Source organism: Pelophylax lessonae (assembly GCF_965119305.1).
Source record: "Pelophylax lessonae genome assembly, chromosome: 1".
NCBI classification, from domain to species: domain Eukaryota; kingdom Metazoa; phylum Chordata; class Amphibia; order Anura; family Ranidae; genus Pelophylax; species Pelophylax lessonae.
In genome coordinates this window covers 162,857,538-162,929,626 of record NC_138768.1, presented here as the reverse complement: position 1 = coordinate 162,929,626, position 72,089 = coordinate 162,857,538, and the positions used below count along the sequence as shown (strand labels likewise).

Genomic DNA, 72,089 nt, shown 5'->3' with positions numbered 1-72,089 from the left:
GTGATGTTTTTTGTATGCCAATCCACTTTACACATTATACTATAATCTCTATTTTTGGAGTCTTACGTATGAAAAAAGTGGCCTTTACAATAATCTCTACATTTGGAGTCACACATATGTGTCATCAGTGTTTGTTTTTTTTCCACACCTGAAGACAGTGTTAAAGTGGAAGTAAAGGGTCATGGGGAAGGCAGTCATATTTACACAATACCTCTAGGTGTGCTGTCTTCCATTTCTTAAGGTCCTTCTAACCCGCTCCCTCACCACCGGTCCCATTGGGCAGGCAGTTATGATGTAACTCCCAATTATGCATACTGTTGCACCATCTCGCCAACAAACTCCCTTCCGGCATATTTCAGTTTGTTGTTTATATGGCTGCAGATTCGCAGAACGGTGACCCAGGTCTACAGCCAAAAGCACCCACAACAGGCATGTAAGCATCAGAACTGGACCAGGGAGCAAAGGAAGAAAGTGGCCTGGTCTGATAAATCACATTTTCTTTTACATTATGTAGATGGCTGGGTGTGTGTGCATCGGTTACCTGGGGAAGTGGTGGCACCAGGATGCAGTATGGGAAGAAGACAAGCCGATGTAGGTAATGTGACACTTTGAGCAATGTTCTGCTGGGAACCCTTGGGTCCTGACATTTATGTGGATGTTACTTGACATGTACCACATAAACTAAACATTTTTGTTGATCAAGTACACCCTTTGTGGAAACAGTATTCCCTGATGTCAGTGGCCTCTTTCAGCGGGATAATGCACCCTGCCACACTGCAAAAATGGACGAAGAATGTTTTGATGAACACAACATAAATTCAAGGTGTGGACATGGCCTCAAAATTCTTCAGATCTCAATCCAGTCGAGCATCCGTGGGATGTGCTGGAGAAACACGTCTGATTCATAGGGGTCTCACCTCACAACTTACAGGACCTAAAGCAGTGATGGAGAACCTTGGCACCCCAGATGTTTTGGAACTACCTTTCCCATGATGCTCATGCACTCTGCAGTGTAGTTGAGCATCATGGGAAATGTAGTTCCAAAACATCTGGGGTGCCAAGGTTCGCCATCACTGACCTAAAGAATCTGCTACTGACAGCTTGGTCCCAGATATCATAGTATAACTTAAAGTGGAGTTCCACCCTTAAAAGAAGACACTTTGCCCCATCTGCTTGCTCTATGTCACCTGAAAAATAAATGGATAATCACAATTTTTTTTTTCTTTACCGTACTTACCTTGTTTTAGAAGAAAATATACTCCTTACTTCCTCTTCCTCTCTCTTCGGCCGTAGCCCATGCCGTCACTTCCTGCTTGCATTGATTCCTGGGAGCTGAGCATTATGGCTCCCAGGAATCAATGCGCCTGCACCGGCCCCGCTCGTCAGTTCCGGTGCAGGCACGTCATTCACTGCTAAATAGCTTCTGGGCATGCCCAGAAGCTGTGCAGGAATGACGTGCCTGCACCGGACATGACGAGTGGGGCCGGTGCAGGGCATTCTGGGACGAAGAGGACACAGAGGAGGACGCGCTGGCTTCAGCTGCCCACATCCGAGATGGCAGCGCTGGACAAGACATTTTCAAGGTAAGTATTTCTTCTAAAAGGTAAGTGCGACCTGGGACAGTACAGAGGCTATCCATTGTGGAATGCACTAGCCCTGACTGTCCCGGGGGTATTTTTATTAAAAAAAAACTTTCCGAGCGTGGAACTCCGCTTTAAGAGGTGCCAGGTCAGGGCTGTTTTGGCAGCAAAAGGGGGACCTATGCCAATATTAGGTGGGTGTTCATAAAGTTATGGATGATCAGTGTGTAAAGTATACAATATATCTATATATATATATATATCTATATATATTTATATAGATATATATATACTAAAGTATACCTCTCACATTTTTGTAAATATTTTATTATATCTTTTCATGTGACGACGCTGAGGAAATTACACTTTGCTGCAATGTAAAGTAGTGAGTGTACAGTTTGCATAACAGTGTAAATTTGCTGTTCCCTCAAAATAACACACAGCCATTATTGTCTAAACCGCTGGCAAAAAAGTGAGTACCCCCCTAAGTCAAAATGTCCAAATTGGGCCCAATTAGCCATTTACACTCCCCGATGTTATGTGACCCGCTAGTGTTACAAGGTCTCAGGTGTGAATGGGGAGCAGGAATGTAAATTTGGTGTTATTGCTCTCACTTTCTCATACTGGTCACTGGAAGTTCAACATGGCACCTCAAGGCAAAGATCTCTATGAAAAGATATGTGTTTTGGGGGCGCTCTGTGCAATACCATGCACAAACAATTAACATGTTTTCTATGCTTTAATATAACTTTAAATTTGGGGCTGCTGTAGTCAGCAACTGAACTTCCTGATTGCTGCCTTCCCCTTCCACCTTGTGCAAGTTCTTAATGGTCAGCAAGACTACCTATCAGGATGTCAGAGGTCAGAGGAGAATGGGCAGACTGGTTTGAGATGACAGAAACGCAAGAGTAACTCAAATAACCACTCGTTACAACCAAGGTATTCAGAATACTTTCTCTGAATGCACAACACATCACACCTTGAAGTAGATGGGCTACAGCAGCAGACCACACTGGGTGCCACTTCTGTCAGCTAAGAACAGGAAACTGAGGCTACAATTCTCACGGGTTTACCAAAATTGGACAATAAAAGATTGGAAAAATGTTGTCTGGTCTGAGGAGTCTTGATGTCACCTGTGACATTTAGATGGGAGGGTCAGAATTTGTCTTAAACCACATAGGAGCATGGATCCATCCTGTCTTATATCAATGGTTCAGGCTGGTGATGGTGGTGTAATGGTGTGCTACTATTAAAATCAATATAAAAGTGGCTAGAAAATATATATTAATAATTGCTAATAGAACAACCCAGGTCGAACTCCTTATTAATACCCCCTGGAAATAAAGACCCGAGTTGGTGAATCCACCAGGACTCCCTTTTGCTTAGTTCCCTAACATAGTTGCCTCCTCGCAAATGTTTCCTGGTGGCTTCAATTCCCCAAAAAGACATACCCCTACAGCTTTTTTTATGCTTTTCCTTAAAGTGCATAGAGAGGAAGTGTTTTTTATAATATCAACAGGGGATTTGAAAAACAATTATTATATTTAAAAATTATTAATATATACTTTCTAGACACTTTTATATTGACTTTAATATTTATGGGCCACATATTAACTCTATATCCATTGATCCATATGATGGTTTTTATTACCTCTATAAATTATCAATGATATGTTCTTGTTGTCATATTGTTTTAAATATATATTATATCATTATGTGGATTGATAAAATTGGCTTTTATATTAATTTTACCTGAGTGGTGGTGAGGGAGACACCGGAGGACAGTTAGTTCCTGTTCATCCTTTCAAATTATTCATTTGGAACTTGGTTTTTGTCACAACCCACCTGGGGTCTTGCAGTGGAGAGGGAACCCAGTTGCAGTGGAACAGCACTCCCTTACAATCATGACCCTCAGGAGTCCCTGGAAGTGGGAACAGGGCCCCGTAGGGTCTGTGGTGGCACGGAGGCCACCACAATGAAGAGGAGGAGGTAAGGTCGACAACTCTGGAGTCAGGTCTGGCAGGTCATCAACGAGTATCAACCTGAGGGAGAAAGGATCAGGAACCAGGAACACAGACAATGCAATTAGAAGACACACTGGAGCAAGGAAAATAACCAAGCACTGACTGGAAGGTGTGCTTGGTTTATATAGGGAGCCAGGATCACATGACCCGCCACCTCCCACCAGTAGGTGGGGCTGCCAGTGGCTATAAAAGGAGGTCAGAGACCCAGCGCAATCTTGGTTTGCTTCATAGAACCTGATCTTACCAGATCTTCAACTCTCCTCTCTCCCTCTGTGTAAAACACTGTAACCGCATGGCGGCTGCCATCTTGCCATGACAGTGTGCCGCTGCAGTCCTCAGAGGTGAGGGGAGGAGAAGGAGCCACCGCAGACCCGGAGGGGGTGTCTCTGAGACCGGCAAGCACCGAGACTCTGTTGCGAGAGCGCCGCAGGCGCCCAGACGCAGGTGAGTACGCGGCAGTGCCGTGACTGAGCCCCCTTCCTAAACGCGACCTCAGGGCGCGAAATAGGGTTGGTCGGCCAGGGTGTCTTCTGTGGAAACGTCTAATCTTGGCAGGTGCATGAACATTCTTAGCTGGCTCCCAGGATCTTTACTCTGGGCCATACCCTTTCCAGTGAATGAGATACTCCAGATTTCCCCTACGACGTCTGGAATCGAGAATCTCTTGGACTTCAAACTCTTCAGAGCCATCCACAACCACTGGAGAGGGTGGAGCAACAAAACGGGAAGGATTTAGGAGGGATACATGAAAAACCGGATGTAACCTGTAGGTGGAAGGGAGATCCAGGCAGGCGGCCACAGGAGATATGATCTTGGTTATAGTGAAAGGCCCTATGTAACGTGGTCCCAACTTCTGTGAGGGGCAAGACAAACGCATATGTTGTGTGGACAGCCAGACTTTGTCTCCTGGCACATAGGTGGGTGCTGGGGTCCTTTTCTTGTCTGCATATCCTTTGTAGCGTTGTTGTGCTATTTTCAGGGTCTGGTACAACATAGGCTTAAGATGTCTAAGTTTGTTCAGTTGTGAGGCTACATCGGGCACTGTGTTTGGACAAGGTAGCTCTGGAAGGGCACATGGATGGAAATCATAGTTGGCATAAAAAGGTGTCATCTTGCTGGAGTGGTGCATGTGGTTGTTGTAGGAGAACTCTGCTGTGGGAAGCAGAGATAACCAGTTGTCTTGCAGATGTGTAGTGAAACAACGAAGATATTGTTCTAGAATCTGGTTGGTACGTTCTGTTTGGCCGTTGGTCTAAGGATGGTAAGCCAAGGATAAACATCGTTGGATCCTTAGATGACGACAAAAATGGGACCAGAAACGGGAGGTGAACTGGGACCCACGGTCAGTGATGATGGTTTGGGGTAATCCATGTATCCGAAAGATGTTTTGCAGGAACAAGGAGGCAGTCTTTGAAGCAGATGGAAGTCCTACAGAAGGAATGAAATGTGCCATTTTTGTGAATCTATCCACTACCACCATGATGGTGTTGTGTTTGTGTGATAAGGGTAGATCCACAATGAAGTCCATGGCTATGTCGGTCCATGGTCCTCGAGGAACTGCAGGAGGTTGGAGAAGACCCACAGGTTTTATCTTTGGGGTCTTTGATCGAGCACAGACATTACAAGAAAGAACATAATCCCTGACGTCCGATTTAATAGAAGGCCACCAATAATAATGGCTAATGTTTTCAAATGTCTGGGTAATTCCTCCATGGTCTGCTGAAAGGGTATCATGGAACTGGCCAATTACCTCAGACTGGAGTGAAGGTGGTATATACAGTTGTTCACCATGGTACCATAAGCCTTGTTTCTGGATCAGAGGAGGTATCATCACCGGTGGTTGGACCGATGAATTGCGTAAATGGTCTAGGAATGATACCTGTATTGCTAGGAATTGGTTTGGAGGTAGGATGGTGTCTTGGGTTTGATCTGTTGGGTTTGTCTTTTCATACATGCGTGATAGAGCATCTGCCTTTTGATTTTTTGACCCAGGGCGGTAGGTGATCTGCAAATTAAATCTGGAAAAGAATAAAGCCCATCGGGCTTGACGGGGACGCAGTCTCTTAGCAGTACTTAGGTACTCTAGATTACGGTGGTCTGTATATACGGTTACAGGTAAGGGTGCTCTTTCAAGGAGATGGCGCCATTCCTCTAGAGTGTTTTTGACAGCAAGAAGTTCCCATCCGCCAACGTCGTAGTTTATTTCAGCGGGCAGGAGTTTTCGTGAGTAGAATGCCACGGGGTGAAGTCGATCATCCCTCTCACCTCTTTGGGACAGGATACCCCCAATGGCAATATCGGAGGCGTCAACTTCAAGGAAGAAGGCCTTCGTAGAATCGGGTTGGATGAGAATAGGAGCCTGGGTAAACAGTTCTTTTAGTTTCTCAAAGGCCTCTTGAGCTTGGTTGGTCCATGTGAACAGGTTGTGGCTTTTTGTCAGGGCTGTAATGGGGGAGCATACTTGGGAAAAACATTTGATAAAACGTCTATAGAAATTGGCAAACCCAATGAAGCGCTGTACAGACTTCTTGTCCTTAGGGGTAGGCCATTCCAGGATAGCTGTGATCTTACGAGGGTCCATTTGTATTTGCCCCAGAGAGATCAAGTACCCCAGGAATTCCACGGATTCTGTATCAAAAACACATTTCTCCAATTTGGCATAGAGTCTGTGCTCACGGAGACGGAGAAGTACCCTTCTCATATGCTCGTTATGTTCAGCAGAAGAAGAGGAGAAGATCAGGATGTCGTCTAGATATATTACGACGAAAGAATCCAGTATATCACAGAAGACATCATTCAGGAAGTGCTGGAATGTGGCCGAAGAATTGCAGAGCCCGAAGGGCATGACGAGATATTCAAAATGTCCGTAGCGTGTCCTGAATGCTGTCTTCCACTCATCCCCCTTGCGTATGCGGACCAGGTTATATGCCCCTCGTAGGTCTAGCTTCGAGAAAATCTTTGCTTTCCTTAATCGATCTAGGAGCTCGGGTATCAGAGGTAAGGGATATAGATTCTTAATAGTGATGTTATTCAAGGCACGGTAGTCAATACATGGGCGAAGACCTCCATCTTTCTTACCAACAAAAAATATACCTGCTCCTGCTGGTGACGTGGAAGGTCTGATGAAACCTTTGGCGAGGCTGTCAGAAATGTACCCTTTGGAGGTGCGCGAGTTCAGTTTCCGACAGAGGGAATACACGTCCATAGGGGATAGGGGCCCCTTGGAGCAAATCGATTGGACAATCATATGGACGTCTTGGGGGCAACTGATCTGCATTCTGTTTGTTGAAGACATCCTGGAATTCCTTGTATTTGTCTGGCAAGATAACTGGAGGGTCAAGGTTTATCGTGAGTAGATGCGTGGGTGTCTCTTTTAAGCAAGTGGTGGTGCAAAAGGTGGAAGAGAAGGTGAGAGTACCCTTGATCCAGTCTATCGCTGGATTGTGGTCGCGAAGCCAGGGAAGGCCGAGGATGAGTGGGAATATTGGTGAGGGTACAATATCCAAATTGATAGTCTCTTTATGGTGACCAAGGAGGAGACAGATGGGACCGGTTTCATGTAGTATGGGTCCAGTTTTGATAGGAGTCCCATCTGCCATGAATAGGGATAACGGCCGTGACTTAAGTTGCATAGGCAGATGATGTGATCGGACTAAGATCTGGTCTATGAAACACCCGCTGGCTCTGGAGTCGATGATGGCTGTAATCTGGAGAGCTCTACTTCCCCACTGGAGAGAAAGAGAAACAGATAAGTAAGAAGCAGTGGATGGAACAGTAGAAGTCCAGGAAGAAGAGGCTATGGAACCCTTACCAGGTGAGGTTGTGGGTCGGACTGGGCATGACCGGAGTTGGTGATCGGCTTTCCCACAATAGAGACAGAGTCCTTGAGAATGGCGTCTCTTGCGTTCTTCTTCCGTTAGTGGACGACGAACCATGCCTATTTGCATAGGTTCTTCGGATGAGGAAGAGGACGGAGAAGCAGAAGGCATAGGCCCTGGGGAATCCAAGGACCGGAGATTAGCTGGAGCCTGTCTCTCACTTCTTCGTTCACGGAAGCGTCGGTCTAATTGGGTGACTACGAGGATCAGACCCTCCAAGGAAGGGGGTACCCCAACTCTGGCTAATTCATCTTTTAATACCTTGGATAGTCCTAGTCGTACTGTTCTGTCAGGCCAGTTTCATTATAACCAGTGTCAGACGCCAACTCCCGGAAATCCGTGGTGTAGTCCTCCACAGGTCTTCTTCCTTGCCGGAGGGAAAGGAGGGCTGAGCGAGCAGCGGAGGGTCTCAAAGGGTCATCATATAATGTACGCATAGCTGCGGCAAAAGAGTCCCAGGTCTCCAATATTGGACTTTTTGAGTGCAGGAGTTGGTGTGCCCAGGTTTGTGGTTGACCTGACAGCAAGGCAATGGTTGTGCGGACCTTCACATAATCATTGGGGTAGGTGCGTGGTTTTAGGACAAAGAGTAGTTCACAAGCTGTGATGAATGATCGCAGTTCAGACTTCTTTCCAGTAAACTTGTCAGGCATAGGAATGGCTGGTTCTGGGAATGCAGTTAGTACCGGACCAGTGGCTGGGGGTGAGTCTGGAAGGGGTACAGACTGAGCCCTTCTTTGTTCATGTTGAAGAAGCATAGCGTTACTGGCTTGTAGGTCTTGGACAGCTTGAGCCAAGGCTGTCATCTGTTGGATGAGAGCAGTAATAGCTTTGGCTGTTCCTGCGGGTTCCATTTTTGCAGCTTGGTTATTATGTCACAACCCACCTGGGGTCTTGCAGTGGAGAGGGAACCCAGTTGCAGTGGAACAGCACTCCCTTACAATCACGACCCTCAGGAGTCCCTGGAAGTGGGAACAGGGCCCCGTAGGGTCTGTGGTGGCACGGAGGCCACCACAATGAAGAGGAGGAGGTAAGGTCGACAACTCTGGAGTCAGGTCTGGCAGGTCATCAACGAGTATCAACTTGAGGGAGAAAGGATCAGGAACCAGGAACACAGACAATGCAATTAGCAGACACACAGGAGCAAGGAAAATAACCAAGCACTGACTGGAAGGTGTGCTTGGTTTATATAGGGAGCCAGGATCACATGACCCGCCACCTCCCACCAGTAGGTGGGGCTGCCAGGGGCTATAAAGGGAGGTCAGAGACCCAGAACCATCTTGGTTTGCTTCATAGAACCTGATCTTACCAGATCTTCAACTCTCCTCTCTCCCTCTGTGTAAAACACTGTAACCGCATGGCGGCCGCCATCTTGCCATGACAGTGTGCCGCTGCAGTCCTCAGAGGTGAGGGGAGGAGAAGGAGCCACCGCAGACCCGGAGGGGGTGTCTCTGAGACCGGCAAGCACCGAGACTCTGTTGCGAGAGCGCCGCAGGCACCCAGACGCAGGTGAGTACGTGGCAGTGCCGTGACAGTTTTTAATATTGACATTTCAAAGTCCACTGGGCTTCAATAAAACGGAGGGGCAAGGATGGACAGAGCGCTTTGCTATTCTGCTAGCGAGACTGTCGGGCTGTTGAACGCAGGAGGAAGCACACGGCTGCAGCGTCTCCCACTACACCACCACGGTATTTCTTTGGTTGGCTAGCTGTACTTCAAGGCTATTTAATGGTGCATAGATGCACCGATACATGTGAGTGCGACATCTTGGTTTTATTTGAATAAAAGTTTAAGGATATAAGCACTATTGCAAGTCTTTTCTATCTGCATATCACGCTGGATGACGAGTTAAGACGTACTGACCTGATAAGAGTTATTGGGATGGAACCATCCAGACGGGCTGTCTCTGAGACCCCTGCATTTATGCTCTATTGAGTCTGCATTGAGGTGAGCACCCATTCACAAGGGGGTGCACAGTTGTTGCTGATCTGTGACACTCTGGTCACTCACTCTTTTTGGGAAGCACCAGCCACATCCAGGTGGCTTGAGCACTTATAGAAGACATCTGTTTCATCACTTATTATCACTAAGACTATTATATTGGATTCAGTTATTTATTTACCTTTCCAGCACTTTGCACTTTGGCAAATATTGATATATATCTCATTTTTGTTCGAATTTTTGATCACTGGGACTGTTATATTGAACTTTTTATTTTGCACTTTGCACTATCTTGCTCCTTTGCACGGATTTTAGATTTTATCAGAGTGTTTTTACTTTTATAATTTTTTGCACGCATATTTATATACAATTTTTTTGATCTTTTATGATTGTACTATTATATATGCTATTTATTTATTTATTTTTTTACTATTGATTTGATTCATTTACACATGCCACTAATTTTTTATTGCCACCTCTATATATTGATTCACTGATAGTTAATCAGTTGTTTATTGCGCAGCACTATTTGATTATTTATGTAACATTCATGAACCTTGCACCCCGTACAACACACTCCTGAACCTTGCACCCCGTACAATGCATTCCTGAACCTTGCACCCCGTACAATGCACTCTTGAACCTTGCACCTCATACAATGCATTCCCGAACCTTGCACTCCGTACAACACATTCCTGAGCCTTGCACCCCGTACAACACACTCCTGAACCTTGCACCCGTACAACACACTCCTGAACTTGCACCTGTACAACACACTACTGAACCTGGCACCCCGTACAACGCACTCCTGAACCTTGCACTCTTTCCTGAACCTTGCACTCTGTAACGCATTCCTGAACCTTGCACTCTGTACATAACGCACTCCTGAACCTTGCACCCCATACAATGCACTCCTGAACCTTGCACCCCATACAATGCACTCCTGAAACTTGCACCCCGTACAACGCATTCCTGAACCTTGCACCCCGTACAACCCACTTCTGAACTTTGCACCCCGTACAACACACTCCTGAACCTTGCACCATGTACAACGCACTCCTGAACCTTGCACTCTGTTCGTAATGCATTCCTGAACCTTGCATTCTGTACGTAACGCACTACTGAACCTTGCACCCCATACAACGCACTTCTGAACCTTGCACCCCATACAATGCGCTGCTGAACCTTGCACCCCGTACAACACACTCCTGAACCTTGCACCCCGTACAGCGCACTCCTGAACCTTGCACCTCATACAACGCACTCCTGAACCTTGCACTCTGTACGTAACGCATTCCTAAACCTTGCACTCTGTACGTAACGCATTTCTGAACCTTGCACTCTGTACGTAACGCATTCCTGAACATAATGCATTCCTGAACCTTGCACTCTGTATGTAATGCATTCCTGAACTTTGCACTCTGTACATAATGCATTCCTGAACCTTGCACTCTGTACGTAATGCATTCCTGAACCTTGCACTCTGTACAACTCTGGGGGGGGGCTGTGTAATGCAAAAGGGGTCCAGAGCTGTGAGGGGTGGCTGTGTAATGTACAGGGGTCCAGAGGTGTGTGTGGGGGGCTGTTTAATGCAAAAGGGGTCCAGAGGTGTGTGTGGGGGGAGGTGCTATGTAATGTAAAGGGGTCCAGAGGTGTGGGAGGGGGGCTGTGTAATGTAAAGCGGTCCAGAGGTGTCGCCTCATCAAATTGCTCTAATTGGCGTTACACTCACTTTTAATCCAGTGCCCAGCAAAGCTCCCTGGTACTGATCTTCACACCCCCTTCTGATGTCAGAAAGGGATGTCGTGGGATCAAATTTACCTTCGGGCTACAGCCCCTGGTCTTTTTCCTACCTAGCAACACCCCTGTGGGGCGCAAAATTGAATTGGCAGTGTTAGCACCTGGAGTGATTTTTGTGCCCTCCGCTCAGCTCGCACCCCCAGTGCCCCCTCGTCTGCGTAGGAGCGCCAGGTGCCAAGTGACTACCCCGTGCTTAGCATGACACAGTCAGCGCGCCAGACCTCAGGCGCTCCCCTCCCCTGTCATGGCATGCATAACGGCAGGGAAGGAGGAAAGTGAGGATAGCCATTTATTGGACAGCCAGCTCTGTGAGTGCTGCCTGGGACAAGGATTGCATAGGTAGGTAGTTTTCAGGAAGGGTGGAAAGGTATATTGAGTAAGGGGGGGAGGTTGGCAAGGGGGCTGGAGATATTGAGGAAGGGTAGGTTGGCAAGGGGGAGGGAAATATTGAGGGGGGGGATATTGAGGAAGCGCAGAGGGCTTTGAGTGACCTTTTTTCTACATTTTTTTTTTATGGGACAGGAAGGATTAGAAAACGAAAAAAAATGCTAGATATGTTTCTTTAGTTTCCCTTTACATGGTGGAAAACGTATATAGGAACATCACCTTTAAAAATGTATAAAATTATTGAAATTGATCTAAACAAGAAAAAAAAATACAGCTCCTCGCCAAGGGCTCTCGAGATCCTAGGTACGCCTCTGTCAGTACGTGCCTTTGCCAAAAGGTTTGCTGTGACTCTCAGCACAGTCTGAAGAGTATGGAGGAGTTTCCAGGAGACAGGCAGTTCCTCTAGGAGAGCTGGATGGGGTGGAAGAAGGTCCTTACCCTATCAGCAGTACCGATATCTGCTCCTTTGTGCAAGGAGGAACAGGATGGCACTGCCAGAGCCCTACAAAATGACCTCCAGCAGGCCACTGGTGTGAATATCTCTGACCAAACAATCAGAAACAGACTTATGAGGGTGGCCTAAAGGGCCAGACGTCCTCTAGTGGACCATGTGCTCACTGCCTGCCACCGTGGAGCTCGATTGAACACCATAATTGGCAGGTCCAAGACTGGCGCCCTGTGCTTTTCAAAGATGAGAGAAGGTTCACCCTGAGCACATGTGACAGACAGGAAAGGATCTGGAGAAGGCGGGGAGAACGTTATGCTGCCTGTAACATCGTTCAGCATGACCGCTTTGGTGGTGGGTCAGTGATGGTCTGGGGAGGCATATCCATGGAGGGACGCACAGACCTCTACAGGCTAGACAATGGCTCCTGACTACCATTAGGTATCCGGATGAAACCCTTTTTCCATTGCCAGACCCTACGCTGGTGCAGTGGGTCCTGGGTTCCTCCTGGTGCAGGACAATGCCCTGCCTCATGTGGCGAGAGTATGCAGCCAGATCCTGGAAGATGAAGGAATTGATACCATTGAATGGCCCCCATGCTCGCCTGACCTAAATCAAATAGAACACCTCTAGGACATTATGTTTCGGTCCATCTGATGCCACCAGGTTGCACCTCAGTCTGTTCAGGAGCTCAGTGATACCCTGGTCCAGATCTTGGGAGGAAATACCTCAGGAAACCATTAGTCATCTCATTAGGAGCATGCCCCGATGTTGTCAGGCATGCATACAAGCACGTAAAAGCCATACAAACTACTGAGTACCAATGAAATTTCAGCAAAATTGACTAGTCTGCTGCATCGTTTTTTCACTTTGATTTTCGGGGTGTCTTTGAATTCAGCCCTCTGTAGGTTGTTAGTTTTCATTTCCATCAAATGATGTGGCATCCTTTAATTCCTAACACATTACCCAGTCTATATCAGTATAGATATCCAGCATGATATTTTCCCCATTGAGATCTGATGTGTTTTCAAAGTGTTCCTTTAATTATTTTGAGTAGTGTATATGTTCCACCACGCAGTAAAACATCGGACCCTTATGGACAAGCTGTACTATTGCTGTACATTCATGATGTGGTATTAGTAGAAAATCAAGACAGGAACTCTTGATCTATCTTTGTTCTGTTACAAAAAGAGAGGTGGATGTTCTGGTAATGAGCACTTATTGATAATTCATAGTAGGCTGGCAATGCTCTATGTGCTGTTCTGTGTAGTGATACGATCTGTTGCTGGAATCCCCTCCTGGCATCACATTCATGGAGACACTCTCAGGACATGATTCACTCTATGGGTTGTATAATTGAGAGGTGAATAATGTTCCCAATATAGAGCAGAGCCATCTATCACTTTTATTACAGTCTCTCACTGCCCTTTTAATTCATTATATCAGGCTGGAACTCTGTAGGCCTGTAATGTGGTAGACCTGGTAATTATTCTGAAAATGTTCTCTGTATTTTTTTCTGTGCTGATCACATTGCTAAAATACAAAAGACAGATAAACATTATACATATTGTTATAGTGCAATCGTAACAATAAAACCTGTGCTGGTTTTGCATTATTACCTTAAAGCCCAGCTTCAGCTTCCTTTGAAAAAGCAGCCATCACTCAGATATTTTTATATACTTTTTTGTGTACAAACACACACAAGAGGGTGCAAACACCTAATGCATTAGCGCCGGTTCACACTGCAGCGACGCTACTTCGCACCGCGACCTCCGAGGTTGCGGTGCGAGCAGCGCGCCGCGACCTTGGAGTGGCCGCCACGAACTTCATAACATTGAAGTCTATGGCGGTCGCCTCCGGGTCGCCCCAAAGAAGCTCCGGACCCTTTTTCTAGGTCGGAGCGACTTTTGTCGCTCCTATTAGAACGGGTCCGCAGCTTCCCTATGGGAGGCGACCTGTGGCGACCTGTGAGGCGACCAGGTCGCCTCAAAGGTCGCCCTAGTGTGAACCGGCACTTACCACCATAATCATTTATTAAAAACACAACAATATCATACTCACAGACGCAAAACAAATAGCGTTACCCCTGAAGTGGCCGCTGGTAATGACTGATTTTTTCTCTAAAAGTACAGAGGCTGTCCACCACCACAGCACTACCCTGGCTCCAATAACACAGTCTAGGGCAGTGATGGCGAACCTTGGCACCCCAGAGGTTTTGGAACTACATTTCCCATGATGCTCATATGCACTCTGTAGTGTAGTTGAGCATCATAGGAAATGTAGTTTCAAAACATCTGGGGTGCCAAGGTTAGCCATCACTGGTCTAGGGGATGTCTTTTTGAGATTTATTGCATGAAGAAACTTTAACAGGAGAGGGGATAGGATAGGATATGGAACACTCCAAAACAATTAGCACATAGCAATTATACATGAATGTTGGGGAGTCTAATCCCCCACTTTGAAGACCTTGAGGTGAGTTTCTTTGGCATCTGGTTACCTTGTGCCTATGCACAACTACTGGTAGCCAATGCAATTTCCAGTACACTGCACAGTCACAAAAATCAAGTTAGGGTCTTTACTCACAAGTCCCCAGGACAGCTGCCACATTCCAGCTTCCTCCGGACACAGTTTAGTGAGTGAGACATTCCTTCTCCAGACCAGATCTCTTGCGGTGAGGCCCTGCAATGAGTTTCTAGGAAAATCCATCCAGGCCCTTAGTCCCGACACCGCTGAGGCCTCAAGAACAGCTACACAGTCCATGGGCTGCCCAGGGGTAAGCAACCCCTCAGGCTCTGAAATCCTCCTGGGGAGACAGAACCCTGTTTTCCAGTGCTTCAGGCTATTTATCACCCTTCCAGCCCCATTCTGGACATTCAACTCCAGGGATTGGCTGAAGCATGATAAATATTCACACTGGTTGTTTGTATTTCCCTCCCTAAGCTCTAGAAGCTTCTTCCAGAGGCAGAGGCAAGCAATTAAACTCCCAGGCTGTGAAACTCTGAACAGACAAGGACAAACGATCACTGCTCCCTTGATTAAAGAGCCAAAAAAAAAAAATCTAGTGCTCTCCGCTTGGAAAGGATTTATTTAGGCAGCAGATACATAAGAAATGCACTTACATTCGTTGGCACTGAAAGCAGTGCGGGCTGTCAGCACATCAAATCACTCTCTATCTGCCTGTATTCTTCCGGGTATAGGCGTGATGACGCACAGGCTCCTCCTCACGCCGATACCCGGAAGAATACAGGCAGATAGAGAGTGATTTGAGGTGCTGACAGCCCGCACTGCTTTCAGTGCCAACGAATGTAAGTGCATTTCTTATGTATCTGCTGCCTAAATAAATCCTTTCCAAGCGGAGAGCACTAGATCCCCTGTTTTTTATTTCCTATCTTGTTGCTGTACATATCTGGAGAAAGAAGCAGGAGGTTGGGACAGGAGGACCAGGCTGCTGGAATATATTTTACATATGCATGTTTTGGCTCTGTGGAGTCTCTCCTTGAGGTGAGCTGCTAGTTTGTCACCAGTCACTTGGAGCACTGTTGGAGTGGAGCATGCAACACCCTTAATCACCAATAATTTGGATGAAGAATTTAGTCACCTTGGCACTATTCTTTATTATATGATTTTGGGACTTCAATATTAATATTATTTATTTCTTGTGATTTACACCACCTGATTGGGACTTTTTTCTCACTGGATTTATTTGTATATTCACATGTATATTAACCACTTAAGCCCCGGAAGATTTTACCCCCTTCCTGACCAGGGGGTATTTTGCGATTCGGCACTGCGTGACTTTAACGGACAATTGCGCGGTCGTGCGACGCTGTACCTAAACGAATTTGACGTCCTTTTTTTCCCACAAACAGAGCTTTCTTTTGGTGGTATTTGATCACCTGTGCGATTTTTTGATCAGGCGCTATAAACAAAAAAAAGAGCGTCAATTTTGCAAAAATAACAATATTTTTCACATTTTTTTATATGAAATTCCCCCAAAAAAAAAGTAAAAATCAAAATTTTTTAAAATTTTCGGCCAATTTGTTTTATGCTACATATGTTTGGTAAAAAAAATCGCAAAAAGCGTATTTTGATTGGTTTGCGCAAAAGTTATCGCGTTTACTAACAAAGGGAAAGATTTTTATCATTTTTGTTGTTTTTTTTTTTTAACGCGTAATGGCGGCGATCTGCGATTTTTTTTGCGGTACTGCGACATTGGGGCGGACAGATCGGACCCTTGACTGACATTTGTGACACTTTTGGGGTCACCAGTGACATTTCTACAGTAATCAGTGCTATACATATGCACTGTTACTGTAAAAATACACTGGTTGTGAAGGGGTTAACTTTATTTGGGAGGGAGGGGCTGTGTGTATCCCTAGGGGCGTGCTTTCTACTGTGATTGGCTGTGGCTTGAGCTGTAAGGACACTGATCAACGGATCTACATACTAGATCCGTTTGATCAGTGTCTTTACAGCGAGGAGAATGACAGGTGGCTTGTTTACACAAGCTGCCTGACATTCTCCCTCTCCCCCGCCGATCGCCGAGTGACCGGCGGACATCGGGTCCGCTGGTCACACGCGCGGGGGGGGGTCCGTGACCACGCGGGAGCGGGAGCGCGCCTCCGGGGGCGCGTGCTCGCTCCCTAGACCCTCACAAGCTAGTGACGTAGCCCTACGTCACTTTGCCTGTGAGGGGCTGACGTAGATCGGAGTTAGGCAGTCGACAAGTGGTTCATTTTTCATTACCAACACTGATTTATCTTCATTTACTTATGCTCACTTGGCGCAGCAATATTTTTATGTATTGATAACATAACTGCCAACTCCTAAAATAATTTGTTTGGGCACTTTGTTGCAAAGTTAGTATATCCTAAAAGTGCCACCTAAAATGCTGTCACAGGGGGTCAGAAATAACTTACCTACCAAACTAAAATGTATTAAAATAGGAAAATTGATATGTTTGGCAATACATGTTTTCTTTTTAATAAATTCTGTCTTTATTAGATCATAGAAAATTATTTTTAAAAAGGAAGTAAACCGTGCCAAATTTTGTTTTATTTTATTTTTTTTAAAACCCTGCAAAGCAAAGGCATAATGTGCTAGTATGCATTGCATATTATGAAATACTCAGGGCTTTTTTTCTCAGAGAATAGGTGCAGGAACTCCTCCCTTATGAGCCCCCCTTAACTCTACCCCCTACCCACCTCCGAACACCGTTCCTTGGTTCCATCCCTTACCCACCTCCCAGTACCACCCTTTTTAGAGAATATAGAACCAAGTATCATTTTGTGGTGCTAAGTATTTTGTATGAAATTTGTTAATGATAACAAGAAAGGCAGTAAAATAGATCTAGCAACAATGGATACCCTAGCGACAATAGTTCCAGCCCAGCAACAATAGACTCCCCATAGCCAGCATCAATAGACCCTTCAGCAGCCAGCAACATTAGACCCCTCCCTCAATAGTAGATCCCTCTCAGCAACGATTGACCCCCTGCAACGTAAGACCCACCACCAGCAATAATAGATCGCCCACCAATAACAATAGATCTCCCCAGCAACAATCAAACCCCCTGCAAAAACAGATTCACTCCAGCAACAATAGATTCCTTAACAGCCAGCAACAAAGACCCCTCCCTCAACAGTAAATCCCTCCAAGCAACAACTGACCCCCCAGCAACATAAGACCCACCCTGGCAACAATAGATCCCCCACGAGCAACAGAAGACCTTCCCAGAAACAATAGACCTCCTTCCTCCGCAAAAATAGATAGCCTCCAGCAACAATAGATTCCCCAGCAGCCAGCATCAATAGACCCTCCAGCACACCCCAGCATTATCATTGCATACATTCAGTTCAGGAGGTGCCGGAGCTGCGTTCCCCCGCATTCCTGCTGAAAAAAAGTCCTGGAAATACTTAATTTGACAAAGTTCTGCACCACTGCGCTATGAGCTCTGTCAGACGCTTCCATCTTCACCTGGTTTTTCTTCCGGGTTCGTGTCCTCCTTTGATTGGCCGCAGCGTGATTATGTCACTCCTGCGCATGCGCATGGGAGTCACTGAAGGGACGGCATTGTATACTGTCACTTCAAAGCGCATGCGCCATTGACGTCATTGGCTTCATGAAGTGTGAACATCTTGTAAACCGTGAAGGTTTAGGAGATATACATAGTACCTACTGTGAGGGATTCACTCATTGGTAGGCGTGGATGACCCCTTTGGGGGTGCGTTTTCACAGAGAGATAGCCGATTAGAGGTTGAAAACAAGACTGATTTATTCATGCAATTTACTTAACACAATTGCAAGCATCAAAACAGCCAAAATAAAATAAAAGACAAAATAAATCCTTGCCTCTGTGGGCGGCTACCTTCTCACAGCTGGAACCTACCTAAGAAGTCTTTCCAACCTACTGTTGGGCCGACACTGCTGATCCTACAGCAGACACTCAAATGTCCATTTGTTTGCTTTTCACACAGCACAAACATTGTCCATTGAACATGTCCCTTTGTTTTCTTTCACACAGCACATGTTCATTTATAACAGGATCCTTTACTCTTCAGACTCTTCACATTGAACACAGTTCATTTAACAGGTCCCTTTACTCTTCAGACTCTTCACATTGAACACAGTTCATTTAACAGGTCCCTTTACTCTTCACACTCTTCACATGGAACACTTTGTCTTCTCACTTTTGAGACGTCTTCACTCGTGGTTACCCTCCTTAGCTTCACATCGCTGTAGGGGGTCTTCTCCCATGCTCACCAGCTTGTCGGGAGGCACACATCCGACTGTCCCCCTCTCCCAGCCCACACGGCGACAGGAGGCAGCAGTCCTTCTCCCATGCCCACACGGCGTCGGGAGGTACACGTATGTCTGCCTTCCTCTCCCAGCCCACACGGCGACAGGAGGCAGCACTCAATAGATTTTCTCTGGACAAATTATAGAGGCCTTGATCTCCTCATTCTGAACAGCTGAATGGTTTTCAACTTCCTGCTGGCTCTCTCTGCAGCCAACACCCTATAGTATCAGTGAACTTTCAAAGCAGGTGGGAATGTGTCTCCTCTCAGTGACTACATTCCCAGATTTACCTGACTTCCTGTCACACTACAGATAAGCTTTATTATAGGCTTACCTGTAGGTACAAGCCTACAGAATAGGTTTACACCCACTTTAAGTGTAGTGGAATAAGGGCCCATTTAGATCTATGCATGTGCATGTTGGGGTGCTTTTTTTGTACTGTTAGGCGGGTACATTGTCATGCATCAACATGTATTTCCTTCCTTACTGACGCACATTGACAAGTATTTTTCACTTTAGGATTTAGAGTGGATAAAATAAGCAGCCATTGACCATGGCTTGGGTAATACTGTTGGCAATTTATCAAAACACGTTACATGCATTTTGATGCATTGCCATTGACTTCTACAGTCCTTCCACAAAAATACAGAAAAGAACGAACATTTTAAAACAAACTGCACTGCAGCGCTGAGATGGGACAGGCAGTGGACTGGAGACAGTCTGCAAGAAGGCATCTGATATGCTGTTTATGGAATGATCTTATATTTTGAAGATTTGTACATCACCATATGATTAAATGTAGCATGACCGGAATTAGCTCTGGATCATGATCAGATCCTTGAAGTCCTTTTGTCACTCAGCATGCACAATTGTGTTCAGTGTGGACATGCTCCCATAACAAGGGGCACACAGCTTTGATCCTATTTGAACAAGCTTTGTTGAAGTCATTCATCTTATTTCGTAGCCATAATGGTAATTGGGAACTATGGTCTTTTTCTTATGTTTTCTTGTGATACACATGTGAAAGAGATTACCTTAATGTAAATAATGGGGTCATTGTGTGTTAATGTTTGAACTATTGTGATATGCGAGTAGTCTGTCTCTTTAGGAGTCGCAGATATTGAGTCATGGACAGACTGTCCTGGGAGGGAAGGGTGCCTGAGAATAGGTTTAAAATAAGCAGGATTTGGTCCACAAGGACCTAGAGTCAGGCAAGGGAGCTGGGCTAGTGAGTCAGTCCTGAAGACTCAGGGCAGCCATCAGAAATTTTGGGGCCCCTTACACAGCTTTAGGCCTGGGCCCGACTACCAACATTCCGCAGGGCCCGTCCTCTGGCCATCCCACCGAATCTGCCCACTGGCCATCCCACCAAGTCCTTCAGTGCACCCACTTCTATTTTAACACTCTTACAACTCAATACATGAAAATGAATCCAATCCAGCAAAGAGACATCCCCATATGTTCAGCAAAGAGACATCCCAATCCAACAAAGAGACAGCCTCATATAGTCAGCAAAGAGACATCCCAATCCAGTAAAAAGACAGTCTCATATTCAGCAAAGAGACTTTCAAAACCAAAAAAAGAGACAACCTCATATATTCAGCAAAGAGACATCCCAATCCAGTAAAGAGATGGACTCATATATTCAGCAAAGATACATCCCAATCCAGCAAAGAGACAGCCTCATATTTTCAGCAAAGAGACAGCACAATTCAGCAAAGAGACATCCCTTTAGCTGCATTGGCTTACTCTGCAGCCGCCCTGCTTTAGCAATTGCTAGTTACTACAGCAGCAACAAATCGGTCTCGTTGGTTGGGGCCTCGGTGGCTGGGCCCCTCGGAAGGCCCGGGCCCCCTACATGTGTATGGGCTGTCCCTCCCTGATGGCTGCTCTACCTGCAGTGTTAGCCAAAGAGAGTGCACAGACTTGGAGTGGACTGTCTGGAGGAACAGACAGGGGCCTCAAGGCTGAGGGCCAAGGCATCAGGTGCCGTAATAAAAGGTTTGTAAGCTGAATGTGTGTCTTGGCAGAAATACTGTACTGTATGTTGAATAACCCTTGTGAGGGCAACTGCCTATGAGTTGTATGTTTTGTTCTCTTAAATGAAAGTGGGCAAGGAGCCCTTTATAGCAGTAATAAACCCAAAAACAAAAATGTATTACAGTATATTGCATCTTACCAGGTCTTAAATATGGTGGCTGCACAAGTTTTCTTTATTTCCTTTTTTTTTGTCAGGTGAAAAATAGTTTTTTTTTTTCCAACTCTCTTTACAGAGGAGTTCCAATAATGTTTTGGTTTATTAAAAGTCAGCAGCTACAAAAAGTGTAGCTGCGGACTTTGAATAAACAGCCACTCACCTATCCCATGATTCAGTGGTGTACTCAACCCAGATGTGTTTGCCCTGTGTCCTCCCTCGGTTGTGCTGGAATCTCTACTATGGGCACCTGGCTGTGACAGCTTGCGGCTTCTACTGCGCATGTGCGTGCGGCGCTGCACTCTGTGACTGGTCCTGAAGTCTTCTAGGACCTGTCATGTGTGCCAGAAGACTTTGGGAAGGAGAACTTCAGCTTCGGATTGCCTATAGCGACTGGAACGGAAGTGGGAGCAGGTACCTGTCAAAATCGTGAACCTGCTCCCCCCGCCCCCCCCCCCCCCCCCCAAAGCTCAGTTTCACAAACAGGAGCAGGGGAGGAGGCCTTAGGTGGAAATTCCACTTTTGGGTAGAACTCTGCTTTAACAGACCAAACTGTTCAGTAAAAGTGGCAGTAAGAGATTGAGACAAACCATTTACCTCTGGCAGGGGTGCTTACAATGATCAGATTTTAAAAAACAAATGTATGTATAACCTTTATCCCAAAAGGGAAAAAAAAAAACTGTTGCAGTAACTGCTTAAAAAGTTTTAGATGGAGCTTGGCTTTCATTTGTTAGGTGAGTTCATCTAAATCTGCTAGTACATTTAATGCTACCAGACTGATAATGCTGTTGTCCAAAGGTGTCTCCATTGCTCCTCTATCTAGAAAGGAGACACCCTGTACCAGGAAGTGGGTTACTCGCTGAATCACCAGGCTGCAATATATTACATATTACTTGTTTTTGGGTTTAATGCTTTCAATGTAGTTTACTGGTGAAACTGGAGTTTATGAATACCTCTCTGTTTAAAGCATGAACTTCTCACACTATATATAGTTTGGAATGATATAAAAAGAAAGGCACAGCAGTATCTGCTTATTTTCTGCTTTTTGCCTAGCAGTAGTGTGCAATGGGGCTGATTTACTAAAGGAATACATTTTGCTCTTATCTCAGTAAAGCTACATTCTCTTGTCATTATTTGTTTTAAACTCATAGAAAGAAAAAGGATATTTTAAAAGCGGAGTTCCACCCAAAAGGGGAAGCTCTGCTTGTTTGCCCCTCCCCACCTCCGCTGCCACATTTGGCACCTTTCAGGGGGAGCAGATACCTTGTTCAGATAGGAACCCGCTCCCACTTCCAGCTGAGTTTGCCGCTGCAAAGTCAGCCAGAAGTGGGAGCAAGTACCTGTCAGAAGTTCGGCCCCTTCCTCCTTCCCCCGCGCTGGTCCATTCATAAAGCACAGTGTGCTTCGCGCATGCGCAGTAGGGAACACGTAGTTCTCCGTAGTCGAGATTGCAGCGGCAGCACCTGAGAGCCGATTGAAAAATTGGCTTGGGTGAAGATACCGCTGGACTATTAGACAGGTAAGTGTCCTAATAATAAAAGTCAGCAGCTATTTTATTTTCTGCTGCTGACTTTCAATTTTTTTTTCTGAAGGAGCCCGGAGCTTTGCTTTAAAAATGTCAAAATCAGCTTTGTTTTTGTTGACATCTTCCAATCTACACTGAGTGAATTTTAACGAAAGATACACTTTTTTTAAAGTGTGCCATTTAAACAATATAACAAATACATTCAGTACTTTTCCACTTACATGTATTGTACACATAATTACCTAAAATAGGATGCCTACGAAAAATCCGTCATAAGAGAAATATCTAGACCAGGGGTTTCCAAACTATGGCCCTTGGGCTACATGTGGCCCACTACAAGGTTTCAGCTGATGTGCACAGCCTCTGCTCCCCACCTCCCCTCCAGTAAGGGGGGAACTCTGATGTAATGAAGACTCTGAAGGGCACCCTGAAATAAGGGAGACTCTGATGTAGGAGGAGACTCTAATAGTGAGCTTAAGGGGGCTCTGATGGGGACCCTGATGTAAGAGAAGACAATGATGGCAAGTCTAAAGGGGGCTCTGGTGGGGACCCTAAAGAAAAGGGAGACACAGAAGGGCATTGGAATTTAAGAGGGAACTCTGACTGAGACCTTGATGTAAGGGGAACTCCAATGAGAAGGGTGTAGACTGACTTCATTTTGGTTTGACCTTAATTAACGGCTTAAATTTCTTAGGAATTAATTTGCTTTGTGTTACCGAAGTTCTTTCTTTATTATTAAAATTATATCATGTTGATTAAAAAAAAAAGTATTTATTCATTGAAATTGTATTCATTCATGTATCAAACTGGGCAACTAGGCTAGTCACTTTTTATTGACAACAGAGGTGTGTGCACGGGGTGTGCCTGAGCCCAAGTGCCAATGATAAGGCTGTACAGCCTGCCTTCCTGTACCGGGCCCATGCCCTTGTGTTTAAAGGGGGGCCTGGGCACCTGCCGAGCAGGAAGACCAGCTGTGCTGCCTTTTTGCAGATACCAATCCTCTTGTTCCTCCCCCTGCAGCGCTGACAGCCCCTCCACCTCTCCCTCTCTCTCTCTGGCTGCACTGCAGGGGGATCAGTTGTAGCATCTGCTCCCCCATCCTGTCCTCAGTCCCTTATGTAATAAATCAGGGATCTGTTTAGAACTCTGATATTTCACCAAAGACCCCCAAAAAAGGGAAGTTAACCGGTTGCCGACCGCCGCAAGCACATATACTGCGGCGGTCAGCCCCGGCCAGGCAAAGTGACGTATGGGTACGTCACTCGCCTGTCACTTGCTTGTGAGCCAATAGCGGGCGAGTGCACACCCGCGGAGGCTCGTTCCCTCGGAAGTCCGTGCGTGTGACCGGCGGACCCGATGTCCGCCGGTTACTCGTGATCGTCCGCCGTGAAGGGAGAAAAGCAGGCGGCTAATGTAAACAAGCCGCCTGTCATTCTCCCCTGTGTATGAATAGTGATCATACGGTTCTACTATGTAGGACCGTTGATCACTGTTCCTACACCAGTAGCCATGTCCAATCACAGTTAGAAGCACGCCCCTAGGGACACACTTAACCCCTCCTTCCCCAATAAAGTTAACTCCTTCCCTGCCAGTGTCATTTTGCAGTAACAGTGCATATATATAGCACTGATTACTGTAGGAATGTCACTGGTAACCCCAAAAGTGTCAAAAATGTCAGTCAAGGGTCCGATTTGTCCGCCGCAATGTCGCAGTACCGCAAAAAAAAAAAAAAAAAAATCGCAGATCGCCTCCATTACGCGTTAAAAAAAAAAAACACCAAAAATGACAGAAATCTTTTCCTTAGTTAGTAAACGCAATAACTTTTGAGCAAACCAATCAAAATACACTTTTTGCGATTTTTTTTTACCAAACATAAGTAGCATAAAACAAATTGGCCTAAAATGTTAAAAAATTTTGAATTTTACATTTTTTTTGTGGAATTTCATATAAAAAAAATGTGAAAAATATTGTTATTTTGCAAAATTGACGCTATTTTTTTGTTTATAGCGCAAAAAGTAAAAATCGCACACGTGATCAAATACCACCAAAAGAAAGCTCTGTTTGTGGGAAAAAAAGGACGTCAAATTTGTTTAGGTACAGCGTCGCAGGACCGCGCAATTGTCCGTTAAATTCACGCAGTGCCGAATCGCAAAAAAAAACCCTGGTCGGAATGGGGGTAAAATCTTCCGGGGCTTAAGTGGTTAAACATGTAAAAAGTAAATAAATACAAATCTAAAAAAATATATATTTAAAAAAAAAAGAAATAAAAAAAATTAGGGACTCGTTCACCTGTGCTTTGTAATTTCTGCCATGGCTGCGAAGCGTAGCATCCCAGCCATGACATGCGTACACCCCTAGACACTGCCTCTGGTGCTCTGTGTTTGAACTTTGGGGTGCACACCCGGCTGCGCACATGCAGGGCCGCCATCAGGGGGGTACAGCCAATACACTTGTAAGGGGCCCGGGCGTCCCAAGGGGCCCAGCCCGCACCCCCTACAGCAGTAGTATAATGAAATATTGATCCGTTATCTGGCACTCACTCAAAGCCTGCTGCTAGGTTGTGATTGGGCGGGACTCAAATGCATTAAGATAAAAAACCTTCAGCCTTTAGAACCAGTTTAAGTTGTAAGAGTGTTAAAATAAAAGTGCTTGCACTGAAGCACTGGGATGGCCAGTGGGCGTATTTGGTGGGACGTCCAGTGGGCGGGCCCTGGGGAATGTTGGTTTGCCAGGCCCTGGGGGGGCCCAAGCCCAAAGCTGTGTAAGGGGCCCCAACATTTCTGATGGCTGCCCTGCGCACATGTATGATTGACAGTAAGCAAACTGCACATACAGAAAAGAAAAGCCAACAGAGGTCATGTCGATATTTTAAATAGTAGGAAATGTACACATCCACTTAATAAACCACAAATGGTGCAACAAAATATATATGCAAACACTTTTAAGGGACAAACAAACAAAGACTGCCATATACGATTCAAGGCTAAAAACACAAAATTGTCAATTTGTGACCTAGGTGTAGAAATTTCACTGTTCAAAGAATACCCAATTCCATACAAGGAAAATAGAAAACAGTTTTGCTTGCACAATTGAAGTCAGCAAACCTTCACCTCATTCACCTTTAGAAAATCAACCCTAAAGTATCAAAACCAATGACGGTAAGTTCTCAGGTTTTGCAAACGTTCTGATCTGTACTGTTATGTGTCCTCTAGGTGGCGCTAATCCTCCACACATGCAGATTGTATGTGACTATTACTAGACACAACATAATCCATCTAGAGCTGTGTTTGTTAATACTAGTCAGGACCCAAACTGGGTTGCAGCGATGTTTGTGATGGTTCTAAATGTCTGAATAGTAAAGTAAATGTACTCACACAGGATTGTTTTTTTTTTCTATGGTGACCCCAAAAAATTATTTTCTGTGCTACAAAATAATTTTAAGTGATTTATTACAGGACTTCTATAGCACCATCAATTTTAGCAGCGCTTTACATATATATTGTACATTGACATTAGTTCCTGCTCTCAAGGAGCTTACAATCTAAGGTCCCTAACTCACATTCATACATATAGTACAGCCAATTTACAGTAGATAGGAGCCAATTAACCTACCAGCATGTCTTTGGAGTGTGGGAGGAAACCGGAGTACCTGGAGGAAACCCACACCTGCACAGGGAGAACATGCAAACTCCTGGCAGGTTGTGTCGTGGTTGGGATTCAAACTGACAACCTTGGGGCTGCTAGGCAGAAGGGCTAACCACTTAGCGACTGTGCTGCCCTTTTTAATTGAAGCATAACTCTACTTTTGTTGAGAAAAAACATTCCCCTCTGGGTGATCTATGTACATACAAAGACTATAACAACCTTTGTTGCAGATTCTTTCCTTTTGTTATTCTGAAGAAATCACAGTTTTTCCTCTGTGCCCCTGTGGGAAAATGAATCTAATGGGAGTGGTTTTATACTTATTAATCAGCTGTGCAGCTGCAGAGCACTAATGAGGGAAGCTTCTGGGCCTGCTTTAGACGTGTTCTTATTGGGAGAGTATCTCACCAAAAATGACATTTTTGTTGCAGGGGATGCCAGAAATCTGACTTGTATCTTAGGCAGACTTCTGGGAAAACCAGTGAGCCAATCACACAAGCAGGAAATAATGTTTCTGGGGTGTACAGAATTATGTGTACAGAACAGCCCCAGGTAGCCATATTGCATTTTCAGAAAATTACAGCGGCTGCAGATTGAAAAGGAAAGGTCATTTTTAATAACATTCAACTACTGTGTCTGATTTGATTTGTGGCGCAATTGTATATGCTATATATTTTTTTCTTTATTTGCTTTTTTCCCCCACAAAAGTGGAGTTACCCTTTAAAAAAAAAAACCTCCAAAAAATGCACATTTGTCAATTGCCAACACACCTGTAAGTTCAATTTACAAAAAATAAGTGCATTGTAATCTTTTGTGTATTAGATACCCCTATGTGAGCCAAACTATATAAATTCACCATCATGTGTTAAAAGCACAAATCCAATATGACAAAGATAGCATGAAAAGCTCTATTGTCTATGTTTTCATTCTCTTTGTACTGTATACTCAATATAATGTTACTTAATATCCATAAGATGAAACCTCACTAAAATGTAACAAATGTTTTTTCCTTGTTTTCTTTCTCCATAATTCAGTGCTATGTCCCACATCTGTGCTGTGTTAAGCCTCCTGCACAGGGCAGAAACATATTTAACCACTTAAGCCCCGGAAGATTTTACCCCCTTCCTGACCAGGGGGTATTTTGCGATTCGGCACTGCGTGACTTTAACTGACAATTGCGCGGTCGTGCGACGCCGTACCTAAACGAATTTGATGTCCTTTTTTTCCCACAAACAGAGCTTTCTTTTGGTGGTATTTGATCACCTGCGATTTTTTGATCATGCGCTATAAACAAAAAAAGAGCGTCAATTTTGCAAAAATAACAATATTTTTCACATTTTTTTATATGAAATTCCCCCCCAAAAAAATGTAAAAAATCAAAATTTTTTTAACACTTTCGGCCAATTTGTTTTATGCTACATATGTTTGGTAAAAAAAAATTGCAAAAAGCGTATTTTGATTGGTTTGCGCAAAAGTTATCGCGTTTACTAACAAAGGGAAAGATTTTTGTTGTTTTTTATTTTACGCGTAATGACGGCGATCTGCGATTTTTTTTTTGCGGAACTGCAACATTGCGGCAGACAGATCGGACCCTTGACTGACATTTTTGACACTTTTGGGGTTACCAGTAACATTACTGCAGAAATCAGTGCTATACATATGCACTGTTACTGTAAAAATACACTGGTAGTGAAGGGGTTAACTTTATTTGAGAGGGAGGGGCTGTGTGTGTCCCTAGGGGCGTGATTCTTACTGTGATTGGCTGTGGCTTGAGCTGTAGGAACACTGATCAACGGTCCTACATAGTAGAACCGTATGATCATTGTTTCTACATAGGGGAGAATGACAGGCGGCTTGTTTACACTAGCCCTGAGAGATGCAAGAAAGGAGAGAGCGGCGCCAGCTTAGTATAGTACAAGTTTATTTAACACTGTTAAAATTGGTGACTCACTGTCCGAGGTTGGGTGAGACCGGTACACAAAGACTGTTAGGGTCATCCATCTTCCTCTTCCAGGATAGTGGTCATAGGAGAAGGTGGTGAGGTTCCAGAGGTATAGCCGAGCCGCTGTGGGGCTGCTAGTTGTCACTGGCCGCGGCGGAGCATGCACAACAGGGCTCCGGCTGCCGACTTCTGATCCCTGATGACATCACTTCCTGGCAGGAGAAAAATAGGGGTTGCACGCGTTCAGAGCATCCGTGCTCCTTCGTCAGGCGCCTGACGAAGGAGCACGGATGCTTTTTTGCCTGTGAGGGGCTGACTGCCGCAGTATATCTACTTGCGGCGGTTGGCAAGTGGTTAAAGAGGAAGTAAACCCGCTGAAAAAAAATGTGAAAAAAAAAAACCTGTAAAGACAAAGGCATAATGAGCTAGTATGCATCGCATACTAGCTCATTATGAAGTACTTACCTAAAAACTAAGCCCCCACAGTAATAAAAAGAAAAATGCAGCGCTAAAATAAATAATGCAGCGCTTTATTTTATTATTGTCCTTTTATTATTGTCATTTTGTGTATGTATATTTTACACTTTTTTTTGCTAGCTGCTTTTTATTTCATTAGCGCGGAGTCACACCTTTTTATCACTCATAAGCCCCCGCAGTGCCGACAGGACGGCCGACATGTTGGGCCGTCCTGCTTCCTGGATCTCATCCTCCGGCCATCTGATTGGCTGGAGGCGCAATTACATGCGCGGGAGCCGGCATTCACGGCACTGGGCTCTGAAGGAACGGCACGAGTGGCCGTTCCTTCAGAGCGCATGCGCCGATGTCATCGGCTGCATGCACTGTAAATATCTCCTAAACGGTACATGTTTAGGAGATATTTATAGCACCTATAGGTAAGCCTTAATACAGGCTTACCTATAGGTAAATGTCAACAAAGCGGGTTTACAACCACTTTAAAAGGCTTTTTTTTTTTTTATACCTCTGAACACAGTTCTATACTATATGTACTGTTTGTGGGCAGCAGGTGGTTAAAGGATAAGTTCATCTTTATAAAAAAAAAAAATATATATATAATGAGCCCGCAGATCATTGTACCCAGTCCTCCTGCACACCCTTCCTACAGCCTTGTACCGATACCTCTGTAGGAACGTGTGAATGGACTACAAGTGCACTGACGCAATGGCGAATAAATAATGTAGCTGTGCGGATGGCACCTTGCTGTCAAATGTGACAGTGACTGCAGATGAGAGGAACCCTCTCCCGCTGTCAAAGGGAAGGGAGGGCTAAGGGGAAGAGGAGGCTATGCTTGAAAATGTTAAAAATGTGCACCCATCCTTTAAAAAAAAAAAAGAAATCATAAAACATTACACTCACATTCTTTGGCGCTGTGACCTGTACCACACTATATTACCAAAAGTAGTTGTAGCTGCCAACTTTTAATTCTTTGGGGGGAGCCTGGACTTCCTCTAAAGTGTCTAAAGCCAAAACTTTTGTGTTAATTTTGGATAGAGTAAAGGGTTAAAGCCCTTTTTTTTTCAACATCTGTGTTTATTGGGGAGATTTTCCTTCACTTTCTTTGATATCAAGCTGCACTTGTGACTTCCATTACACACGCAGATAGGAATCTCAGAATGTTATTTGCTGGCTGTTAACAGCTGAGAAAAAAAAATAGAAGCTCCAGATTCAAAACAAGACACAGTCCAGTGGGACCAATACAATATAAGCCGCACACAGATACTCGTGCTTTATTTGCCCACAGATGGTATAATAGCATATAAAATGTCCGTGCCCAGGGACTGCCCTTCCTTAATGCATTCACCATAGTAGGCCTAGTTGTAAGGACAGGGATAACAGAGGAGGGGGGGTGATTTATATGTTGAGCTCTACTGGGAGCTGTCACAGCTTTATACCATTCTGAGTCATATGTGTGTTGTCTACATCATCCTTTGGTGGATATTCAAATTAGAACTACTGTATAACCATATTTTAATTAAGGAGGAATGCATGCATCTATGGACATTAGGACTAAAAGGCAAATGATATATAGTTTAAAAGTGAGGTAAAGGATTAGAAAAAAATAGAGTCATACTTGCCTAGATGGCTGCAGCAGCGAATCCCAGCTGAAGCTGTCCCCCACCACCTCTAAGACCGAGAACTGAGCGATCAAACACTGCTGATCGCTCAGCTCTCAGCTTTCAGAGAGGTGTTGACTGTCAGTCTCTCTGCTCTGCCCCTCCAGAGCTCACTGGAGCACTGGGCTGTGCAGGGGGTGGGAGCAGCTGGCTCAGGCTTTCAGCAGCTCACTGAGAGGCTGAGCCAGCTGCCAGTAGAGGCTTTGGGGTAGATCCCGACCATATGGTCGGGATCTTTTCAGAGCCTGGACCAGGTCTATGACATCAACCGACAGCGGGCTGCTGTCGCCTGAAAACAGGTCACAGAAATGCTGAACTAGCTACACTTCTGTAAAGCTTTGGCTTTACTTCTGCTTTTATTTTGGAAAAACATGTACATCTATGGACATTTCTCAAGTCAACAATTATTCTAAATATAAATGCCCTAGTTCTTAAATATACATTTTCATGATGAACAAGTCACACCATGGCAACACACCTGTTACTAAGTGCAAGAGTTTCCCGCTTCCCATTATAGTGCTTAAAGTTGTTCTAAAGCCTTAAGGTTTTTTACTAGTAAAAAATAAATAAATAAGGACATAAATCTTTCCCCTAGTTTGTAGATGCGATAACTTTTGTGCAAATCAATCAATATACAATTATTGGGATTTTTTTTTACCAAAAATATGTGGCAGAATACAAATTGGCCTAAAATGATAAAAAAATTTAATTTAATTTTTTTTTTTTATTGGGAATGTTATATAGTAGAAAGTAAAAAAAAAATGTTTTTTTTTTCAGAATTGTCTTTTTTTTGTTTGTTTATAGCGCAAAAAAAAAAAAAAATCGCACAGGCGATCAACAACCACCAAAGGAAAGCTCTATTTGTGAGAAAAAAAGGACATCAAATTTTATTTGGGTACAGCGTCACACGACCACATAATTGTCAGTTAAAGTAACGCAGTGCCGAATTGCAAAAAATGGCCACCTGGTCATTAAGGGGGAAAATCTTCCAGTCCAGAAGTGGTTAATGCATTCTATGCATTAAGGTATAAACCTTCTGTGCTGCAGTTGCCCCCCAGACCCCCCTCTTTTCCTTACCTGTCCTGAACCCCTCCGATTCAGCAATGTGCATGAGTGCATTGGCTCCCACCACTGTCTCCCTCCTCACTGGACAGATTGATAGCAGGGGGAGCGATTGGCTCCCACTGATGCCAACCAAATCCGGTGACACGGGAGCCAGAGGCAGGGCAGAGTGTCAATGGAAGCAGCAGCAGGACTCGGGAGAGAGCATGCATGGGTGCCCCAGAAAAAGCGGCTTTCCCTAGGAGCACCCAATGAAGAGGAGGGACCTGGAGCGCCGGCAGGAGACCCCAGAAGAAGAGGATCAGGACTGCTCTGTGCAAAACCATTGCACAGAGCAGGCAAGTAGAGGCATGTTTGTTATTTTTATTTTAAAAACAAAGCTTTATAACCACTTTTAATAGATACTGATTCATCAATTACATGATCTCAAAGTACTTTTACATTAATACAAACATTTCCATACAAAAAACATAATAATATAAAATGACATGTACAAAAGGTATCACCACTCTCTCTTCTCGCCCACTCAAAAGAGCCCCAAAAATCAACACATGCATTGGTATCTTGGTATGGTGAGCATGGATGGGCCCCCGTGGTGGCAGCTGGTGTCTACAATGGAGGAGAGGCATAAATCTTGAGTGGTTCTAATCGCTTTGGATTATCTAACAGTCCAGTGGGAGCTTTAGGTTCCATTAAGCCTCGTGGGAAGAGCTGAGATGGTCAATAAAGAGCACAAACATTGTTCAACAATCTTTTTCCATAAAGGGCTATCTTAAAAATGGGGTTACAAATAGAAGAATGAGGAGAGAATGGCCACTGTTTTATTCAGCGGCATGAGCAAACTCTGCAGTAAACAGATTCCTGTGCTCTAGTTATCACTGTTTCTCCATGTGCCCAACCACTTTTTAGCAGCCACCTCTTGTCAAAGTATTCTTCTACCCCCACCATGGAATACGGTCCACAACCCCACATAGGGTTTAACACCTCTAATTCCAAATAAAACCCAAATCAAGGGTTTTATCAGTTCACAGTGCTGATTTGTCTCTGCTTTCTTAATGTACTGCATTATAGGCAGGGCTGCTGTTAGAAATCGCGGGGCCCCGTACAGATTACCTAGCAGGGCCCCCCCAAGAAAATATTAAAGATATATTTAGCTAAAATTACAACAAAATCACTATTAGCAGACACAAATATAACATAACTCGCATAATTCCTGCTAAATCTAAAAAAAAAAAAAACTATGTTAAATAAAAAAGAAGATGAGATGAGAAAAATATACAGGCTGGGCAGTTGGAGCTCAGTGATCAGAGAGACAGAGAGAGAGAAACAAAGTTACAATTTACAAATAAACTCCTGAGCAGAGATAAGTGCTGGGGGGGGGGGGGGGGGCACACAAGGGAGGGGATTAGTGAGGGACAACTGTCTCTTACTCAGCAGATAAAAGCTGATAGCAGGGAGAGGGACAGATCAGATTCAGGCGCTGGAGGAAGATTTCTGTATTTGTTGTCATCACTAATCCCCCTCTCTGTGTGGCCCCCCCTGTGAGCTTGGGCCCCCTACAAGAGGGCTGGTGGTCCCCCCCTATCAGCGGCCCTGATTATAGGCATGAGCAGGGGGTGTGCCTGGGCACAACCTAATCACCTTGTGCAGCACCGATTTGCCCTGCTACCCATGCCTCCTGTGTCCCACTTGAAAACGAAGGGGTCGGTAAATTACATATTTACCAGCCCCTTCCCCCCCCCCTCCATCCTGACACATATCCCTAAAGGATAGGAAGGGAGGAAAGTCGGCAGCGCTGCGGGGATGCGTCAGGATGGAGAGTGGGGAGAAGGGGCTGGTAAATATGTAACCCCTTTGCTTTCTGAATGAATACAGTGAGTGATCAGTACCAATCACTGCTGTGTCCATTCATAACTGTGTTTGTGAAGGAACAGGAAGACGCGCAGCGAAGAACACTTCCCATTCATTCACTGTCCGTGAGGCTGCAGAGAAAAGGAATGGGGAATCTCTGTCCTCAGTCCTGTTCTCTGGCTCAAAAGTGGGACAACAGGAGTCTGTTTAGACCCCTGATATTTTACCAAAGCCCCCCAATAGGGTTCCTAAGAAAAAAAAACTAAAAAATTAAAATCTATAACGATGATTTACAGTTTAAAAAAAAAATAATAATACAAATATAAAACGACTGATACAGTCTACTGACATTGTTTGTGTTTTAAAAGTTTTTTTAATTATGTTTGCTTACATTCATTAATTTCGTGTGTGTCTGTGTATGTTTGTATATATGTAAACTTTGGGGTGCGCACCCTAATGCACCCATGGAGATTCTTGTTATTCAGAGCCCCATGCAATAGCATAAATCCATGCTTGGCTGTGTTAACTCCCTGCAGATTATTGGGGAGATTACATTATAGAGGTCAACCCATTTATTTCCCCCTGATGTTGTGGGCAGATGAGGAGGTTAAGAAATGCCATTAGGATTTAGATATTTAAAACTGTAACTGTGACCAGCATTTATCACACAATCCTTAATTCCATGCTTAATGCCTTGGGTTTATTTGTTCCTGTTCCTATATGTTTCAAACATATTGTATAATCAGAAGAAACCCTCATTCAGATGGGCTTTACAAACCACATGTTTTTTTTTCTCAGAAAGAAACTAATTATGCAAAGTAAATTAAAATTCAGATGTAAATGTCGGTTCACACTAATCCGACACGACTTCGGGCGACTAATGCCGTCGCCCGTGCACAGCGACTTCCGAGCGGCTTGCAACAACTTCACATAATGGAAGTCAATGCAAGTCGCTCCGACTTTGCAAAAAAAAAAAAAGAGGTGCAGGAACCTTTTTCTAAGTCGGAGTGACTTGAGTCGCTCCTATTAGAACAGGAACCATTACACACCATGGACCGCTACTTGTCAGGCGACCAAGTCGCCTGACAAGTCGGAACAGTGTGAACCGGCAGTAAGGGTTTACAAACTGATTGCAGAAGTATAATGAATTATAAAGCACTATATAATGCTATATTGTAATTATGAGAAGATATATCCAGTCATTTGAGGTCCCGGATAGAAGTGACCATCATCCCTTGAGGAAATAGTAAACAAGATTACCCCCTTGGTATGTGGGATTATAAAGGCAACCGCTAACCAAATTGTATAGAAAAAAGTATACATTTTATTTGTTCCATGTAAAAAATATGTATCATGTAATAGTAGTATACAAACATGCAAACACAGTGACAATCATAAAAAATCACGACTATGCAATTGTCTTTAAATAAAAGAATAATCAAACACACATAAGGTAAAATATTCCTGTAGCGCAAGGGGAGACCGATGATCCAGCCCCTACCACTTCGTCAGCAAGCACTGACAGAAATAAATAAATAAACACCAATGAGGTACAGTTCATAGAATGCTATGCAATCCTGGTCCACAGGCATCGGTTAGAAGGAGCAGATTGTAGGTGCAGATATATGGGGTCACCAAACCGTCACCAATGTGCTCTGAAGGGGGATAAGCAATACCCACTCACCAGCTCCATAGGCTCAATCACTCTCATGAACGAGCAAATAAGCAGATAATAATCATCTTCCCTTAGACTTCCACAACCGGAACAGCAACTCGGGACCAATCACATATGAGACCTGTCCAGGGAGCCCGCAATGTTGTCAACCCGATCCGATTCGTCAGTCGGCTTCATGTGCATGCGCCAGAATTGTAAGTAAGAGAAAATGGCAGTAAAGCCTTCAGTTTAACCTCCAACAGCACAATACACCATTGAGATGGTACATAATGCCCAGATAAGAGGGACGGCATGACCATTCAGAAAGCACTTCGCGACTCGCCCATGAAGGCCCTGAAGGCTTTACTGCCATTTTCTCTTACTTACAATTCTGGCATCATTCCCAAGATCATTCCCAACAACAAGCATGCCTGCTGCTGCCATCTTGTGGATGAAATGAAGTCCAGCACAGTCCAGTTACATTAACTCCTGTTACACATACTCCCTACATTGGTGGGCAGTGGAAATAAAGCTCTTCTTACATTGGTGATTACCGGGAAGAATGCCCCTTACATTGGTGGTCACTGGGAAAAAATGCTCCTTTATTTGGTGCTCATGGAGAGGGACGATCCTTATATTGGTGGTCAGTGGGAACAATGCATTTTAAGTTGGTGGTCAGTGGGAAGAATATTCCTTACATTGGTGGTTAGTGGTAAAAAAAGCCCCTCCTATATTAGTGGTCAGAGGGAAAAATGCCCCTTCTAATGGTGAACAAGGGGAAGAATGCCCCTTACAATTTTGGTCAGTGTGAAGAATGTTCCTTAAATTGGTGGTTTATAAGAGGAATGTTCTTTGCATTGGTGGTCAGTGGGAAGAATGCCCCTCTTATATTGATGGTCAGAGTGAAAAATGCCCCTTCTAATGGTGGCCAGTGGGAAGCGGGGTGGCGTATATATGACCCAGGAGCTGAAGCTAGTTCATATGTAATCCAATGTATGACACCATTCCCTACCTCTCCAATATTTTTTTATACTACAATTAAAGTCTACTTTTTTACCTACCTACTCTTGTATTTTATTGCCAGCCACTAGCATTTACCTCATTTAAAGTCCCGCGGGCCAATCTCTCTTGTCTACAAAAAAAAAAGATTGGCACCATGCAGCTGGCTCTGCCAAGTTTTGTTTTTGAACCCAGAACTATGTAGACACCTTTAGATAGAGGTCAATTGGTCGCACCTTAACCACTTACCGACCACCTGCTGCTGTTATACTGCGACAGGTTCCCGCGAATTGCTGTACCTGTACGGTGGTTAGTGGGAGCGATCCTGGGGGTGCGCCTGCGCCCACTCATCAGTGGGAAAGTCAAGGCGCAGGGCCGGTGGCCGTGATTGCTGCCGGGCACCCGTGATTGCTGCCGGGCACCCGTGATTGCTCCCCTTGAGGAGAGAACAGTGGTCTGCTGTTGTAAACACATCAGACCGTTGTTCTCTCTGGATCACAGGATCTCTGTGTTCATATTACTAGCCCCCCCCCCCCCCCACACAGTTAGAAAGCAACCCCATGGCTCACATTTAACCCTTTGATCACCCCTGGGTTAACCCCTTCCTGCCAATGTCATTATTACAGTAACAGTGCATATTTTTAGCACTGATTACTGTAGTAATGTCACTGGTCCCCCGAAAAGTGTCAAAAATGTCAGTTAGGTGTTCGATCTGTCTGTCGCAATGTCGCAGTCCCGCTAAAAATCGCTGATCGCCGCCATTACTAGTAAAAATAAATAAATAAATCTTTCCCCTCGTTTGTAGACGTGATAACTTTTGCGCAGATCAATCGCAATACGCTTATTGGGATTTTTTTTTACCAAAAATTTTTAGCAGACTACAAATTGTTGGTCTAAAATGATTACAAAATTTTAAAACTAAAAATGGTGTACACATGTAATAAAATCTTATGATGAAATCACATGCAAACACTAACAGCGCTATGACTGATCACATAGTCCATAATGTGTCATTTTAAAAACAGGGGAGGAACAGTCCAGCCTGGTACCCTTTTGGTGGTAAAATCCTGTATCAGGTATTCATGTAGTCCTATATGAATATAATAATCGTGCACCTTCACCACACCGGCATGCCCCCCAAGCAGTGCTCACGGCCCTCCGTTGAAGTCAGCCAATGACAAAACGCGTTAGGGCGTGGACACGCGGTGACCATAGCAAACGCAACGTGACGATCCGGACGTCTGACATCACGCCGAACCCGGAAGTCCTACGGCGGGGATAGCTGCGGCTTCTCTTCCACAACGGGACGGCGGGAGCCGTGCAGGTAGCCTGGATCGGGACAACTTATTAACAATCGATGTTTTCTTTTAACCTTTGTTTGTGAGTGCATTTTCTGTTGGATTTGCTTTATTTGAATAAATGTGTATCGATGGAATTACGCTATGTGAGCATTTCTTTGTTTGCATAACATCTATGGAGTGACCCAGCCATCATCTGTGTGGAGATCCTAAGCTGTGCCATAGAGGTTTAACCTTTTGGGTACACATCTTGTTGGGCGATATATCCCCCTCAGTGAGGTAAGTGAGCACTGCTTGGGGGCAGGGGCGTACCAAGGGGTTGGCCAGATTGGCGCCCGCCAGGGGCACAGGCTGAGGGGGGGGGGCGCAAAAAATTGGCAGAGTTAGCAGTGATTTTTGTACCCTTTGCTCAGCCTGCACCCTCAGCGCCCCCTCTCTCTCTCTCTCTCTCTGTCACCCCCCCTCTCTCTCTGTCACCCCCACTCTCTCTCGCTGTCACCCCCCTTCTCTCTCTGTCACCCCCCCTCTCTCTCTTTGTCACCCCCCTCTCTCTGTCACCCCCCTCTCTCTCGCTGTCACCCTCCCTCTCTCTCTGTCACAACCCTCTCTCTTGGTCACCCCCTTCTCTCTCTCTCTCGGTCACCCCCTCTCTAGGTCACCCCCTCTCTCTCTGTCCCCCTCTCTCTCTGTCACCCCCCTCTCTCTCTCTGTCACCCCCCCTCTCTCTCTCTGTCACCCCCCTCTCTCTCTCTGTTAAACCCCCCCTCCCTCTCTCTCGGGGGGGGGGGGGGGGGGGGGCACCGATACAGTTCCTCGCCAAGGGCGCTGGAGGCCCTAGGTACGCCTCTGCTTGGGGGGCATGCCGGTGTGGTGAAGGTGCACGATTATTATATTCATATAGGACTACATGAATACCTGATACAGGATTTTACCACCAAAAGGGTACCAGGCTGGACTGTTCCTCCCCTGTTTTTAAAATGACACATTATGGACTATGTGATCAGTCATAGCGCTGTTAGTGTTTGCATGTGATTTCATCATAAGATTTTATTATATGTGTACACCATTTTTAGTATTGTCTTTATATATAACAGCTGCTGATATCCGAAAAGTGTTTTGATGGTATTGTGATTTTATATCATTTTATATTTCTTTTATACCATTTTATGCAATTTTAATTGGATTCTGGTATTGATGGCTTATAACCACTTTATTTATGTAAGCTATTTATTATAGCACTGAGCACTTTAGCGCCGAGTGGGTGAGATAGACAATTATCCCGTTGGGGTGTATATGCCTCTTTTCTTACTCTTATTTCCAGGATTACACAATTGTATTTTATTTATTTATTTTTATTGGGAATGCTATATAGCAGTGAAAAATATTATTATTTTTTTTTTTTCAGAATTGTTGCTTTTTTTTTTGTTTATAGCGGAAAAATGAAAATCGCAGAGGTGATCAAATTCCACCAAAATAAAGCTCTATTTGTGGGGGAAAAAATGACATCAATTTTATTTGGGTACAGCGTCGCAATTTTCTGTTAAAATAACGCAGTGCTGAATCGCAAAAAATGGCCTGGTCAAAATCCTTCCGATCCAGAAGTGGTTAAAGAGCCCATAGCAACCTATAGAGGAGCTCTGGTTGTGAATGGCTGATGTAAATGTAGGTATCACCTATCACAGCATGCTGGGAGGTGTAGTCTTACAACACTGCAAGTTATCTAACTTCCGAGCACAGTGACTCGGCACTTCCATCTGCGCTCTTCTGCTCTGAGACTGTTGGAACACAAAGTGTTAAGGGAAGTGAGACTCCTCCCCCTCCCCCTCCCCATCCAGACACCCCGGGCTCCTCTCCGCACCGCTCCTCTCCTCTTTCTTCTCTCCTCTCCTCACTCCGTTCCGAATCCTCCCCACCGCAGAGATGGCGAAGAGCTTTGTGGACTCCAAGCTGAGAGCCGGGAAAGTCACCGTGTTCGAGAAGGAGTCCTGTCCGTTCTGTGTCCGGGCCAAAACCATCCTAAAGAAGTACAAAATCAGAGGGGAGTGCCTGGAGTTCATTCACATCGCCGACATGGACAACATGAGCGCTATACAGGATTACCTTTGTCAGCTGAGCGGGGAGCGGACGGTGAGAAGTCCTCCTGTATACCTACCTCACCCCCCCCCCAATCACCCATCACTGTCACTTATACACCTACCTCCCCCCATCACTGTCTCCTATACACCTACCTCACCCCCATCACTGTCACCTATACACCTACCTCACCCCCCCCCCCCATCACTGTCTCCTATACACCTACCTCACCCCCCCCCCATCACTGTCACCTATACACCTACCTCACCCCCCCATCACTGTCACCTATACACCTACCCCCCCCATCACTGTCACCTATACACCTACCTCACCCCCCCCCCATCACTGTCACTTATACACCTACCTCCCCCCATCACTGTCTCCTATACACCTACCTCACCCCCATCACTGTCACCTATACACCTACCTCACCCCCCCCCATCACTGTCTCCTATACACCTACCTCACCCCCATCACTGTCACCTATACACCTACCTCACCCCCCCCCATCACTGTCTCCTATACACCTACCTCACCCCCATCACTGTCACCTATACACCTACCTCACCCCCCCCATCACTGTCACCTATACACCTACCTCACCCCCCCCCCATCACTGTCACCTATACACCTACCTCACCCCCCCCATCACTGTCACCTATACACCTACCCCCCCCATCACTGTCACCTATACACCTACCTCACCCCCCCCCCCCATCACTGTCACTTATACACCTACCTCCCCCCATCACTGTCTCCTATACACCTACCTCACCCCCATCACTGTCACCTATACACCTACCTCACCCCCCCCCCATCACTGTCTCCTATACACCTACCTCACCCCCATCACTGTCACCTATACACCTACCTCACCCCCCCCCCATCACTGTCTCCTATACACCTACCTCACCCCCATCACTGTCACCTATACACTACCTCACCCCCCCCATCACTGTCACCTATACACCTACCTCACCCCCCCCCCATCACTGTCACCTATACACCTACCTCACCCCCCCCATCACTGTCACCTATACACCTACCCCCCCCATCACTGTCACCTATACACCTACCTCACCCCCCCCCCCATCACTGTCACTTATACACCTACCTCCCCCCATCACTGTCTCCTATACACCTACCTCACCCCCATCACTGTCACCTATACACCTACCTCACCCCCCCCCCCATCACTGTCACTTATACACCTACCTCCCCCCATCACTGTCTCCTATACACCTACCTCACCCCCATCACTGTCACCTATACACCTACCTCACCCCCCCCATCACTGTCACCTATACACCTACCTCACCCCCCCCCATCACTGTCACCTATACACCTACCTCACCCCCCCATCACTGTCACCTATACACCTACCCCCCCCCATCACTGTCACCTATACACCTACCTCACCCCCCCCCCATCACTGTCACCTATACACCTACCTCACCCCCCCCCCATCACTGTCACTTATACACCTACCTCCCCCCATCACTGTCTCCTATACACCTACCTCACCCCCATCACTGTCACCTATACACCTACCTCACCCCCCCCCATCACTGTCACTTATACACCTACCTCCCCCCATCACTGTCTCCTATACACCTACCTCACCCCCATCACTGTCACCTATACACCTACCTCACCCCCCCCATCACTGTCACCTATACACCTACCTCACCCCCCCCCCATCACTGTCACCTATACACCTACCTCACCCCCCCCCATCACTGTCACCTATACACCTACCCCCCCCCATCACTGTCACCTATACACCTACCTCACCCCCCCCCATCACTGTCACCTATACACCTACCTCACCCCCCCCCCATCACTGTCACTTATACACCTACCTCCCCCCATCACTGTCTCCTATACACCTACCTCACCCCCATCACTGTCACCTATACACCTACCTCACCCCCCCCCATCACTGTCACCTATACACCTACCTCACCCCCCCCATCACTGTCACCTATACACCTACCTCACCCCCCCCCCCATCACTGTCACCTATACACCTACCTCACCCCCCCCATCACTGTCACCTATACACCTACCTCACCCCCCCCCCCCCATCACTGTCACCTATACACCTACCTCACCCCCCCCCCATCACTGTCACCTATACACCTACCTCACCCCCCCCATCACTGTCTCCTATACACCTACCTCACCCCCATCACTGTCACCTATACACCTACCCCCCCCCATCACTGTCACCTATACACCTACCTCACCCCCCCCCATCACTGTCACCTATACACCTACCTCACCCCCCCCCATCACTGTCACCTATACACCTACCTCACCCCCCCCCCCCCATCACTGTCACCTATACACCTACCTCACCCCCCCCATCACTGTCACCTATACACCTACCTCACCCCCCCCCATCACTGTCACCTATACACCTACCTCACCCCCCCCATCACTGTCACCTATACACCTACCTCACCCCCCCATCACTGTCTCCTATACACCTACCTCACCCCCATCACTGTCTCCTATACACCTACCTCACCCCCCCCCATCACTGTCTCCTATACACCTACCTCACCCCCCCATCACTGTCATTTATACACCTACCTCACCCCCCATCACTGTCACCTATACACCTACCTCCCCCCCATCACTGTCACCTATACACCTACCTCCCCCCCATCACTGTCACCTATACATCTACCTCACCCCCCCCCATCACTGTCACCTATACACCTACCTCACCCCCCCCCATCACTGTCACCTATACACCTACCTCACCCCCCCCCATCACTGTCTCCTATACACCTACCTCACCCCCCCATCACTGTCTCCTATACACCTACCTCACCCCCCCCCATCACTGTCACCTATACACCTACCTCACCCCCATCACTGTCACCTATACACCTACCTCACCCCCCCCCCCCCCATCACTGTCACTTATACACCTACCTCCCCCCATCACTGTCTCCTATACACCTACCTCACCCCCATCACTGTCACCTATACACCTACCTCACCCCCCCCATCACTGTCACCTATACACCTACCTCACCCCCCCCATCACTGTCACCTATACACCTACCTCACCCCCCCCCATCACTGTCACCTATACACCTACCTCACCCCCCCCATCACTGTCACCTATACACCTACCCCCCCCATCACTGTCACCTATACACCTACCTCACCCCCCCCCCCATCACTGTCACCTATACACCTACCTCACCCCCCCTCCCATCACTGTCACTTATACACCTACCTCCCCCCATCACTGTCTCCTATACACCTACCTCACCCCCATCACTGTCACCTATACACCTACCTCACCCCCCCCCCCCATCACTGTCACCTATACACCTACCTCACCCCCCCATCACTGTCACCTATACACCTACCTCACCCCCCCCCCCCATCACTGTCACCTATACACCTACCTCACCCCCCCCATCACTGTCACCTATACACCTACCTCACCCCCCCCCCCCCCATCACTGTCACCTATACACCTACCTCACCCCCCCCCCCATCACTGTCACCTATACACCTACCTCACCCCCCCCATCACTGTCACCTATACACCTACCTCACCCCCCCCCCCCATCACTGTCACCTATACACCTACCTCACCCCCCCCCCCCATCACTGTCACCTATACACCTACCTCACCCCCCCCCATCACTGTCACCTATACACCTACCTCACCCCCCCCCCCCATCACTGTCACCTATACACCTACCTCACCCCCCCCCCCCATCACTGTCACCTATACACCTACCTCACCCCCCCCCCATCACTGTCACCTATACACCTACCTCACCCCCATCACTGTCTCCTATACACCTACCTCACCCCCCCCATCACTGTCTCCTATACACCTACCTCACCCCCCCATCACTGTCACCTATACACCTACCTCACCCCCCATCACTGTCACCTATACACCTACCTCCCCCCCATCACTGTCACCTATACACCTACCTCCCCCCCATCACTGTCACCTATACATCTACCTCACCCCCCCCCATCACTGTCACCTATACATCTACCTCACCCCCCCCCCCCATCACTGTCACCTATACACCTACCTCACCCCCCCCCCCATCACTGTCTCCTATACACCTACCTCACCCCCCCATCACTGTCTCCTATACACCTACCTCACCCCCCCATCACTGTCACCTATACACCTACCTCCCCCCCATCACTGTCACCTATACACCTACCCCCCCCATCACTGTCACCTATACATCTACCTCACCCCCCCCCCATCACTGTCTCCTATACACCTACCCCCCCATCACTGTCTCCTATACACCTACCCCCCCATCACTGTCACCTATACACCTACCTCACCCCCCCCATCACTGTCTCCTATACACCTACCTCACCCCCCCATCACTGTCTCCTATACACCTACCTCACCCCCCCATCACTGTCACTTATACACCTACCTCACCCCCCCATCACTGTCGCCTATACACCTACCTCCCCCATCACTGTCACCTATACACCTACCCCCCCCCCATCACTGTCGCCTATACACCTACCTCACCCCCCCATCACTGTCACCTATACACCTACCTCACCCCCCCATCACTGTCACCTATACACCTACCTCCCCCCGTCACCTATACACCTACCTCACTATCATCTATACATCTACCCCCCCCCCCATCACTGTCATCTATACATCTACCTCACCCCCCCCATCACTTTCACCTATACACCTACCCCCCCATCACTGTCATCTATACATCTACCTCACCCCCCCCATCACTGTCATCTATACATCTACCTCACCTCACCCCCCCATCACTGTCACCTATACACCTACCTCACCCCCCATCTGTCACCTATACACCTACCTCACACCCCCCCATCACTGTCACCTATACATCTACCTCACCCCCCCCCCCATCACTGTCATCTATACACCTACCTCACCCCCCCATCACTGTCACCTGTACACCTACCTCACCCCCCCCCCCATCACTGTCACCTGTACACCTACCTCACCCCCCCATCACTGTCACCTGTACACCTACCTCACCCCCCCCATCACTATCACCTGTACACCTACCCCCCCCCCCCCTCATCACTTTCACCTATACACCTACCTCACCCCCCCACCCATCACTTTCACTTGTACACCTACCTCACCCCCACCCATCACTGTTACCTATACACCTACCTCACCCCCCCCCCCCACCTATCACTGTCACCTGTACACCTACCTCACCCCCACCCATCACATACACCTACACCTACATCACTGTCACTTATACTGTACACCTACCTTCCCCCCCCCCCCCCATCACGGTCACCTATACGCCTACCTTCCCCCTACAGCCCCATCCTTCTTGCCTGTACACCTACCTGTAACACCTTAGTGATGGGGGGATTTAATTTAATGCATGGGTATTGTTAGTGTAATGTTAGGGTGCTCTGTTTATTCCTTGTCTGTGCAGTAATCCAGCATTGAACTTCTCCTGGACTTCAGTCGGTCACTGCAGGGCGACTGGACTCTTATCTGCACCCCTGTGGTTTCCATAAATAAATACCAATAAGCTACTGGATTTTGTTTCAGTTTAGACATGGCACTTATCAGAACTGATCATACATTTCTGGTGTCCAAGGCAGCTGGTCATGTATGTGGCCTGGCAGCGCCCCAAACTAATGTGTGCTATAGACCGGCGCCTACCTTGCCTATAGGTTTGAGAGTAACCAACCATTGGCTCGAATTCTCTGGAGCAGGAGCGTCCATAGGTGGGTCAAACATTGGCTGGTCTTTGTTGAACCGGACAAGTTTCGATCCAGCTTAAGGCTGAACGATAAAAAAAAAAAAAATGGAACATATTCCTCCATCCACACAAAGGAGGTGGATAAAGAAAACCCACCAGGACATTGTATTCTGGCAACGGGACTCACTGCTGTCAGAATAAACTCTAGCTGCGGCCACTGATCCACAAAAGTTTTCCAGCATGTCTCTTCAACCGCAGTCATTTAACCACTTTGGGACCGGAAGGTTTTCCCCCTTAATGACCAGGCCGTTTTTTGCGACACGGCACTGCTTTAGTTTAACTAACCTATGCGCAGTCCTGCGACGCTGTACCCAAATAAAACTGATGTCCTTTTTTTTCCCACAAATGGAGATTTTTTTTTTTTTGGTGGTATTTGATCACGTGCGATTTCTTTATTTTTTGCGCTATTACCAAAAAAGAGTGACCATTCTGAAAAAAAAACCCAATATTTTTCACTTTCTGCTATATAACATTCCCAATTAAAAAAAAAAAAAAAAAAAAAAAAATCATTTTTTTTTTATCACTTTAGGCCAGGGGTGGGGAACCTTTTTTCTGCCAAGGGCCATTTGGGTATTTATAAAATCATTCGGGGACCGTACAAAATTATCAACTTAAAAATTAGCCTGTTATATTTGGTCAAACATTTAATTAACTCACCCCTAATGTGATGGCTGCAACTGCTTCTCTTTGGTGAGGTGTGTGATGTTAGCTGGTATTGATGATGTTGCTACTCACAACTGGTTTTCAAGGTTTGCGTCGGTCAGTCTGGAGCGCAGTTGACTTTTTGTGGTGGTAAGTTTTGAAAAGAACTGCTGGCGGGTACAGCTGGCTGGTACTGCAGGTGGGTCCTGCTGGCTCAGGCTGGTACTGCTGGCTTGTACTATGCTGTGGGTACTGCTGGTTCTGGCTGCTACTGCTGTGTGTGCTGCTGGAGGGAAATGCTGGCTAGGAAAAGTGTAGCAGCGCCATGCTGGAGGAAGAGGTGATGTTTCTTGTATTGGTCACAGGTGGAGTGCATTTAATATCACTCCGCCTGTGACTCACTCAGACTGTCAGAACAGAGCAGGAACTATACAGGAAGCATTGGCTCCGTTCTGACAGGTCAGCTGAGAGACACAGACTCAGCTGCACAGGGGGCCAGACCAAATGACTTTGCGGGCCGCATACGGCCCCCGAACCATAGGTTCCCCACCCCTGCTTTAGGCCAATATGTGTTCTGCTACAAATTGTGGTTAAAAAAAAAAATCCCAATAAGTGTATATTGATTGGTTTGTGCAAAAGTTATCGCGTCTACAAACTAGGAGAAAGATTTATGTCATTTTTATTTATTTATTTTTACTAGCAATGGCAAATCTGCCATTTTTAGCGGGACTGTGACATTGCTGCGGACAGATCGGACACCTGACTGACATTTTTGACACTTTTGGGGGGACCAGTGACATTACTACGGTAATCAGTGCCAAAAATATGCTCTGTTACCGTACTAATGACACTGGCAGGGAAGGGGTTAACACCAGGGGCGATCAGTGGGTTAAATGTGTCTCTAGGAGGTGTTTTCTAACTGTGTGGGGGGGTGTATTCACTGGATGAACATAGAGACCTGTGTTCCTAAATGGGAGGAACACAGGATCCCTGTGTTCATTACTGGCAGAACTGCAGTCTGCCGTGTTTACATCGGCAGACCGCCGTTCTGTCTCCAGAGGGAGCGATTGCGGGTGCCCAGCGGCAATCGCGGCCACCGAGCCCGCTGATTGGCTCCCCCCGTGGCCATTCAGCCTGTGCGCGCCCCCACTAGTTGTCCCGTGTAACGATGTACAGTTATGTCGTTACCTGTCGCAGTATATGTACTGCTGGAGGTTGGCAAGTGCTTAGACAATCAACTTCTGTTGAGCAGAGATGGACACATTGAAGTTCAGCCGGTCCCTGCTGAACCAGCCAAACTTTGATCCCTTCTTAGCCAAAATTGATAAATTGATTTCTTTTACGATCTATACTCTATAGTCAGTATCTCAGTTGATGAATTTGGCACACCCAAGTGGTAGAGGGGCCTTTGGGTGGCTGGCTGGTACAGGGGCCTTTGGGTGGCTGGCTGGCTGGTACAGGGGCCTGTGGGTGGTTGGCTGGCTGGTACAGGGGCCTGTGGGTGGCTGGTACAGGGGCCTGTGGGTGGCTGGCTGGCTGGTACAGGGGCCTGTGGGTGGCTGGCTGGCTGGTACAGGGGCCTGTGGGTGGCTGGCTGGCTGGTACAGGGGCCTGTGGGTGGCTGGCTGGCTGGTACAGGGGCCTGTGGCTGGCTGGCTGGCTGGTACAGGGGCCTGTGGGTGGCTGGCTGGCTGGTACAGGGGCCTGTGGGTGGCTGGCTGGCTGGTACAGGGGCCTGTGGGTGGTTGGCTGGCTGGTACAGGGGCCTGTGGGTGGGTGGTTGGCTGGCTGGTACAGTGCCACTGGCTGGCTGGTACAGGGCCTGTGGGTGGCTGGCTGGCTTGCTGGTACAGGGCCTGTGGATGTGGGTGGCTGGCTGGCACCGGGCTGCTGTGGGTGGGTGTATGGCTGTGATACACTCCCGTGAGACTAGTCCCGACTCCAGACGACGCTGTCCAAGGCGAGGGAGGCGGCCTAAGAAGGCAGAATGATGTCACAAAAATATCGGCCAGTTCCAGGGCCGATACCGATATATCGGGGAAAGTGCATATCGGCCTTGCCGATAATCGGTCTATCCCTAGTTCAGACAACAGCCCATAAACTCTCCTGCCGATAAACTGCTAAAAACGTCCATGTGTGCATGGACACCTAGGATAATAAAGTTTAGCTTGAAGTGTTACGAAGGCCCCTTTCACACTTGTACGACCTGAAAGTCTCAACTTCGATGTGACTTGAAGCAATGCCTATGTAATCTTGAGGTCTATTGACCTCAAGTCGCATTAAAGTCAGACCAAAGTAGTGCAGGGATTACTTTGAAGTCGCAGAGATATGAATGGTACTCATTGGAAATCATGGGGTACGACTTGTCACGCAACTTTGCAGTCCCAATTCGCAGGACAAGTCGCACAAGTATGAAATAGGCCTAAACCCACAACAGTAAAATCAGTGTGTATATGCAGTAAAGCATGATTGTTATACCCTATGTGGAACCTAAGGGGTTAATCCTCTGCATTGTGCAAAAAGGCTGTTTGATCCTGTCTTCTCTGATCATCCCCTTATCCACTGTTCCCTAACAATTTCCTAATAACACAGTCTATAGAGTCAGGCTTCACATGGTCAGTCAGTTTGGTGGGTAGTGCTAGAGAGGTTTTAATTTTTTTTCTTGGGAGAGTGCATGTGATCAGCACAGGGCCAATCAGCACTGTTCAGACAGAGGGTCAGGGGTCCTGCAGTCTTGTAGCACAGTCAGAAAACTCCTCCTACAAGCTTTAACCTGTGCTTGGCTGGACACTAATAGAAGTCACAAGACTGCTATATAATGCTGATGAGAAAAGGTATTTAGCAGTTTATATTTACTAAAACGATAGCATTTCTGTGTACTGTGGGAGACCAGTTATAGCGAATGCAGGGTCCTGGGTTTAGTAACACTTTAAGGGCTGTTAAAAAAAAAAAACCCGCCCAAACTCACCAAATAGGAGTTGGACAGCAGCAGTGTGCATGGAGCCTAAAGGAGATTGTACAATCAGGTTGTATAGTGTATAACCAGCTTTAGAGTACTTTAAACCTTCGTTGTCTTCTTGTAGCAGCACGGTTTGAACTTCTGCTGTGGAAATGAATGTGGTGTGCAGTGAAATCAGATGAAAGGTCAGCCAGTTAGTTTGGAAATGTTGACGTTTCCTCTTTTCTTAGAACAGACCATACGCTTGCTGCCTATTCACTCCCATGTGCCCAAAACCAGTTTTTCTCAACTTTAGTTACATTCATACTCCAGAGCAGCCTTTTTCAACCAGGGTGCCTTCAGGTTCCTTCAGCAGTGCCTTGGCCAAATGCCTAATAATTGCCCAAAAATTCTGTAAGCCAGCAGGTGGATCAAGCCTATCTTCTAGTTACCAAAAGCCACAGGTTTTTATTGTGCACCATTACAACCTTCTAACCGCCGGTGTCCTAACAACCAATGATGTCATTAGTTGATAAGGAGCATGTTGGGCATTTGCACAGGATCCTTGTTTGCTCCTCCTCTTCACCCCTCTCCATCAGCATTGGGGTAACATTAGCGGAGTGAGGGAATGAAACTGGGTAAGAAGAAAAACATTGGAATACTAGTCAGTACCAATGTGCAAAGATGTGTGTGTGCTTTGTAAAAATAAATTTCTTCTAGGTGTGTATGTGTGTGTGTGATGCTGCGTTACATAAAATTATTACTTTCGTTTTTTATCTTTTAGAATGGGTTGCCTGGAGATTGTGCAGAATTTTAAACGGTGCCTTGACTGAAAAAACTCAGCTATTTAAAAAAAAAAAAAAAAAAAAAAAAGCTTCTATGTTTTTAATGCAGTAAGGACCGGTTCACACATATGCGATGCAGGAACCCTGCGAATCCACTGCAGGTTCCCACATTGCACTCGCAGGCAGTTCCCACTGCCATATGCGAATCGCTGGGGGTGTCAATAGAAGGTTAACGACACCCCCAGATCATTTTGTATATCGTAGTGCGAACTGTCAGTTCAGACATGACTCGGATCGCATAGGTGTGCGATTCTGGTGCGGACCAAAAAAACGGTTCTGTGTGACTTTGGTCAGAATGCGATGCAAATTCAGCCACACAATCTGTATGGCTGCATTTGCAATGCACAGACATTGCATGTGGTTTGCAGAGCAGTGCGCTTCGAATCGCATGTGATGTCTGACATCACATATGTGTGAACCGGCAGTTAGTGGAGTACACAGTATAAGAAAATCGGGTGGGCGGGCGAAGGATCGTCCGATTTTTTTTTTTTTTTTTTTTTTTTTTTTTTTTTTTTTTTTTTTTTTCCCCTCGTTGTTTCACAGGAAACCAATGATCGAAACTTCTCGTTTGCCAAAGGCTTTTTTTTTTTTTTTTTTGCTGTTGTTTCTGATCATGCGCAACCTTTCTTTTCTGATTTTTCTTCTATGAAAATCGCATGAAAGCAGTACACATTAAACTAAACAAAAATTGTTTGTATGAGAAAAATTTTGGAGTTTGTTCCTTCGAGAATTTTTGGACGAAAAGTCAGCATTGGCTGTCGAAAGTTGTGTTACACACTATACGAAAATCGTACGAAAGTTCTTTGGATGAATATTCTCGCACAATTTTCTTATAGTGCGTACAAGTCTTAAAGTGGCATTCCACCCAAAAGTGGAAGCTCCACTTTTACTGCTGCCTCCCTCTCCAGTGCCACATTTGGCACCTTTTGGGGGGGGGGAGCGTATAATTGTCAAAAACAGGTACCTACTTACACTTCCATGGAAGTGCGCCGTGGTGACCTACGTCATTTGCAGCTCCTCCACCTTCTCCCCCCCCCCCGCCTTCTGGGAGACACACAGAGGTCCCAAAAGACAGCGGGACCATTCAGAAAGTGCAGCACGACTCGCGCATGCGCAGTGGGGAACGGGCTATGAAGCCGCAAGGCTTCACTTCCTGTTTCCCTAAGCAAGGATGCCTGCACCCAGAGCCAATGGATGAGTTGGCTTCGGGTGCCGATATTGTGGGCTCTATAAGTGTCCTTATATTAAAAGTCAGCCACTACAGTATTTGAAGCTGCTGACTTAATTTTGTTTCACCCCAGGCTGGAACTCCGCTTTTAACCACTTTACCACCGGAGGATTTTGGTGTCTTACGTCCAGGCCACTTTTTGCGATTCGGCGCTGTGCGACTTTAACTGACAATTGCGCGGTCGTGCGACGCTGTACCCAAACAAAATTTACGTCCTTTTTTTTTCCACAAACAGAGCTTTCTTTTGGTGGTATTTGATCACCTGTTCGATTTTTACTTTTTGCGCTATAAACAAAAAAAGAGCGTTTATTTTGAAAAAATAACAATATTTTTAACATTTTTTTTATATGAAATTCCCCCCCAAAAAAATGTAAAAATCTAATTTTTTAAAAAATTTTGGCCAATTTGTTTTCTGCTACCTATGTTTGGTAAAAAAAATCACAATAAGCGTATTTTGATTGGTTTGCGCAAAAGTTATCGCGTTTACTAACTACGGGAAAGATTTTTGTAATTTTTGGTGTTTTTTTTTTTTTTAACGCGTAATGGCGGTGATCTGCGATTTTTATTTTTTTTATTTTTATTTTTTTTTTTTTTTGCGGGACTGTGACATTGCGGCGGACAGATCGGACCCTTGACTGACATTTTTGACACTTTGGGGGTACCAGTGACATTACTGCAGTAATCAGTGCTATATATATGCACTGTGACTGTAAAAATGACACTGGCAGTGAAGGGGCTAATTTTATTGGAGAGGGAGGGGTTAATGTATGCCTGGTGCTTACTGACGTGTGGGGGGGGGGAGGTGACTGAGTGACAGAAGGACAGATCGGATGTTCAGCTATGCTGAACAGTCCGATCTGTCCGTCCCTGTCACTTAGGAGATCCGCCCGCTCTGTTTACACAGGCGGGCGGATCTCCTCACTCGATTCCCCGACGATCGGGGCAGAGCAGCGGCGAGCGCCGCTGCTCCTCCCCTGGCCCGACTCCCGCTGTGACTGAAAACAGCGGGAGCGCGCCTCCGGCGGCGCGCGAGCGCCGCCTACAGGGGGAGGAGTCCAGCGACGTAGGTCTACGTCGCTGGACGGGAACGAGCCACTCTGCCGCAGTAGCAGCACAGTGGCTGGGGGTAAAGTGGTTAAAGTGCACTCTGATGACTTTTCTAAGCCTGTGTGGGAATGCATGTAAACCACAAATGTTCGCATACAAGCAGGCATCCAAATGAATGGGCTGTTGTGCCCATAAAATGCAGCACATAGGAAGCTGCTAGATGTGCAGTGAGCTAGCAACAGATGTGATGTGACCTAATAGCCGGGGTCAGTGTGACCGGTGAAGCGCGCTTAATTGTATTGTACAGACTTCCCCAGCAGAATATTTGAAGCCCTGAAAGGGGATTCTTATATACCCTCCTAAAAAGATTTTTCTTAAAGCTAAATTCCAGTAATGGATTTTATAGCATAGTTACATTTCCTAGCTTTGACCAATGTAAGTATGCGTATGTCATACATGGGGGGGATCGCTATTAAATTGGATAATCGCATTGCCTGATTGGACGAGGTGGAGAGGCAGTAAGTACAGTGCCATGAAGGCAAAGTATTCTATGAATGGCGCCTGTGTTGATTGAGCGACCCCATACGGTTACTATACATCAGGGCAGCAGCTCAACGGGCAGCTTGGAAGACAGCAACTACTACGGGGATTTATTGCTTCTCCAGTAATCCCACAGGTATGAAATACACATATTTACATTCATATTATTATTCAGGGTTTATATAGTGCTTTACAATGTTGGGGCAGACACTACAGTTACAATACAATTTACATTGGTCCAAGTTGCACCAGTGTAGATATGCAATAAAATATATACCTGGAATTCAGCTTTAATTATACTTTTAAAGTATAATTGTATTTTTTTTTAACCACTTCACCCCCGGAAGGTTTTACCACCTTAATGACCAGGCAGTCTTTTGCGATTCGGCACTGCGTTGCTTTAACTGACAATTGCGCGGTTGTACGATGCTGTACCCAAATACAATTGATGTCCTTTTTTTCCCTACAAATAGAGCTTTCTTTGGTGGTATTTGATTACCTCTGCGTTTTTTAGATTCCCAATAAAAGATTTTTTAAAAATCAAATTTTTTTATCAGTTTAGGCCAATTTGTATTCTGCTACATATTTTTGGTAAAAAAAATCCAAAAAAGCGTATTTAAATTGGTTTGCACAAAAGTTATAGCATTTACAAACTACGGGATAGATTTATGGACTTTTTATTATTTTTTTTATTAGTATCGGCGACGATCAGCGATGATTTTTTTTTTTTTTTTTTTTTGGGACTGCGACATTGCGGCAGACAGATCAGACCCCTAACTGACATTTGACATTTTTTGGGGACCAGTGACAAAAAAATTAGTGTTATCAGTGCTAAATAATATGCACTGTTACTGTATAAATGACACTGGCAGGGAAGAGGCTAACACTGGGGGTGATCAAGGGGTTAAATGTGCTTACTAACTGTATGGGGGGATAGGTTGCACAAAGGCACAGAGAGATCGGTGATTCAACTTAGCTTTCCCTTCCTCTCTGACAGAAGAGCCACCTGCTTTGTTTACATAGGCAGGCGGCTCTTCTGTCATTCTAGCCGAAGATAGCGGGAGGCCGGCAGCGATCGAGACCGCTCATTCCGCTGTCTGGCTCCCGCTGTGTCTAATCACAGCAGAAGCGTGGCTCCTGCGGCGCGCGCAGGCCGCCGAAACCGCGTGCACATAATCATGTAGATCTACGAGTATGCGCATCCGAGCCGCCTTGCTGCAGTAAATCTGCATGGGGCAGTCGGCAAGTGGTTTAATCGGCACCCCAACACAAATAAAAAATGCCTTGCACATACTCATCACACCATTGCAGTGCGGTACTGCACATGATACCTTGTGGTATGCCATATGGTAATATGTATTGTGTTTTGAGAGAGTTGCCTGTATACCACACTTTGCTCGAACCAGATACGTACGAATGCAATACAAAATAATGCACAGATAGTTTGTGCGTATTGCAAGGTAGGTTGGGGGGCTTATTCAAAAGTAATGGCACCACTGAATGTGCTTTACCATTTATTGAGGTATTGTCGGGATGCACCGATGTATCGGCCGCTGAAAATGATTGGATAAAGATGGGGTTTTCAAAGTTTTACCGATTTTTAAAAAGGAAAAAATCTAAATAGAAAAACTAATGCTACTGGGTTAGCCCTGCCTCTCCACTTAACGTAGTGTTCGGGCCCGTCCTCATTGCGCATGGTTGGCAGCCAAAAGCACACCTACTGGACTTTCTTTCTAGCCAGCCCAACCCACGCTGTCTTGGCCGTCCCACCATCTGTATGACCAGGGGCATTTGAGGCAGCTGGCGTTTGGCCGATGGCCGCCATCAGTCAGGGCTGTATGGTCCTCTTCGTTATTGTCTGTCGCAGTCAGGCTGGGAATGCTGTGCAGCCTCCATAGTATGCACTGGAGGTGAGGAGGCCATGCTGTCCTGGGGATGAGTGTGCTGCTCAGCTGGGACACTGACTGGTGAATGAGAGAGGTGGAGCGGAGATGGACCCCTATCCAGGGTGGGTATGTGAGCTGCCCGTCCTCCCCATCCTGACACCCAGACCAGCGGAGCCATTGGAAGCCCCCTCTCCTCTGCAACCTCCTGTGACATATCACAGGTTCCAGAAGTCTGTGGGACCATTCAGAAAGAGCAGTGCATCTCATGCATTTGCTGTGGGGAGCCAGCCGTGAAATCCTAAAAAGCCACAGCTGTCTTCCAACAGGCAAGATGGGGGTGCCGGGGACCCAAAGATTGGCAAAGAACCGGCTTGGTTGGAGACAGCACTAGATCTCTGGGCTGGTAAGTATCTTTAAGTATTTGTAGCTGCTGACTTTTATTTATTTTTTCAGAAATTAGCAAAACTCCCCTTTTTGGAAAATCATAATGATTTTTTATTGGATCTCGAACAGTGAAATTTTTAAAGTGATTTGTCACCCATCGTTCAAGATTCATCAGTGCTTCTGCAGCAAAAATCACGAACGACGATCACTCTTGATGCTTCTCTATGAAATGTTGCAGCAGTCGCAATGCTTAGCTGCAAATCCCTAAAGGAGAGCAAGTTTTGGTGGAGCCCAACCCAATGCTGTGGGAAATTGCCAGCAGTAAACAGCTGGCATTTTTGCATCATATACCATCATTGCTTTTTGTTGCCGTGATCTCTCATGTGTAGTCAGCGGAAGACTCTTTCACTATATTCCTGTGGTCAGGGGGAATAATTGTACTGTTTTTACTGTTAACCCAATTGACATTATTCAAGTCTGTTGACGCTGAGAATATTAAAACGCCCCAAACACTTCCTGGGGGAATATTACGGAAATTTAATGGGATACAAAAGAACTAAACCGTGCTGGTTAAATAAACCGATGATTGTGGACGCACAACTGCACCTCTATATTTTCTTTTTGTAAAATAATAATGTCAGAAATGCATTTTTTAAACCTAGCTAGTAATCTCCACCATTATACACTGTGCTCCACAGGGGTAGCTTATTCAGGAAATGGCCAGGTTTCAAAATTCATTCTTCTCTCCACATTTAAATTGCCATCTTGGGCAGGAAGAACAGCTGAGCATTCATTCAGTAAGGAAAATGAATGTTTAATATTCACATATAATCTATATTCCAGAGCACAATTGCCCAAGAAAAACAGAAATTGTTCTATGTTACATTTTCCAAGAAGTACAGCTTTTCTCAGGAAGTCATATCTGGTTTCAGTTTTAAATATTACTCATTGGCTGAATATTTGTAAAGCCCCAACTACAGCCAAAACCCCTTTTTTTTTAGATATAGTTGGGAAGAATTCAATTTCTTTTTTTCCGTTTCCCTGTAACAGTGAAATCCTTCCAGTTTCTGTCCTGTAGATACCCTGAAAAAAAAAAAAGTCAGAGGTTCTAACCCTTTCTACTGAACTAGATCAGGAAGTAAAAGGAAATCCTTCCCAGCAGGGACATGGCAATAACAAAACAATCTGGCAAGGTCTATCCATTCCCTGCTCTAAAAAAAAAAAAAAAAAAACAGTATGTATGTTTTGTTTTTTTTAATTTATTTTTATGCCTGAGAGATTCTGACCCTAAGCCCCAGTTTACACTTATGCGATGCGGGAAGGCTGTGAATTCGCAGCCTGTTCCCGCATCACAAACGCACCCCTGGCAGTTCACACTGCCATATGCGATACGCTGGGGGTGTCAATGTGATCTTAACGACACCCCCAGTTTGATTGCATATCGCAGTGCGATCTTGCAGTTCGCACAGGATCAGATCGCACAAGTGTGAACCGCTGTGCGATCCGATCCTGATGCGGCTGCAAAAAAGGGTCCTGTGCGTCTTTGCTGCGGGTGCGGTGCGAATTTAGCCATACAAAGTGTATGGCTAAACTCGCACCGCACAGCTGATCGCATGTAATGAAGGAGCAGTGCGCTCCGATATTACATGCGATCGCCGCAGCCGAATCAGTGTGAACCGGCACTTAGTGCCGGTGTTCCGTGGAAAAAACCATACCCGTGAAAAAACCATACCCTCGTCACTTCTGGTGCACCTACGGAGGGTATGGATTTATCACGGTAGTGTGTAACGTTACACTTGCGGCGCTTGCATTAAAACAGCTCGGCTGCAACATGAGTCATCTCCGCTCCTTCCCCTGTCACTTCCCTGATCTCGGCTCATAAATATAAAAGTGGATCACAGAGCCGAGATCTCCGTCATTGTACACTTCATACAGCTGCCGCCAATTTTATATTTATTAGCCGAGCTCAGGGAAGTGACAGGGATAGCAGCGAAGATGAGTCATATTGCAGGCGAGCTGTTTTAATGTAACCGCCGCAAGTGTAACGTTACACACGACCGTGAAAAATCCATACCCTCAGTGCATGCGCACTTGTCAGCTCCTCAGATGTTCAATTACGTATCCGGGGCTGTGAGCATGCGCACTGCAATGCTGCTCGGCTGTTCCTGACAGGAAGTGACGTGGGTATGGATTTCTCACGGGGTATGGTTTTCTAACGTTACACCGGTTCACACTACCGCGGCACGACTTCGGGGGCGACCTGTGAAGTCAGGTGCACCGCGACTTTGGCGCCACTTGCACGGACTTCATATAATGAATGTCCATGCAAGTTGCTCCGATGTCGCCCCGAAGTAGTACAGGAACTATTTTTCTAAGTCGGAGCGACTTGAGTCGCTCCTATTAGAACGGTTCCCGTAGCACTGCATGGACCGCGACTTGTCAGGCTGACCAGTCGCCTGACAAGTCGCGGTAATGTGAATGGGCACTAACTTTCTCTAATTTATAAATAAATAAGTGTGTGTGTGTGTGTGTGTGTGTGTGTGTATGTGTGTATAATATATACTTTAATACAATAATCTAAATAAAAATAGCAAACTTGTAAAAATGGTTGTATGCCAAGGCAAATATTAAAATCCCTAACTACAGGCATCCCTGCCCTTTTTTAATTACTAACCTGCACATTGCAGTGGAAATGGAAATATGGGTGTTCAGGTCCTACATAGCTTCCATATACACAACACATGAGATACTAAAGAGGAGTAACCACTTATTAATCCTTACATATATAAAGCAAACTGTTGCCTATAACATGGGGATTATTAGTTAGCATGCAGTAAATTGCTATACATGTTCAAGCTGGCCAACTGCATCAAAGTGGTCCCTCTCAGTCCCTACTATATCTTACAGATTTGATAACCTGCTATTTGCTAAATATAGCGTGTGGACATATTGGAGTGTGTTTACTAAAATTGGAGAGTGCAATATTTGGTGCAGCTGTGCATTGTAGCCAATCGGCTTCTAACTTGTGTGTTCAATTAAGCTTTGACAATAATACTTGGAAGCTGATTGGTTTCTGTGGAGAGCTGCACCAGGTTTGCACTCTCTATTTTAGCAAATCAGTCCCATAGTGCCCATATGGAGCAAATAGACACAGCTGGAGATAAAATTAGCTTTACACCAAGACAAGCCCCTGCTCATGGCCATAGCCCCTCCTTGTGCTCAAGCAGAGAGCACAGGAAGTTCTTGGCTCACAAACTTTCATCAGGTATTTTTATTTTTTATTTTTTTGCACTTATTGAACAGCTGTAACAAACAGCCATCAGTGGTATATTTAACAGACAAACGGAGAGAAAAATAAGAAAAGGTAGTTGAATAGACTCCTTACACTACAGATCCCAATATGCACAGTGTGCTAGGAGAGGTGGAGAGGATTTTTTTTTAAACTCCATGGGAACGTTCTTCCTCTTGGCACTGAGGGAGTTAGAGAGCATCTCTGTCTGGATATTCGCCTGCCAGTGGGAGACCATACCAGCGGAGATCTGAGACTGGGAGTGAGGACACTCAGAGGCAGCGCAGCACTGCCCACATCACGGTACCTGCATCGCTGCAGAAGGGAGACTGGAGCATCCACTTACTATAAAATACTACATGCTTCTTAGATAATTTATACTCTTCTCGCTTTTAAGATTTTGTACAAATTGAATGTTATAATCTCATATGGAGTTTTTTTTTAGCAATTATCTTATTTCCGGTACACAAAAATCCCCCACCTTCCCAAGGAAACCCCCTATTTTAGGGAGCTCCTGGGAAATACTCCCCCCACCCACTAACCCTCTGTTTACCACTTCGGATCATCAGAGGTTTTTCAGAAGAGACCAAGACTCCCCTCTCTTCTACAGTGAGAAGTCACTACAGCATCCAGGGGACTGGTGAGAGGGCTACTCACCCATTGCTAATTTTGCTAGCGGGGACTAAGCCACTGAGAGCAGGACACAAAGTGTACCCAATCCATACCACTCTTATTTCAAACGTAGGCTGCATCTATACTGAACTTTTACAGCATCTGAACCACATCTACCTTGCACCTGTGCCAAGACTATACTGTATCTATACTGTATGCAGATTAACTGGAACTGTTGTTAATTGCACCAATGCTCTTAAAGGGCCCCAACAATAGCTGGCAGAAGAACATCTCAAAGGACTGCCCCTCCTGTAATAATTATTCTACAAGCCTCCTTTGTTCCATGCCCCCCCCCCCCCACTTCCATCCTCCTTTTCTTTTGGACAGTGCATAACCAGTTGGTCTACAACTAGCATTTCTGCCATGACAGTATAGTTCCAGCACTCGGTAGATTCAATTTTACTACTGGTCGCTGCTGCACTTGAGGTGGCCTTGCTGCTGTTTATGCTGACCTGGACGCCAAATGTCATCTTATGCCCAGTCCCTACTGTTAATCACTTTTTATGCTAAATTGTGTTATTACCATTATAAATCAGTTTTATGCTTACTTATTTACCAACCATATTGGGTGGCAATATATATATTTTTTTTTAACTGCATGGTTTTGGTGCCTGTTTTGTTTGATATAGCACTACTATTGGGTACTTACTTTCAGTGATTTCTTGTGATATTGTATGTTTGTACAATTACATATAACCTGGTGTGTTGGAGGGGCTGAGGTTCTTGAGTAGGTCAAGGCAAAGAACAGAGGATCCTTCCTAATCAGCAGCTTGTCGGGTAGTGCTACATTACATAATGCAAACTAAACAAATACCCCTTTTTTTTTTTTTCTTTTTAGGTACCTCGGATATTTATTGAGAAGGAATGCATTGGTGGTTGTTCTGATCTTGTACCTTTGGACAGCAGTGGAGAGCTGGAGAAAAGACTGAAAAGTATTGGAGCCCTGGAGCAGTGATCTGTAAGTATGCCCACCTGGAACCACATCTAAGGCATGATAGCTTTGGCCTAGTTAACCTTGTTACAACCACACAAAGTGCTTAGAGGAAAATGTCCTGCATGATATATGGAACAAAACTACAGTATCCCCACCAGCAGGCTCTATAGCGCACAATCATTTAATCAGAGAAATCCCTTGCCATTCATTAACTGTAGCTGGCAATGTTAGCTTGAAGAGTATGAACTTCAGCATGCATTCACCACATTTTTACAAAGTTTGAGTAGCTTTCTTGAAGCCAATATAATGGGCTACAGCTCCTTTTGAAGAGCCAGATAGAAACCTTAAAGGGAAGGGGTTTTATGCAAATTTTGTTTTAATTATAGCCTGAATTAAATTTACATAAAACATATTTTTAGTTGCCTTTCTTTTTATCTGCTTTGTTGTAAAAATCCTGTTTTCAGACCCTAGTCCTTAAAAGGGGGAAGGAAGACTGGGAAAAAAAAAAAGCTACATGAGTCAAAGTACTAGACTCCAGTATTGCCATTGGCCTTTCTGCAGCTGATCTTTTTCCCATTGCTGAATTATGCCCTGTTTTCCATCTCTGTATGAAGGCAACCATCTTGGTAGAGGAAGGGCTTTCCTTCCTCATGTCAGAGCCTCCAGCAAAGAGAATAGTGAGTAGTACAATAGAGAAGCTGAAGCTAGCAGTCAGAGACAGCAGTGCCTTAGATCTCACACTTTAGGTATATAGCTTTGAGGCTGTAGGCACACACACCAGAAAGTTCACTGCTTTTTTTCCCTAAATGCACCATTTCATTTGGGGAAATATGGAATACGTGCAATGCGCGAGTATAAGCAGATGCAAAAGTGATCAACGTTTCCAAGTGCACTAGCCAGAACAGGATTAGTTTAATGTAACCGGCCAGCTTGGATATGTATTGCTATATATGCAAACCAAGAATCCTTTTACGTAAAAGTGTGCTAGAAATATGTAAAGGTCTTTTGATGTGAGAAAAGGGTTAATTAGGATTTTTTTTGCCTTAAAGCAGAGTTCCACCCAAAAGTGGAACCTCCGCTTACCTGTTTTTGACAAGTATCTATCTGTCCCCCACTTGTGTATCTATTTTTGCCCTTAAGGCGATATGAAACTCGGAATCTGTAGACAGATTCCAAAGTACCAAGAGTAGCCATTTGCTGTAAGTCATGGCAACAAAAACAATTTTCTTTATTGTAGTTACACTGCTTTACATTGCTATGATATGGTGTATACCTTTGACATAAACACAACAGATCAAAACCTGGGTGTGAATAGACCGTTACAGTGAAATATGCATAATAGTATTCACTGCGTGCTCCAGCTTAAATAGCTTACTGACCCATAGACTTGAAATGTGTACCTAGGCAGATATGAATATCTATTAGTATTAATGAGTTTGTTAATATTTTCTGTTTGTACTAAACAAACCTGCTCCCTAGGCTAACAGCTCTTCTTGTAGACCTTGTAAATTTCCTAGCATACATCATACACATGACAGAAAAGAACAATTGAAGGATGGACGTAATGAATGCCTGGACACTCAATAGGAAACTAAAGCTGGCTAGATGCCAACAGAATTTCATTTGAAAGTTTCTATTTTCTGAACATTTGATCTTCTAATGGTTAGTAGGGTCATATGGACCATTTTTGACTGTAGTGACAAGAAAATTCAAAGGAGCAGAATAGAAAATTGTTCTCTAATGCAATCCTCACGGTTATTGCGGTTTTTGCTTGTGAAAAATCATACTTTTTGTAATGCATGTGTAATATGCACAAAGAAAAAAAAAACATGTTTAATACTTAGCAGGTCTGGATGAAATGTTTAAAGGGCTTTCAAATTAAATTAGTTGACTTAATGGCAGGATCAAAAAACCTGACTAATTATTTTTCATAATTTCTGTATGAACACCATCCACTTGTGTATGGCCAGATTAAAGTGATTGTAAAGTCCTATTTTTTTTTTTTTTGTTTAAAAATAACAAACATATTATACTTACCTGCTCTGTGCAGTTGGTTTAGCACAGAGTGAACGATTCCTCCTCTTCTCGGGTCCCTCTTCTGTGCTCCTGGTCCCTCCCTCCTGTTGAGTACCCCCACACCAAGCAGCTTGCTATAGGGGTACCCGAGCTGCTGCTCCCTGTGTCTATTCAGACACTGAGCCGCAGCCCGGCCCCACTCTCTCCTCATTGGCTCACTGAATTTGATTGACAGCAGCGGGAGCCAATGGCACCACGCTGTGGTCTCAGCCAATGAGGAGGGAGAGTCTTGGACAGCCAAGACACTCCTGGAACATTGCTGGATTAAGAAACTTTTTTTTTCTTAATGCATAGGATGCCATAAAGTATTTGTTCTACTTTCCATTAGTGTTCAAATTCAATCACCATGCCACCGCCAAGTGCTCCCCCCTCTAGGAATAATCTCACCTGAGGGAGTGTGATCGCTACAATTAAGTGAGATCAATGCACACCTTTTAGCCTTCACTGGCTTAGAAATCCCCTGCTGTTACTTTCTCACAGATGGCTCATGATGATCCGTGATATCCAAAGTGTATGTAGAAAAAACAACTAATAGTGCTTATACTCTCCAAACAGACTTCAATTTATTAAATAAATGCAGGAATATTCTACCTATTTTTACTACATGGTGCAGGTAAAAACCTCCGCCAGCTAGTCCAGTAGATCATTCCCCTGAGGAAGACACGTGGCCCTGTGTCGACATGTGTAGGGGAGGGGCCAGAACGGTGACGATATTTGTATCCAGTGTGGGGCTGTGCATCCTATTGTCTGCAAGGCTTGTGTGCAGAGAGTGGCATTTTATACAGCACTTGTTTTAGCTTGGTGCGCTGGAAGCACCTAAGCAATGTGAGTAACCTATGTTTTTTTTTTTTTTTTATTAAATTGGAGTCTGTTTGGAGAATATAAGCACTATTTGTTGTTTCTACATGCACTATGTATACCATGGATCATCATGAGCAATGTGTGAGGAAGTAACCGCAGGGGATTTCTAAGCCAGTGAAGGCTAAAAGGTGTGCATTGATCACACTCCCTCAGAGGAGATTATTCCTAGTGGGGGGAGCACTTGGCGGTGGCATGGTGATTAAATTTGAACACTAATGGAAAGTGGAACACTCGTTTTAATAGCACCAATTTGGAGCAAGAAGCACTGGTTGAGCACAGCAGTTGTTAACGGGAGATTGCACTTTATTTTGTTTTATTTTACTTCTTGCATGGACTATTGTTTTGCACAGATCTGAATAAATATATATTGCTAGTGGATTTCATCCACGTAGTTTTTCGTGTATTGAGCACTGTGGTTTATTAGTGTGTGTGTGTGTGTGTGTGTGTGTGTGTGTGTATATCAATTTCACTCTGTATCTATCTCTATCTCTGTATCTATCTCTGTATCTATCTCTATCTCTGTATCTATCTCTATCTCTGTATCTCTGTATCTTCAAAGGTTTCTAAGAAAATGTTTTATTTTTTCTAACACTTATAATTAGCGCAGTACTAGTTGGAATTGTATTTGTAGGGCACATTTATGAGAGCGTGGGCAGTGTCAGCGGCTTAGTAGAATTTAACCCTTTGGGATAACATTGTTCACTTAGTAGCTCACAGGACTTTAATTTGATTAATTTCCTTTTAATTGTTTTTTCAAAACTGGTGTGAGTACCAGTTCACACACACACGTGATGCGGGAACCCTACAAATCCACTGCGGGTTCCCGCATCGCACTTGACTCGCAGGCAGTTCACACTGCCATATGCAAATTGCTGGGGGTGTCAATACAAAGTTAACACCCCCAGATCAGTGCGCATATCGCAGTGCGAACTGTCAATTCGGACATCAATCGGATCGCATAGGTGTGAATACCCATGTGATCCGATTCTGGTGTGGACCAAAAAAAGGGCCATGTGTTACTTCGGTCCGAATGTGATGCAAATTCAGCCATATAATTTGTATGGCTGAATTCGCAACGCACAGACTTGGCATGTGATTTGCAGAGTAGTGCGCTGCGAATCACATGCAGTGTCCGACATTGCATATGTGTGAAGCGGCACTAACCTATCTAATATTTGTCACGTGTTATTTTATGCCTCTGTTAATATGGCTGTATTGCTTATTTGTATACTGAGTATATGATATGGGAAGAAGTCTTCAACATCTCAGTTTCAATATATCCATTTGTTCTATTTTGCAGACGTTTTTCCACGAGAGAGAGAACTTCTCAGAGCAAGACCAGCCTGCAAGTTTTACAGTACCATGAAGATGTGTTTGCATCTTTGCAAAAATATTTAATAATAAACATGTTGCCATCTGTGATAATTCTGTGGTACATTCTTTTGCATGAGCTGGCTATCAATAAAACTGGCACAAAGAGATGCTGGAGACTACCTTTCAGGGTTGCTGTTAAAAATTGCCCCCCCAACAAAAAAAACCAAAACAATATTTTAACCAAATAACACACTACACATTTTTAGCAGACACAAACTTAACTTACGGATTTCCTGCTAAATCTAAAAGATAACTATATTGCGTTATTGAAGTTCTGTGTTTAATTGAGGAATTGGGACTAATTGACATAGGTCTGTGGCATTAACAATGTGTATTGAAATTTTTTATTAATGTTGTTTTTTCTGCGTGTAGGCAGCCTATGTTATGCTATAGAGATGCAGCAGCTGTATGAACACAGCCGCAGGTCCTAATTTAACAGGCATACAGGTGTACACCCCAAAGAGACAGTATGTATTTGGGGGTCACTCACCCATACCTGCACATCTATCAAATTAGAACCTGCGGCTGAGTTCATGCAGCCGCTGCATCCACATAGAGTAAGAGACGGCAACAAACCGCTCATTCGCACTGTATGGACGAGACAGCTTGTGTGAATTAGCCCTCAATTTCTTTAATTTTTTTCTTCCCAATGCTGTTGGGGCTTTTGGAGGTCTAAACAGACCCCTGGCATCTTAACATTGAGACAGAGCAAGGAATTGAGAAGACATGTTCCTCAGTTTCTTTTCTCTGTAGCCTCAGCTACACTAAAGATAAATGAACAGGAGACAGAGGCTCCTGTTCATTCATAAACTGAAGCATAATAAAAGCAGTTTACTATGCTCAGTTATTTATAGGGCACAGGAGTGATCAGTACTGATCGCTCACTAGGTCCATTCAGAAAAAAGCAATCCTAAAAGCTGACCCATCCCCCTGTGTACCCACAGCTCCCCGTGGGAGAGGAAATCTGGCAGTGCTGTGTGTGGGAGGACCCAGGCACACAGGGAGATGATCAGATGGGGGGGGCAGTACGGGGAGGGGAATTTGGTGCAGTGGGCCTCTCCCTCTAAGAGCTGAAAGCTAGCGAGAGGGAGAGAAAGTGGCTTTCAATGGCTGCAGGAAGAGACGCAGACACAGGACATCTTTCCTGTAATTGCCCCGCCGTACTTATCCCCCTCCCTGTACAGGCCCACTACAGAAGGGCCAGTGCCCCCCCCCCCCCCCCATCAGCGGCCCTGCTACCATGGCTGACCAAAAGATGCTGGAGACTGACCTCCTGAAAATGTCAGTTCTCGAGCTTTAATAATCTGATCCTAGTGGTTGGCAGCAAGATAAATCGGAACGCCTACAGGTTTGTTCTGAACCAGCAAGTGATAAAGTGATTTCTTTACCATGACAGCCAGACGGCTTTCATTTTAGAGGGAGAGGACACCAATGACAATATCCATAGCTGCCTCACTACAGTTTTGTAATGATCCGTTTACACCTACCCAGCATTGTAGCTTAACCGCTTCAGCGCCGGAAGGTTTTACCCCCTTCCTGACCAGAGCAATTTGGCACTGCGCGGTCATGCAACACTGTACCCACATGAAATTTGCATCCTTTTTTTTCGCACAAATAGAGCTTTCTTTTGGTGGTATTTGATCACCGCTGAGATTTTTATTTTTTTGCAATATAAACGAAAAAAGACAAATTAAAAAAAAAAATGTAAGAGCAATACAACCCCCCCCCCCCCTCCTACTTTAGAAAGTAGACACCCCAAGGCATTTGCTGAGAGGCATGTTGAGTCCATTGAATATTTCCTTTTTTTTGTCAGAAGTGATTTGAAAAAATTACAAAAAAAAATAATTTTTCACAAGCATAACTGAAATTGTATATCTCACACACACGCCATGGGTATATGTGGAATTACACCCCAAAATACATTCTGCTGCTTCATCGGAGTACAGGGATACCACATGTGTGAAACTTTTTGGCTGTGTAGCTGCATACAGGACCCCGAAAACCGTGACAGGTAGTGTGAAGCGAAATCAACAATTTACTCCCTTAGAAAGCCTGAAGGCAGTGATTGTTTTTTGGGGTCATGTACGCGGCTAGAGAATTGGGTGTAATTTCACATAAAGCCATGGCATGTTTGAGCATTTAAGTAACAACTTTGTGTAAAAATTGGCCATGGGTATATGTGGAATGACACCCTAAAATACATTCTGCTGCTTCTCATGAGTACAGGGATACCATATGTGTGGGACTTTTTGTGAGCCTAGCTGTGTAAGGGACCCCGAAAACCAATCACCACCTTCAGGTTTTCTAAGGGCGTAAATTGCCCATTTTACTTCCTCATTACCTATCACAGTTTCAGAGGCCCTGAAATGTCAAGATAGCATGACCCCATTAGGGAAAGTAGACACCCCAAGCTATTTGCTGAGAGGCATGTTGAGTCCATGGAATATTTTATATTTTGCCACAAGTTTCGGGAAAATGGCAAAATAAATTTTTTTTTTTTTACACAAAGTTGTCACTTAAATTATATATTGCTCACACATGCCATGGGTATATGTGGAATTACACCCCGAAATACATTCTGCTGCTTCTCCTGAGTACCGAGATACCACATGTGTGAGACTTTTTGGCAGTCTAGCCATGTAAAGGACCCCGAAAACCAATCCTTCTGGCTTTCTAAGGGCATAAAGTACTCATATTACTTCCTCACTACCTATCACAGTTTCGGAGGCCCTGAAATGTCAAGATAGCACAACCCCCCCCCCAATGACCCCATTTTGCAAAGTAGACACTCCAAGCTATTTTAAATTTTGCCACACAATTCGGGAAAGTGACAAAAATTTTTTATTTTTTTTAACACAAAGGTGTCACTTAAATGATGTATTGATCAAAAATGGCATGAGTATATGTGAAATTACACCCCAAAATACATTCTGCTGCTTCTTCTGAGTATGGGGATACCTCATGTGTGAGAATTTCCGGACCGAGTAGTTCTCAGAACAGATCCAGCCTTTCTTCCTAAGATTTCTACATCTTTTCATTGTACTCAAGAAATAGTACTACCTACCTTTTTTCCTCGGCTCCGGGTAATGCTAAGGAGGAGATCTTCCATACTTTAGATGTGAGAAAATGTTTGTTATACTAGGAAATCTAATGCATTTTTCATAATCTTTACGGGAACCCGCAAAGGTGAAAAGGCATCCAAAAGTACTTCAGGAAGGTGGCTTAGGTGGGCTATCAAAGAAACCTACATAGCTCAGGGGGAAGACCCACCTGTTGGTATTGCAGCCCACTCTACAAGGTCAATGGCTGCTTCCTGGGCCGAATGAGCCGGTGCTTCGCCTGAACAAATCTGTAAGGCGGCTACTTGGTCCAGTTTCTCTACCTTCCTTTGGCATTATAGGTTGGATCTACTGTCAGCTGCAGATCAGGCTTTCGGGAGGAAGGTACTGCAGGCAGTGGTCCCGCCCTAGGGTAAGTTACTCAGGTATCATCTCCAGGTGCTGTCCTGAAAGGCTCTTAGAAATACCGCCACCGGTAAGTCTAAGGTTTTTTTTTTTTAACATTTGGGGTCTATTAGACTCTAGATCTCTCCTCTGCCCTTAAAGCATCTGACCACATCAAGATTGGTATGATGAGATGCTTTCCCAATGGCGCTGTTTATATCCAGCGAAGTCATAAAATGCTCGTAGCTTCCGGTTTCTTATACCATAGAGATGATTGGAGTCGTTCTGGTCTCCGATCAGCTGTATGGTCAGCTGGCGGAACCACGGGCTGCATTCCCAGGTTCCCCAGTGGGACAGGAGAGCCCGAGAAAACCATGGAAGTTGGGGAGGGAGGGGGGGGGGGACATTTCCTCCCACTGCTTGTAAAAGCAGTCTAGTGGCTTAATAGTTGCTAGGATTGCTTTTACATAAAAGCCGACCGCTGCCTGAAAAAAAAATAAATCGATACCAAGATGTCTAAACCTGCAGGCATCATTCCGGTTTACCCACTTAAAGTCCAGCAACATACAAGTATGTTGCTGGTGCTTGTTGAGCATATATTGTAATGTTCTTTTTTTTCATGCAGCCTGTGGGCTGAAAAAAAAAAGAGAACCAAATAGATTCCTCCATTCGCATCGATTAATTGGTGGTATGTCTACCATTCGAATACCGCCCTGTATCCATGCACTTCTAATGATGGGCATACATGCACTGTTCTTTTTTTTTTTTTTCCGGCTGAACCCAAAAAAAGAACCTAACTGATTCCTCCATTCACATTAATTGATGTGGATGAAGAAATCTCTGCCAAAAAAGTGAATAAAAATATATGCCCAGGCATAGGGGAGATCTGCCCTCTGTGTCCACCCCATTCCCTATGTTTTGGCATATATGCTTTTTTTTTAACTGCAGCAGTGGTGAAATTCCCTCCTACAGCACTGGAGTCATGGCTTTATGTATCATGAGAGCAAACCCTGTTGCTGTCAAAATAAACAAATCAGTGCTGCAGCTGAATGGCGTACCTGCAAAGCAAACAATGGTTAATGATAAAACACAGTATCAATAAAACATTAACTCAATCAAACAACTTTTTATTGCAACCTGTGCCAAAAAAAGAGTAAAAAATTGATGACAAAGCATAGGGGCAATGCGCCCCTATATCCACCCCAGCCCCTATGCTTCGCCACATATGCAGAAAAAAAACGTATCAGCACAAAACCTATGAGACTAGAATAATAGTGAAGCAGATGGACACTAAAGGTCAAAATACAACAAAACCCAGCAATAAATAATAATATGCAAAAAGTGCAGCGCTACAATAGATACAGTCTCTAAATTAATCATTTTAAGGATTCAAGTACAGTCCAGTACAGTCTGTGCAAGAAAGGCCCGTGGCTGAAGAGTGCTCAGATACTACACTTCTATAGATAAGGTGATCCACTGTGAAAATTCTCCACCACACAAATTAGCCTCTCACCATGGATACATGAACTGCGTTTGATATAAAAGCATATATGGATCTAGCTTCTTAATCCCAATGCTGTGGAGAAACCAATCTCGTTTAAATGCCAGATAAAGCAAACTGTTTAAAATGGTGACCTAAACAGATCCAGCTTCTCATTTCCAGGTAAGTATGTAATCTCCTCTTATAGGACCAGATAACTCGCATATAAAGAAGCATAGAAAAGGACCATAGTGCGTACCAGATAAAAAAAAAATATATATATATATTTATTTAAAAAATGGCAAAGCCTCTTACTTCAGTATGAACGGTAACAACTTGCACTTCGTTCAGTTTCCGGATGGCAGCGGGTGACATCAATGGCTCCTCCCTACCCTCCGCACGCGTTACGTCCCAAGGGAAGGGAATTCGTCAGCGGTATACAGAAGAGGAGACGGCACCCGCTTAAGAAGAATAGAGGCATAAACAGATTGGTTCAAATGGCCGCAGAAGGATATCCATGGCAACGGAGATACAACAGCCTCTCAAGACAACCGAAACTGGAAGGAAAAAAATCCTTAACAGAGCCGGAGTCACGAACAACAGTATTGCCAAATATGGAACATTGTATATAAAAATAACCTCCCATAAAGAGATGGGCAACAATAATAGCCCAAATAAATAGAATAAAACTCTAAGTCAATAAATAACCACAGAATCAGTTATATTAATACATTGACATGAGATAGATTACTTATAAAAACAAATGAAAAAAATAATACTTGGGGAAAAATTTATTAAATTCAGAATAACTTTTGACTACAATTTTCAACATAAAATAGTAGAGCGAATTATTAAGAAACACTGGTCCATTCTCCAGCAAGATAAAATTTTGGGACCAGTTTTTCCAGTTAGACCAGCTTTTGTGTACAAAAATGCCCCTACTCTAAGAGACCGTTTAGCCCCAGGCATGATTGATCCTCCTGTGCAAGCAGAGAATAGGTTATTTTCTTTTCTTTCATTTTCTATGCTTGTGGGAGGTGTGTGGCAGGCAGAACCTCCAAAGTTAATACTAAAAAACGGAAGGATTTTGTATCTTTTGCCACTGGTAGAACTTATAAGATCTCTGACTTGATCACGTGCTCTACCACTGGGGTGGTGTACATGTTGCAGTGCAGCTGTGGGCTGCAGTATATTGGCAGGACCTCCAGGTCACTGCAGGTCCGAGTGGCCGAGCACATGAACAATATCAAGAAAGGTCTCAAATCATGTTTTCCAGCATTTCAAAATGTGCCATAATAGGGACCCTCGAGGGAATCGAAAGGGTTAAAAAAACATTGGCGGGGTGGCAATTTTATTCGCCAGCTCTGCCGACGTGAATCATATTGGATATATGAAACCAAAGTCGGCGTGCCGAGAGGGTTAAATGTTGACTTTGATTTGAATTGTTTTATTCCTGATCGTTAATGTGTGTTTTTTATATATCAATTTTACATTATATTATTTTACTTTTTCCTCTTATTGTGAACCGGGTGACAGCGGGTGATCAATACTTACTCTTCCTGTTTTATCTTGAGGGTTAATTTTAAGTTAAGTATTATTTTTTCATTTTGTTTTTATAAGTAATCGATCTCACGTCAATGTATTAATATAACTGATTCTATGATTATTTATTGACTTAGAGTTTTCTTTTATTCATTTGGGCTATTATTGTTGCCCACCTCTTTATGGGAGGTTATTTTAATATATAGGGTTCCATATTTGGCAATGCTGCTGTTCGTGACTCCGGCTCTGTTAAGGATTTTTTTCCTTCCAGTACCTGTTGTCTTGAGAGGCTGTTGTATCTCCGTGGCCATGGATATCCTTCCGGGGCCATTTGAACCAATCAGTTTGTGCCTCTATTCTTCTTAAGCGGGTACCGTCTCCTCTTCCGTATACCGTTGACTAAGTCCCTCCCCTTGGGACGTAACACGTGCGGAGGGAAGGGAGGAACCGTTGACGTCACCCGCTGCCATCCGGAAACGGAACGAAGTGCAAGTTGTTACCATTCATATCGTTCATACTGAAGGAACAGGCTTTGCTATTTTTTAAATAAATTATTTTTTATCTGGTATGCACTATGGTCCTTTTCTCTGCTTCTTTATATGTGAGTTATCTGGTCCTATAAGAGGAGATTACATACTTACCTGGAAATCAGAAACTGGATCCGTTTAGGTCACCATTTTAAACAGAGTTTTCTTTATCTGGCACTTAACCACTTTACCACTAGAGCATTTTGCTGTCTTACGTCTGAGCCACTTTTTGCGATTCGGCGCTGTGCGATTTTAACTGACAATTGCGCGGTTGTGCGACGCCATACCCAAACGAAATTTACGTCTTTTTCCCACAAACAGAGCTTTCTTTTGGTGGTATTTGATCACCTGTGCGATTTTAACTTTTTGCGCTATAAACAAAAAAAGAGCGTAAATTTTGAAAAGACAACAATATTTTTCACATTTTTTTATATTTATATGAAATTCCCCCCAAAAAAATGTAAAAATCAAAATTTTTTTAAATTTTTGGCCAATTTGTTTTCTGCTACATATGTTTGGTAAAAAAATTCACAATAAGCGTATTTTGATTGGTTTGCGTTTACTAACAAAGGGAAAGATTTCTGTCATTTTTGGTGTTTTTTTTTTAACGCGTAATGGCGGCGATCTGTGATTTTTTTTTGCGGGACTGCGACATTGCGGCGGACAGATCGGACCCTTGACTGACATTTTTGACACTTTTGGGGGTACCAGTGACATTACTGCAGTAATCAGTGCTATATATATGCACTGTTACTGTAAAAATGACACTGGCAGGGAAGGGGTTAATTTTATTGGAGAGGGAGGGGTTAATGTATGCCTGGTGCTTACTGACATGTGGGGGGGGAGGTGACTGTGTGAGCCAGGGACAGATCGGAGTGTTCAGCAATGCTGAACACTCCGATCTGTCACTTGGGAGATCCGCCCGCTTGTGTTTACACAGGCGGGCGGATCTCCACACTGGATCCCCGATGATCAGGGCAGAGCAGCGGCGATCGCCGCTGCTCCTCCCCTGGCCCGACTCCCGCTGTGACTGAATACAGCGGGAGCGAGCCTCCGGCGGCGCGCGAGCGCCGCCCACGAGGGGGAGTGTCTGACGACGTAGGTCTACGTCGTCAGACGATAACGAGCCACTTTGCCGCAGTAGTACTACGGTACTCAGTGGCAAAGTGGTTAAACAAGATTGGTTTCTCCATGTCCTTGGGATTAAGAAGCTGGAACCATATATGCTTTTATACCAAACGCAATTCATGTATCCATGAGGTGAGAGGCTTTGCCATATATGCTCTTCTTTTTTTTTTTTTTTTAACTGTGGTGGTGAAATCACCACCTACAGCGCTGGAGCCGCTGACTTTACTTAT

At 45.1% G+C, this 72,089-nt stretch overlaps 1 protein-coding gene across 1 annotated transcript; it reads left to right on the top strand.

Annotated features, from left to right (window-relative positions):
• Positions 1-39,031: 39,031 nt before the first annotated feature.
• GLRX (glutaredoxin) lies at positions 39,032-63,684 on the top strand. Its single transcript, XM_082248869.1, has 3 exons — positions 39,032-39,279; positions 59,333-59,452; positions 63,666-63,684. The coding sequence occupies exons 1-2, from the start codon at positions 39,073-39,075 to the stop codon at positions 59,447-59,449; spliced, it is 324 nt and encodes a 107-aa protein (XP_082104995.1). The 5' UTR covers positions 39,032-39,072; the 3' UTR covers positions 59,450-59,452; positions 63,666-63,684.
• Positions 63,685-72,089: the final 8,405 nt, after the last annotated feature.

Excerpts from the sequence above, each read along its gene's own strand:
- GLRX (XM_082248869.1), top strand. The coding sequence starts at position 39,073 with ATGGCGAAGAGCTTTGTGGACTCCAAGCTGAGAGCCGGGAAAGTCACC. Across the intron at positions 39,280-59,332 it reads AGCTGAGCGGGGAGCGGACG|GTACCTCGGATATTTATTGA; the intron begins GTGAGAAGTCCT and ends TTTTCTTTTTAG.